The sequence below is a fragment of the Abrus precatorius genome, unplaced genomic scaffold (genome assembly GCF_003935025.1).
Source record: "Abrus precatorius isolate BTA unplaced genomic scaffold, Abrus_2018 Scaffold9, whole genome shotgun sequence".
Taxonomy (NCBI): domain Eukaryota; kingdom Viridiplantae; phylum Streptophyta; class Magnoliopsida; order Fabales; family Fabaceae; genus Abrus; species Abrus precatorius.
In genome coordinates, this window is record NW_020874439.1 from 18262974 (window position 1) to 18335062 (window position 72089).

General features: G+C 27.2%; 3 protein-coding genes and 1 pseudogene across 12 annotated transcripts; 2 read left to right on the forward strand and 2 right to left on the reverse strand.

Annotated features, from left to right (window-relative positions):
* Window positions 1–14379: 14379 nt before the first annotated feature.
* On the forward strand, window positions 14380–17207 carry LOC113849134 (high mobility group B protein 1). Of its 4 annotated transcripts, none has more exons than XM_027478801.1 (8): window positions 14380–14448; window positions 15198–15275; window positions 15497–15625; window positions 15702–15759; window positions 15850–15894; window positions 16097–16177; window positions 16262–16336; window positions 16886–17019. In XM_027478801.1, exons 2-8 carry the CDS (start codon window positions 15208–15210, stop codon window positions 16952–16954), a joined length of 525 nt encoding a protein of 174 aa, XP_027334602.1. In that variant the 5' UTR covers window positions 14380–14448; window positions 15198–15207; the 3' UTR covers window positions 16955–17019. The 4 variants fall into 4 exon arrangements, with proteins under 4 accessions (XP_027334602.1, XP_027334601.1, XP_027334600.1 ...); XM_027478800.1 differs by having other exon boundaries at window positions 14396–14483; window positions 15196–15275; XM_027478799.1 differs by having other exon boundaries at window positions 14396–14450; window positions 15174–15275.
* Window positions 14483–22748, reverse strand: LOC113849133 (probable pyridoxal 5'-phosphate synthase subunit PDX2). 2 transcript variants are annotated; one of them, XM_027478798.1, is made up of 7 exons: window positions 22480–22748; window positions 22256–22383; window positions 21192–21279; window positions 20996–21069; window positions 20488–20679; window positions 18733–18830; window positions 14483–18657 (listed from the first exon to the last, which is right to left on the reverse strand). In XM_027478798.1, the coding sequence occupies exons 1-7, from the start codon at window positions 22532–22534 to the stop codon at window positions 18534–18536; spliced, it is 759 nt and encodes a 252-aa protein (XP_027334599.1). In that variant the 5' UTR covers window positions 22535–22748; the 3' UTR covers window positions 14483–18533. The 2 variants fall into 2 exon arrangements, with proteins under 2 accessions (XP_027334599.1, XP_027334598.1); XM_027478797.1 differs by having other exon boundaries at window positions 22256–22748.
* A 6050-nt stretch (window positions 22749–28798) lies between these two features.
* Window positions 28799–33861, reverse strand: LOC113849723 (E3 ubiquitin-protein ligase AIRP2). Of its 6 annotated transcripts, XM_027479831.1 has the most exons (6): window positions 33847–33861; window positions 31939–32003; window positions 30591–30741; window positions 30368–30434; window positions 29835–30069; window positions 28991–29560 (listed from the first exon to the last, which is right to left on the reverse strand). In XM_027479831.1, exons 1-6 carry the CDS (start codon window positions 33859–33861, stop codon window positions 29353–29355), a joined length of 741 nt encoding a protein of 246 aa, XP_027335632.1. In that variant the 3' UTR covers window positions 28991–29352. The 6 variants fall into 6 exon arrangements, with proteins under 6 accessions (XP_027335630.1, XP_027335635.1, XP_027335632.1 ...); XM_027479829.1 differs by lacking the exon at window positions 33847–33861 and having other exon boundaries at window positions 28799–29560; window positions 31939–32208; XM_027479834.1 differs by lacking the exon at window positions 33847–33861 and having other exon boundaries at window positions 28799–29560; window positions 29817–30069; window positions 31939–32208.
* A 14215-nt stretch (window positions 33862–48076) lies between these two features.
* On the forward strand, window positions 48077–54181 carry LOC113850485 (annotated as a pseudogene).
* Window positions 54182–72089: the final 17908 nt, after the last annotated feature.

A 72089-nucleotide genomic window follows, 5' to 3' on the forward strand; every position in this document is an offset into this window, starting at 1 on the left:
ATAATATTGGAAAAAGTTTACTATTTTGTTTCCACCATAATAAAAGATCAAATTTATCATTAAAACTCAAGCATGATTCAGCAAGATATCTCTCAAGTTCATTTTTCTCATCAATTGAACTTTTCTCTCTTAAATGTTAATGGTAAGCATCGGCCCTTGCAAAACAGGCTACAACTTGAGGAGTAGAGGTTTGAACTGGATTATTTTCTGAAGAAACATGAGAAGATTGTGTAGCTCTATGTTTTCGCTCATGCAGGGCAGCATACCAAGCATACAATTGAAAAATTTTATGTTTGACATCAATAGATAGTTTCCTTACCAAATCAGCGTCTTCTGGATACATGTCTTTAAAAGACCAGTCTACATAAGTCAACTTGTATCTAGGATCAAGAATCACTCCAAAATAAAGAAGCTGGTTTATGTGTTCCACTTGATCCCAATACTTCTCATACTTCTTTTTCATCTCCAAACCCATGTTGGCAAGAGTTATGCAACAACATCAAGTTTTGCAGGATCTACTTTAATTCCCTTTTCAGATATGATATGACCTAATACTACACCTTGCTCTACCATGAAATGACATTTTTCAAAATTTAGTACAAGGTTAGTATCAATACATCTTTTCAAAACTTTTTCTAAATTAACCAAGCATGCAGAAAAAGATGGGTCATACACCATGAAATCGTCCATAAAGACTTCTATGCAATGCTCCACTAAATCAGAAAAAATACTAAGCATGCATCTTTGAAATGTTCCTGGAGCATTGCACAAGCCAAAGGGCATTCTCCTATAGGCAAAAGTGCCAAAAGGACATGTAAAAGTAGTTTTTTCCTGGTCTTCAGATGCTATGCAAATTTGAAAATAACCAAAAAAAACATCAAGAAAACAATAGTGAGACTTACCAGCCAACCTTTCCAGCATCTGATCAATGAAAGGCAATGGGAAGTGATCCTTCCAGGTCACTTGGTTAAGCCTCCTGTAGTCTATGCAGACTCTCCAACTGTTCTGGACTCTAGTGGGTATCAACTCATTCTTCTCATTCCTGACCAGAGTGAGTCCAGATTTCTTGGGAACCACTTGGATCGGGCTGACCCAAGTGCTATTTGATATAGGGTAGATAATCTTAGCTTGCAACAACTTGGTGACTTCCTTCTTCACCACATCTAAAATGATGGGATTTACCCTCCTCTGAGGCTGCCTTACTAGCTTAGCACCCTCCTCCAATAATATTTTGTGCATGCAAAGAGAAGGGCTGATTCCAGGAATATCAGCAAGGGTCCAGCCTATAGCTTTCTTGTGCCTCTTTATCATTTCTAGGAGTTTCTCCTCTTGATTAGTATTTAACTTGGTGGAGATTATCACTGGGAGCTTCTCATTTGCCTCTAGATAGGCATATTTCAGATGCTCTGGCAATGGTTTAACCTCTAGTGTGGGAGACTGCTCCACAGATGGAAGTGACTTGGCACTTTCAGTAGAAGAAATTTCTGCAACATTCAAATCAAAAAGGTTAGATTCAATTGTACTTGCTGAACTCAAAACATCACATTCTTTCCCTATTGATTTTCCAATTTCCTCAATACCAGAAGTTGCAGAATTTGTATTCAAAAAGTCTGAAATAAAATTATCACATATAGAAGAATTATTACAGTATTCATAAATGGAATTGTCTATAAAATCAAAAAAATTAAGAGAAAAATATTCTTCTAAAAATTCAGAAAATTGATCATCTATCAAATCATCCAACAAATTAATTTGGAAAACAGAGTGTTCTTCCAACGGATGCTTCATGGCATCCAGAATGTTGAAGCGCACAATGCTGTCTCCAAACTCCATGATAAGTGTCCCGGCGTGCATATCAATTTTCGTTCTTACAGTCTTCAAGAACGGTCTTCCCAAAATGATTAGTGCAGCACCTTTCACTGATTCCCCCTCTTGCATGTCCAAAATGTAAAAGTCAGCTGGGAAAATGAGATCATTTACTCTTACTAGTACATCTTCAATAATCCCAGCTGGGTTTGTTATGCTTCTGTTGGCTAACTGAATAACTACATCTGTAGGCTGCAGAGGGCCAAGAGACAGTGAAGTAAAAATGGACAATGGTATGACATTTATAGATGTTCCTAAATCTAACATGGCATTCTCAATCCTATTATTACCAATAATGCATGGGATAGTGAATATTCTGGGGTCCTTACATTTCTCAGGCATTGTGGACTATTGTTTCTCAAAGAGTGCAAAAACATTTCTACCCATATTTACCTTCTCATTACCTTTAAAATGCCTCCTGCGGGTACATAAGTCTTTCAAAAACTTGGCGTACTTGGGTATTTGCTTGATTGCATCTAGTGGAGATATGTTCACCTCTATCTTTCTGAAGGTCTCTAAAATCTCTTCCTCAGCTTCTTCAATCTTTTTGCTTAGCTGGATAACTCTCTGAGGACATGGGAGAAGAATTGGCCTTTCAGTATTGTCTGCCACCTTTGGTTGGGCAGATGTAGGTCCTGGTTGTTCTTGAACCTTTTCCTCTTCATTTAGATCAACTATAGATGGAGCACAACTTGGGTCTTCTTTCTCTCTAGACACTATGGGCTCTTGCATCACTTTTCCAGACCTCAAAGTGATTGCACTCACATTTTTAGGATTTGCTATAGTTTGTGCAAGGAGGTTTTCTGAATCTTGAGATTGCATCTGGTTCAGAGATAAGGCTAGTTGTCCCATTTGGTTCTCTAAAGTCTTGATACTAGCCTCAGTCGTCTGCTGGAAAGTGATGTTTTTCATGGTCAATTGCTTCATGAGCTCCTCCAGTGATGGTTCATTCTTCTTAGATGCATTTGGTTGTGAGCAAGATGGTTGGTGATGTTGCTGGGCTTGTTGTGGTTGATGTTGGGATTGATGGGATCTATTTGGGCCAGCATGATGTGCTTGATATTGAGTGCCTTGTTGTTGGTTGTGTTGTTCAGAATTGTTCCCCCATCTCAAATTTGGATGGTTCCTCCAGCCTGGGTTATATCTATTGGAAGATAGATCCCAATTGAGCTGTTACTGCGAATTTGGAAAAGGAAATTTATTAGTATAAATCTCACCAACCCGTGCTTTAATCTCACATGTGATTTGATGAATGTGGACCTGAACCTGTTGAAAAACTAAATTATTTTGAGCCTTCCATATAGAATCCAGCATAACCGCAAATATGATGCTTCAAAGCTACTGATTGCATTAGAGATTATCCACGAGCCACTGAGTCAAAGGACATATAAAGAAATTACTTTTCAAGGGCCCATATGCCTGATTTCTCCATATTACTTTAGCAACGTGACATTCCCGTAATACATGCAGGATTGTTTCACATTCGTTACAACACATGGGACAATAGGAATCAACTAATAGCTTATGACGCATCCTCTAATCATTTGTGCATAAGCTGGATCGTGCTACTCGCCACAAGAAGCAACGGATACACTCTGGTCCTCTCCACTTCCAGATTAGATTATAAACCTACGAAGTCCCTGAAAAGGTAAATGAGCAAATAAAATTATAAGTAAATTTAATAGTAAATACTCCATCTAATGAACCTCCCCACACAATAACATCAGAATCATGGTCCAAAGATGGTGGCGCATGACCAATGATTTCGTGCCATGTATTAGGGGTAAACAAATGACAAAGATAATCTAGCTCCTAACACCCATCCTGATTGATATACTCCACCATTTTTTTACCATACTTCTCTTTTGGAATTTGTATTCTAATTAAATCCACCAAGCGAGTTTAAGAGGGCAGCAAAACATCATTCTAGAAACGAACACTTAGGCCATCCCCAACCAGACAATATTTTTCTGAACAGCCTCTTATGCATCACATATTTCTCTCCAACAATTGGATGCCTTTGTTCTCATAGTTACCACGGGAATCAACTCGTTGCCACATTGATATTTTCCACGCAAAACTTTCACCCATAATTTGTCCATTTTAGTGCAAAGCGACCAATAATTCTTCATCATGAAGCATTTGTTGACAAGCCGAGATTCTCTTAAGTCCACCCTTCTCCTTTGGTTTGCAAATGGTAGACCAGGCAACAGGATGGATTTTAAGCTAATCACTAGTATGGCCCCATAGAAAATTTTTACACAGCTTGTCAACATCATCACAAAGTTGTCGTGGTAAAAACACAGAATTCATAGTATAGGCAAAAATAACGGCTAGGACAGATTTGGTGAGGGTGAGTCTCCCCGCAAAGGATAAATAATTTTCTTTCCAACTACTTAACCTACGATTGACATGAGTCAACACCAAGTTAAGGAGCCTACTATTGACTCTTCCATGCTGAATATGAACTCCCAAATACCTTCCTAAGTTGTTTGTATGTTGAAATTCAAAAGCTTTGTTGATTTCTAACTTTACTTCCCACCTCACATTCTTGGAGAAAAAGATGCGAGTTTTTTCCTGACTGACTTTCTGACCTGAACTCTTATAGAAAATATCTAAACAAGATTGGATAATTTCCCCTTTCTCCAGAGATGCCTCAGAGAATAATATAAGATCATCTGCAAAGGCTAGATGTGACAAACTCGGGCCATTGCTAGAAATCATTACTGGTTTCTAAAGTTTATGAGTAACTGCAATTTTAATAATATGAAACAAGCATTCCAAGCAGAGCACAAATAAGTACGGTGATAGAGGATCCCCCTGTCGAATCCCTCTTAAAGGATGAAACTCCTTTAGGGCTTCACCATTCCAAAGCATGTGTAACATTGGAGTAAAGATACAAGCAATACCACAAATGTAATGTCCCTAATTTTGTAATATTAATTATTGTTATTTATATAAATCTAAATGCATATATGTGTGTGTATTTTTAGATATATGTTGTGAATATGTGTATATATATGTGTATACATGACTGGTTGGGCTAAAAATGGGCTAAGTGCCTAAGTGCAGGGTGTAATTCTGGGTTGTCCTCGCTGTAGCGAGAGGGCCCTGGGAGGAAGGACTGAAACTGTCACTTTCTCGCTGTAGCGAGAGAGCGACAGTTTGGAATGTATTTCTAGTTGCAGTCTCGCTGTAGCGAGAGGGTCTCACTGTGGCAAGATTCTAAAGAAAACATGGTGCAGCTTCATCTGATATATTCGCTGCAGCATGAGGGCGTGTCGCTGCAGTGAGGGGACATCGCTGCAGCGAGAATATCTCGATATAGTGTAGAGTACTCAAACTTACATTCATTTTTCAGGTAATCAAGATTATCAGCACTGGACTCAGTGAAGGGACAGATGGACTACTATAGGACTTAGATTTTATTTTAAAAATGTTGTAATTGAACTAGTCCTATAGCAGTTATTTGATATTAACTTGTAACCTTAATGAAACTCGGTTATTTGAATTTGCGAAACCAGTATTTAATTGAAATTAAATTTAAGATGTTACAATAAAAACCTGCGGAAGTCCAATATTTGTTAATGTATCCTTGACAAAAGTCCAGTTTAGCCTATCATAGGCCTTTTCAAGATTTATTATGATAGTCATCCACCCTTTCTTCCTAGATTTGTGCTTCATAGAATGAATTGCTTCTTGGGTAATGATAATGTTGTTCGTAGTTTGCTTGTTTGGAACAAAACTACATTGATTTGGACTTACTAGACCTTCCATCACACTTCTAAGCAGAGTAGCTAAAACTTTAATAACCGTTGTATAGGAACATTGCATAGGCTGCATCTGTTTTAGAGAGGTGACATCGTCCACTTTTGGAATTAGTGTAATAATGGTATTATTTACCTCAAAAACTTTGCTCAGTGATTCCTCTATACCATGGATTAATTTGCAAAAAGTTGGCCCCACTATATCCCATTGTGATTGATAGAAAATGGCTTGAAATCCATCAAGCCTAGGCACCTTAAGACTACCCATAAGCTTGAGAGCGTTATGCACTTTCGTATCTATTATAAGACGTGCAAGCCTAGCTAAATCAAATCCATCCAACTTGGGAAAAGATTTAGATAGACTATAAGGCTCATAATTCCTCGGATCAGCAAACAAATCATGGTAGAAATTATTTTCCATATTCTCCAATTCCTTCTGATCATGAACCCATACCCTATCCTCATTCTGTAGGGTAGCTATCCAGTTGCATCTTTGTCAAATTAAGGTTGTACCAATGAAATATTTGGTGTTACAATCTCTAAACTTTAACCATTTGCAACGAGACTTTTGGAACCAAAGTAATTCTTCTTTGACAATAACCTGTTCATACTCAAATCACAATTCTTATTGAAGACTTGACAAGAAAGGATTTGACCCCTGCATAAGTTTCCCAGCAATTCCATTAAGGTGTTTTAGTAATCTCTGTTTAGTGAAGTATATGTTTCCAAACGTGTCTTTATTCCAACGTCGTAGATTGTGTTGTGTAGCGTCCACCCTGCTAAACCAGTTAGTATGATTACTCTAATTTTTCAATATAACATTCAAGGGAGGATGAGTAAGCTAAGCCGCTTCGAATCTAAAAGGTCTCCTTATCAAATTTTAAAAGTAAGGGACATTTTTCAATTGATTCAAGTGTACAACTTCAACATTTGAAAATTGTATTTGCCATTCCAAATTCACTAAGACACGATCCAATCATTCGAGTAAAGACCCTCTCTTCCATATAAATGGGACACCCTGGAATCCCATGTCGACCAAGTGATAATCTCAAACAAAGAATCTAAATGCTTGATCACCTCTAGCACAGCCTGTTAAAGATCCCCTTTTTCTTTCATATTCATGCAACACTGCATTAAAATCTCCTAGAATACTCCAAGGTGAGCTAATATTGGCAGCTAACCTCTTAAGATCTCTCTAGAGGCCTATCCAATATTGTGAGCAAGGACTCACATAGACCACCGTCAACTTCCAACTACAATCCATTTGTCAGGCCTGTAATTTGTTATTAAGTAATCTATAATATTTTGTACTTGTTAAATATTAATTGAAGGATTATTTGGTATTGAAATAGATTTAGATAGAGTTTGAAATTATTTTTAAAAAAACAAAAAAGTGAATAGTGTCATGAACAATACGCGTGAACAGTGCAAAAAAAAATTGTCTATAAATAGGGGTCCTTGCACGAAATTTTCACTTTTTCACCCTTCTCAAAGGTTCCAAGGCATATCACCATTTTCTCTCATACTAAACCTTCCTAAAGTTAGATTTCTCTGTAGATCTGAGATTATGCGTCCGTTTTAAGGGATTTGACGTAAGTTTATCTAAATTTGAAGTTAGATTCACTGTTTGTTTCTCTTCTTTTTCTATTTCTCGTAGAAATTCATGGTGTTCTTAGGAGAAACTCCATTCTAAAGCCAAATCTTTGGTGAATCTTGCATTAAAATAAGTAATATTCGATAGATCTGGTGTGAAACATTGTTCTAAGGTAAGGGGAGCTTACTTTAGCCTATGTACTATGTTTTGAACAGTTTGATATGTTATTAAAGAAAGATTTGAGTTGATTTTTGTTAGATCTCTTTGATAAAAGCTGAGATATAAAGTATTTAATACTTGAAAATTATTTTTCTATGTTGTAAATGCTGATAACTAATTTAATAACACTAAAATTTAGCCGATTTATTATAAACTTGTCTTAGTTGAGCTATTGAAATGATTTTAGTCGTGTTGCATCATGCTGAGATATATGTCTTGCATTATTATATAGCCGAGTTACACGTTTAGGTGGGTAGACGTGTAATGATAGAGCATGTTGTGTTGTGCTGTCTGAATCTAGATACCGAAATGGGTCGCTTCCGGACCAGCACGATTCTTACTAGATTACTTAGGATGTGAAACCAGTTGGATATCGTTTTCATGCTATGCATTAGATGGGCTGAGAATGCATGGAGTTATTGCTGTGAGTAATATTTTGCTATATATATATATATATATATATATATATATATATATATATATATATATCTTAAAAAAGTAAGTGGTGTAGAAATAATATTCTCGATTCCTTATAAAAAAATGGGACGTGACATTTTAGTGGTATCAGAGCATGATCTAGTTAAACCTATAGGATGAGGTTGTTAGGCGTTAGTTGTGCATATTAGACATGTGAGTCTTAGGTGTGAATCATATATCATAATTTCTATTCATAAGATTGTGAGGGAACAAGCTTGATCACCTCGGTTCTCAGACATGACAGATGTAGGAAATTTTGGTATATGATACTTGGGTGAGCTATAGGCGAGTCATGCTATATGAATAATAGGTTGTTAAGCTTATTTGTAAATGATTGCTGAGATAAGTGTGTTTGCTATGCTGTGCGAATGCTGAGAATGTTGATATGATGTTATGCTAAGTGCTAAATTGATTAAATTACTATGATATACTTAATATGAATCTATTACTGTAAGCTGAATCTATGAAAATAGCTATGTGGTGGTATTATTGAATGTTAGTATTGCTGATAACTGATTTAATAATACTGAAATTTGACTGATTTATTATAAATTTGTCTTAGCTAAGCTGTTGAAATGATTTTAGTCGTGCTGCATCATGCTAAGATATACGTCTTGCATCATTATAGAGTCGAGTTACACGTTTAGGTGGGTAAACGTGTAATAATAGAGCATGCTGAGTTGTACTATGTTGTGTTGTCTGGATCTAGATACTGGAATGAGTCACTCCCAGACCGGCACAGTTCCTACTGGATTACTTAGACTGTGAAATCAGTTAGATACCGTTTTCATGTTGTGCATTAGATGGGCTGGAAATGCATAGGGCTGTTGCTGTGAGTAATATTTTGCTCTATATATATATATATGATTTTATTTTATTTTTGTAAGCTCACCCTTGCATTTTTGTCTATATTATTGTGTGCGTGTGTACTGTGCTGATCGTACAGTGCTACGTGAGCAGATGTAGCAGGTGTTGCATCTACTTCACAAGCTGAGAGGCTAGTGGAGAAGTGTTAGATTGTGTGAATGTGAGTGATGAATTAGATATATTATGTGTGGTAATGTAACATAAATTATCATCTAATTATATGATCATGATATTGTTATGAAAATGTTATGATATCTTTACATTGTATAGTAAAATGGGATAGACGCTCACCTTTACACCATCCTATAGGTAGTAAAGATGACAACACATCTTGTGCAGATTGACGTAGTAGATATATATGCTAATATTAGATTAAATTATGTATTTATAAAATATAGATGGAATTATCTTCTTAAATTTGTTTTATATACTAATTTACTATTATGGAAGGTTTTATTTTTTTGTAAATTTGATCAATGGTTATACGAAAAAGTTTATTATTTTTTCTAAGATTTTATGAAAATGAATATATTTAAAATAGAGAAATATAGGGTGTTACAACAACCTAGACTAATGTGTCCCTAAATTCAAAAGTAGGAATTTAAAACTTCCAAAAACCAAATGTTACTCCATTCTCTTCAAGTAGTTATATTTCACTTATTAATCTATGATATAACAAAGGGATTTCGAGGTTATTTTCTAAATGTGACCAAAATTATAAATTTAATTTAATTCTTTTCTTCTTTGAATTTGATATTTTAAGAAACAAGTAAATTAATCTTTTCCACACTAGTCTTTTCTTCCCATGTCTCAAAAAATATATAAATATATCTCAAAGTAACATCTATCAAAATTAAAAAGATTCACTAGAAAAGATAAAACTTTTAGCAAAGATTAAATGTAATATAATATATCCACCTTTGTTCCTAAATTGCTACATCAATGCATTTTGTTTTTATTGGCTATAAACATTGCAAGTAAATTATTTTTAAATTTATTATTATTTTAACAATAGACATTAGTCAACAATAAGTCAATTTATATAAATAATTATGAGTAATTTTTTATAAAGTAATTAATAATTATACCCTAAGATATGTTTACTAATATTTCTATCTCTCTTTTCCACAAAAATGAACTATATCCATTTGAAGTTTTAAATTCAAGAAAAAGTGTATGATTAAAAAATACAAATAAATTAGAAAAAAGTTACTCATATTTGAAAACAATTTTTTTTTATTCCAAGTCTCCACATGCTTTTTTTGTTATTTTTTGTATTTAAAATTAATTATTAGCTTCAAGTATTGTTCAAATTTCTTTGCAATCAAACTGCTTCAAAAAATCATTAATGGCTAGATTCAAGTGTTTTAGGTTTTCCTTCATACTTTTATACCCTATTAATCAATGTGTTATGTTATTTTTTTTCTCTTTAGGATTGGTTTACATTTGAGATATGTAAACTTTTTAATTGATGATTGCTATTTTAAACGATAGTATGTGTTGCTGACACATTTAATCAATACTTTAATTGCTCAATTTATTCTTTACATAGCACATTATAAGAAAAAAGTATCATTATGTTTCTTGAAGAACAATGTCATGATAAATACAACCTTATATAGAGAAATTAATAAATATCCTTAAATACTCTCAAGTTCAAATATATAATAGTTAATTTGGTGAATTGAATAATGCAACTAAGTAATGTTAACCAAAATGATGAATTAAGTGACATTATTGTAATGAATAATTGTTTAATATTCTTATAGTTGATTGAATTTATTCATGATAATTTAAATGCTTTCATTCATGTTCTTTAAAAATAAGGAAAATTCATGATTCAACTTTATTAAAAAAATATATAGAATATACCTTGAAAAAAGACAATTGATGTGAAATACAATAATTCCAATAAATTAATAGGAAAGGAAGATTAAAAATTTTCTAGCTTTCTGTGTATTGTAGCTAAAACCCTATAATTATCTCCTCTAAATATAAATGATTCAAGAGTTTTTGATAAAGATGAAGTTGGAACAGTTTATGGGAGTATTAAATAATTATTTTAACAAGTATTAATTTAATTTTAGATTCATTTTTATCATATATGATATGAGTTTATAGATATTTGTTGTATGTTTGTAAAAGTTTTTAATCCTAGTACATGGTAAAGAATTTTTGAAAAGATTACAAATATGATTTGAAGAGTTTATATATAACTAAGTATAAAACTAAAGATAACTTATTGAAAGAAATCAACAAATTGGTCCTATCTCTAATTGAGTTTCTAATAAAGCAAAGATAAATAGCTTTTTTATGAAATGTTTACATAGTTTGCTTATAAGTAAATTATACTAAAATAATTTTGCATTGTAATAACAAGATTTGTAGGCAAGCAAATCAAGACATTGAGTAAAGTAAAACATGTCTCACACACCACTAAGTACATGAATTAACAAGTAAGGGGTTATTCCAATTTAACTATTACTCTTGAGTTCGAGATCTACTAATTACAATTGTATTAAATAATTGGAGAGAGCTTTGCTACCCATATTGGTCATACCCAACTTGAATAAGATTACTTCTTATGATATCTATGGTCTAGAAAAAAAAATGTTTGCAAAAAGATTAAAATTTTGATGAATGAAAAGTATCCTTAAAAATTACAAAATATCATTCATAGATGATATTTATATTATTTTTTAAATGATATGATTATACTATGAATTGTAATGGTTATTACACTTAAGAAATTATGCAAGAAATTTGAACAATGGTGACATCATCTAATGACCAAACTGCTAGATGTATTATTTGAAAAAGAGATATGTATTCTTAAGTGTTGGAAAATGAAAGAAGTGACTATATCCTTCTCTAGTATGGGATTGTATATCTTTCTTATAGTTGCGGACAATACATCTAATGAAGTTATCCAAAGATTAGAACAAGGGATAAAAGGAGCTAAAGGAAAAATATGATGTTGAAGTGGATTTGATGCAACAAAATCAAGACAAATTACTATTAGAATTATCTTTCATGAAACAAGTTATAGGTAATATTTTTATTATTAAGTAACACGAGACTTAAAATCATAGCATAAGTACAATTTCAGTCACATAATGTTAATAAAGTATGCAGTTTCTTATGGTACTAAATTTGTAATTTCATATTTTAATATAGGGCTTATTCTTCTTGTCATTTGCTTAATTTCTTTCTTCCTTTAACTAAGTTTTGACATTGAATCTTTATATTTTACATGTATTTACTTACTATAAATATAAGATTATAGTTATCAAATTCCAATCTTTTGTGATGTGTATGTTATGTGTGACAACTCTTTGAAAGTTAGGTGGTGAAAAAGGTAAAGATTTAAAAATTTTATGTAATAATTTAGTTTATTAAATACTTTAACTTGATTGACTTTAAATTCTTTTACAACTTGAATACTAAAAATTGGTATATTAAATCATATATATATATATATATATATATATATATGCGTGTGTATTTAAAAATTGATATGAATTTTTTTTTTCTTTTTCCCTTTCCTTTTGTTTAAGTGGACAACAAATTATTTTAAATTTTTTTTTCTTTTTCTTGCCTCATATATATGGTAATTATTTAGAAAAATATTATATAACCACATGTTTGAAATTGAAAAATCTTTTTGTATTGATTTTGTTTCTCACACAAAATTACTATTATTTTGATGGATGTTCATTATCTATAAAATTTGACAATTAAGAAAGTTAAATATATCATTTTTTTTAAATTACTTTTTTTTATTTAAAATTATTTTACATTGCTATTTAAATATTTTAGATATAAATATTATTGTCATTAATTTTTTTACTAATTAAATTATCATATTTAAAATATATTAATTATAACTTTTATCATCATTTATAATTATTATTAAAATAATTTTACTGGCAATAGCATATACCAGTAAATGAATAGGAAAAGATTTCAAAAATAAATTTAGTAGTAATTTAAATTGCCATTAATATTTATTACAGTAAATTAAGTTTTTTAATAATAAATTAAAATTTTATCGGTATTTTTACATTGAAGATAAGAGTTAATAATTAATTGTCAAACAATTTTTATTAACTATTTTTATTGATAATAAATATTATAATAATTAATTCTAAAAATTATTTTTAGTGGAGTGAGTAGCTAAGCCTTTCAATACATGAATAAAAAGACAATAAAAAATAGTGGTCCTAGATGCTAGTTGAAGGCTTAAACTTGAAAGTTTCTTAACCATTAAAAAGAACTTGTGTGGAGCAAATTTATAGTTTAGATACTAATTTTTTTAACTTAATTTATTTGTTGAAGCTATACATGAAAGGGAGATAAGTTGGATTCTATTTAAAAACAAATATATCAAAACTCTTTTCCAAACTATATAAATTGAAAAAATATTTAAAAAATAAGTGTCTTAAATCTGAATAAATAGATTATGGTGTTTTAACATGAGATATATCTCCTAAACACTCAATACTGGATGATGAAGGTTTACGTTTTCAAAAACTGATAGAAAGAATATGAGATTTCAAGCCTCTCTCTTTAGATTCAAGGTTAGAAGGCAAGGGTATATCTTATGTGTGTGATTGGCCATATAAGACATTGTTATACTTCCTCTAATTTTTTTTAATAATTATGGATATATCATCTAAGTTATAAGTATTAAAAAATGAATTCATATAATATAATACATATTACAAAATTAAACTAAAAATTAAATAAATCAAAATTAAAAGATAAAATAAATTTATTTTATTAGATTGGTTTGAATTTTAAATTTATTTCCTAAAATTGATTCACTTAAATCCAAACCGCACAAATGTGCACAAATATGAATTTTTTATATGAAAATAATATATGATCTGTGTTGTGTTTTATAATGACAAATTTATAAAATTACAACATTATTATTATGTTTTGAATTGTTCTTTAAATTACAGTTTTAATGTACTTATGAGATTATTAGTCTCAAATCATTTAAAATTTATTATACTTTTATTTTAGATTAAAAAATTGTAATAAATATATACAAGAAGTAAAATAAAAATTCTTTATTACTTACTAATACAACGCAGTATAGACATATTTAATACAAACTATTTCAGATTGAATCAAATTAAATTATATAATTTTAAAATTAAAAAATTGATATAATTAAATTAAGCAAAGTTTTCCTTCAAAATCGATGTTATAAAATTTACGAATATGTTATAAAAAATGGTGATTAATTAGTCCAAATTTCAACACCAGCACTTCCGTGTGCCCTTTATAATTTTATTTTTTTTATCAATTATGATATAAACAAATCAGGGTGGTGTCTTACAAAATTATTTAACTGGTAATTATTGAAAAGCAATAACAATCATTAAATATTAAAAACAATAATAATATCGTTGTCAAGTGCCAACCGGTTGTGGCAGGTGAAAGCTAATTCTCGGGTTGAGTCGTGTGGCGGCAAGGCAACATAGTCTGCATAAGTTAACTGGTAGATCCGGTTGCTTTGATCAAATTCACTCTCTATTGGGTCGTACCCTCTTCTTTAGTTTCTTCTAAGCCTCCCTCTGCTTTTGCTAGTGTTATTGTCTTAGCTTTGATTCTCTGTTCTCTGTTTTCTGTTTTGTTCTGTTTCGCGTGTAAGTTTCTCTGTTACTTATATCTCGTCTTAAAAGGTGACCTTGTTCTTCAATTTTCTTCTTTTTTATTTTTATTTTTTATTTCCCCCTTTTTTTTTTGCTGGGGGAGGGGGGTTTGTTGAATTTCTGTTTGGAAGCTGAGGAAATTCAAAGTTTGTTTTTTTATTTTTTATTTTTTTTTGAAGTGGGTTATGGTTTATGAGAAGGTGAAAAATAAAGGGAGGAGAAAATTACATAAACTAGGCTAAATGAGTATTTGTTGTTTCCATGTTTTTCAATTTTGTTCTCTCTGTCTTTCTCTTTCTCTTTTCATTTGAATTTGTTTCCTGTGGCTTCAAAGGATGTGTATGCTACTATAATATGACTTAAGGATTTTGCATGTGCTTCTTTTTTTTTTGTGATTGTCATATCCTTTCTTTGCTGATTTACACAGTATCTGATTTTTGAATTTTGATGGAAAAATCAACTTTATGTGTGTGTGTGAGAGAGAGTCATGCTGTTGCCACAAAATCTCAAACATATGAAATTCTATAAGGTATTGTATTAGGTGGATATGTGTAACATTTAGTCAGCACCAGTTAACCCCGTAGGGTGCATTTTCTTTTATTTTAGTGGGAGTCCTGTTTCTGTATGAACTAATTTTTTTATTTAACTTATTCAAGTTTAATCTATCTTTTGTCCCTATTTATTTGAAATTTTCTGATTCCTTTGTTTTCATAAAAGCTGTGCATTATTGTCTTGGTACAGGAATTAAACAATGAAGAATGCAAAGGGCAAGGGAGCATTGAAGATCTCCAAAGAAGCTCTGAAGCCTGTTGATGACCGGTTAGCTTCTATTTCATTACACTTGACTGAATTAGTTGAGGCATTTTTATTTTTCATGTAAACATGGATCCCGTTGTGCATTGGGGTGTTGACTTTCTGGTTTCTGGCCCATTTGTTTATGTCTACACATTCTATTAACATCTGATTATACATACTTGATGGTGCATCCAGCTGTTACAGGAATAGTGTAGTGATGGAACATATATCTCTATTGTTTTCAGAAAGGTTGGAAAGAGGAAGGCTTCTAGTAGGCCTGACAAGAGTAGTGCACCAAAGGCAAAGAAGGAGAAGAAGGCCAAGAAAGACCCCAACAAGCCGAAAAGGCCACCCACTGCTTTCTTTGTGTTCCTGTTTGTATCTGTCTTTGCTCTTTCCTTGATATTTCAGTAAGAAAAATTATATGATGTATTTCCTGCTTTGTTATAGTGAGGAGTTCCGAAAGACCTTTAAGGCAGAGAATCCTAGTGTGAAGGCTGTATCAGCTGTAAGTTACATGTTAAACTGGTTCTTCTTCTTTGATGATTTACTGTTTTTAATGAGCATCTAAATTATTTGCTGCACTTTTTAATTGAAGGTTGGGAAAGCTGGAGGAGAGAAATGGAAATCCATGTCTACTGCTGTAATAAGCTCTGCAACTTTTATCTATAACAACACTTTTTTTTTATCTTCTAAATTATTTTAATTTCTTCATTGTGTTTTTGCACAAATGCTGGTTCAATTTAGTTCCAGTATACCAACAATATATTTCTACCGAATGAACTTATTATATTGAAGAAGGGATTTATTCTTTTATGAATTTTGACTCTCTTTGGAATGGAAAGGAGAAAGCTCCATATGAAGCCAAGGCTGCAAAGAGGAAAGCTGAGTATGAAAAACTTATGAATGCTTATAATAAAAAGCAGGTGTGTACCCTGTGGCAATTTTTTTGTTGTGTGCGGTGCTTTGATTGTCTTTCTTATATACTTTATTTTCTATAATGTTGCCAGGGAAGCTCTGCAGATGATGAATCTGACAAGTCCAAATCTGAAGTAAATGATGAAGATGATGAAGCTAGTGGAGAGGTAGTCTTACTTCTTTCCTCTTTTTCTTTATGTTAATTAGGTTATTTAGAATGCATTCTCTTGACCTTAAATTTAGATTGTGATAAGGAGCTTGGACTAAACAAATATTATATAAAATTTCTACACATGTACTTGTATTGGTTTCTTTGGTTTCAGGATTTTAGCTCTAAAGGGTGAAAATGAGATAAAAAAAAGTTTTGTCAAGGAGTAAATGTAATGAGTTTATTATCATAGGGGCGTGGATGGTAAAGAGCATGAATTTATTACCTCTTTTAACTCTTTAAATACATACCAAAAGAAGTTTGTTTAATATGGAGTTTCCGGCATGGATTGAACCTTTTGATTAATACTGTAGCCTTTTTATAATGGAAAGTTTCCCAATAAATTGAGATGCCGTAATCCGTAGTTTAAAGGTGCATAAATGCTATTACTGCTGGGTTTTAAGTTTTTCACAGAAGGAAAGTCTGATTTTTTATTGTTTTGATGATAAGCATTTAAGCACAAAGCCCTCTCTTTTTTCTGAGGTCAGTGTTTTCCCTTTTTGTACAGGAGGACCAGCAGGAGGAGGAGGAGAACGATGACGAGGAGGAAGAGGAGGAGGACGAAGATGATGACTGAGATCAGTGTTTAAAACCTTGGTTATGATGTTTTGTTGGTGAGGGAGGCTATTATATATTCTGACTGTGCATACTAGGTTATTTTGTGTTTGTGCTGGTAGAAAATATGTCTTCTGTAGTTGGGACGATATATTGCCAGCTACTTGAGCTTCCCTCAGTCATTGTTCTTGTATTTCCCTTTGCGCATTGTAGCCTAAAAAGGGTTGCTTTAAGTAATATAAATTTCTTTTTGATCAATGCATGGCATAATTATGCTTAGCGAAAACTAACGACCATCTTATTTACAATGTACATCTATGAATGCGCCTACCATGTTCAATTTAATCCCACTGTGGTTCTCCAGTACTATAGGAACTAATGCCATTCATAAGTTGAAAGGACTAGTCGAATCGGTGGCACTGCTAATATTGATTGAATCATGGTTTTCTGTCAATTGTTTTAGCAAATTGTTCAAACACGAGCGAATATGGACCCATGGGGCTTATGAATATCATATCATAAAGCTGTAATAAGAAAAAAAAGATCTCAAAAATAAACTAAATCAAAACCTGACACCTCCCCGTAACCTTCCAGTCAAATGGCATTGAGCTCGTGTCTCTTTGAATAGAAGGGTTTGGAGGAGAAAGGGGTAACAATTTTTATTTATAAATTAAGAGTTACAATGTTCATGCACAAAAATTTGATTTGATTGAAATATGACAATTTTTTATTACACAAATTTATCAAAATACATGAATGTGTACTTAAAATCATCTGCTTGTGATATTCTGTTCCTACTACTTACGTCCACGTAACCCACATCAGAACTAATGGACATTATAGGTATATTTATTGATTGAACTGGCTTTTGTAATTAAATAAAATCTGCGACTACGTATTGATTGAACATGACAGTACTTACCAAGATAGAAATGAACTTATCTATTAAACTACAAATGGTGCCATTCAATATATCAAAGGAATACATTTCATTATCGGACGTTTTCATGGTAATGTACTATTATTAGGTAAAGAAAAAAAAAAAGAAAAGTTCTTTTTTAGATGCTTTACAAGTAGATAACGGTAGATTTCAACATCCATCAAATTTATAGATCTTAGTAGCAGTAGCTGATTATGGAATAACCAAATCTTCATAATGCCAATCGATATTACTCACAGGCAATATTCTTTATAAGGACCATGCTCTAGTAATACACTAAAAATTATTTGTTCTTTCTAGTTGGAGTTACATGGCCCATAGAAAAAGAACATTAATTGATATTCAAACTTCACACACAGAACACATCGCAGCCTGGATTCTGTAAACAAAATAAGATATATATCTACTTATGATCGACCAACAACAGAAAGAAAATGCTAGAATAAATATTTTATGATGCTTTTCAAGGCACGAGAAAAATGAGTCAGATATGACTACATGACAATAACACCAAAGTCTATAATATAATACTATTTGTCAAAAAGCAACTATTTAGCTACCTTACTGAAATGTAACAATTATCTGATATCAATATCAAGAGAAATTAAATAAAAAAAATCATCCACGGTAATTTTAAGAAAGGCTTCATGGCAATCTGGTCCTATTGAAAGATAGGAAGATCATTCCAGGATTGATGATTGTAACTTGTACCAACTTGCGCAGGAACAAGGCTACTTGACGCCTCTTCTCCAATCTCATTTGCCATTTTCAAGAAATAACTATGCCTGAAAATTTAAATCATTAGAACTCGATATCATATAAAACTGAAAATTCGAAAGCCAAAAACAATTTATATCTACCATCGAGTATCTGCTGTCAATTCAGGATGGAAAGCAGTCCCTAGTACGTTCCCTTGTCTCACGGCAACTATAACTTTACTTTCTTCCTCAGCATTCTCCTGTCATATCCAAAACTAATATGAAACACGGTAATTAATGGGGGGAAAAGACAGACATTGTAGTAAAATTGATTAATTTCCATTAGCAATTGGCAGGCAACGTTTGTATCAAAACTACTAATAGGCAAGTTAGAGCTGTTAGGTTATGGAAGTGAACATTATTTGCAGGACGAGAAGTATCAATATCGCCAAGTTAAGAACTAGAGATAGGGGAAATGTCCAATTAGACCATTTGCATTTCAACTGCTGAGTGGTTTTGAAACTATTACATTACAAGATTGCTTCCTAAAACACCCACAAAAAGCACAGAGGCCTCTTGAAGGAAATAAGTTAAAACAGTAGTATGGTCACCATCGAGTAATTGTGGCTTGCCTTACTAAAATAGACATGCAGTAAAGTTCAGGTGCATTTCCAAATCCATTCCCAAAAGATTATGAAATAAAACTACAATATATATAATACATATGGAAAATATAGTATGCTAATTCTTCATTAAGGGAACTAATCATCTGAGGAGCATTTCCATGAAAGCAGCAAAACCTTGGGAATACTTCCAGCCGCATGCTATTTATATACCATAGGCACACAGGCCAAATAGTCATCACTCCAACTAGCCAAGACAATTCTCTTTTCAAGGACTTCTTACTGCAGTTCAACCTCAAAATTTAAAAATATTGTCCCCTTATGCTAATTTGCTTGTTGTAAAAGCATGTGATTCCACTACCAGTTTATGACGGCAATTTTTTAATGGTAAAACATGGATTACATTAACTTACAATGCCAAGAGAGTGAGAGACTATATGGCCAATTGGCAATCCAAGTTAATAAACTTAATATACACAACTAAACCTAATAGTAACAGTTTATCATTAGTTCATTATATATATGAAAATGAACACAACAAATTTGGTTGGAAATTAAATATCCCATAAGGTAATATTATTAAAGCCAGTTTTGGCAAAAGTAGGAAATTTTTCCAAGAATACATATATTTCTATAAACAAAAGCGGAAATTTTCAGAGAGTAGAGGATCATTGAATAATAGAGCACCAAACTAATAAGAATAGAATATGCATATCCTTGCAATCATTTCTTTCTATAAACAAAACAATTTCCTTCTTTTTTATCTACTCCTTTCTTCTTTAAGTTTCTCCTTCAGAATCTTGGTTTTTCTCTCACGAGACCTTTTAGAATTCAACTATGCCACTGAACCAAAACAATGCAGCACAGAGCAAGAATGTGTACCCCCCCCCCCCCAACCACCACCACCAAGCTATGTTATATAAGTGAAGTTCCCCATGTCTAGTTGGATCTTTATCCTACCTCCAGTGAATAAAATTGCAAAATGAAAGTCTCAGATGTACAACTATGAATAATGTTCATTTGATTTTGTTCATTTTCACATGCTTTCATTATTAAATCCATAATACATTGACCTTTAAACTTATATTCGCTCTCAAAGAAATGACCACTTACAACCTAAAACTAGAATTGACAAATGGTCACACTTTAACTAAAACTTAAGTCAGTGAGATTTACAATTAAGCCAAAACCTGACCTGAGATAAGTTAGAAAATTACATACATAACACTTTTGATCTTATATTAATAAAAGGCAGGCCAAAAGCTTTCTATAGACAGATATGTCAATAACTAACCTTTTTGCCTTCAAAAGAGAAATCAGCACTCAACAAGCTGCTAGAAGGTACAAGATAATCAGCCAGCACCTGAACTTCTGGCCCTGCTTCGAGAATTGCAGGGGCACGAATAAAAATGCCCCGAAATGTGTCAAGACCACCTTCCTTGGAAGCAAGATCTGGCACGGAAAGCTCTGCCTCAAAGCTTTGAATCTAAATAAGCATATCTTTTGGTTAATGTGACCAGAATTATTAGAACACAACAAAACTTGGTTATTATCACATATGGCTGAGTCAGTGTATTGAGAGCCCCAATAGTTTTCCATTGGCACCATTAAGAAAAAAACCACGTTAAACGTTAGGTCATTTAAGAATGATAGTACCCCTTCATTACCATTAAAAAAAATGTTAAGCAGATTTTCTCACATCCAACATTACCACATGCAATAAACATAGGATTCTATGTATGTTTGTTTAATAATTAATATACTATACTAGTTAAGCTAAAATGCATAATGCATGCATTTACCTGGCTTCCAAAGAAATTTCTATGCACAGTACAGTCAAGTCCACCAACCAATTGTTGTCCACCAGTCTTCTGTCCTGAAATGATGTTTGTCATTTAAATCTTTTTATAACTAATATCTAATGTTGCAAGGCTAAGATGCCTGATGTTTCCTAACATTCAACACAATGGCAGAAAGAAGAGGAGAGAAACAAATCACCTATAGCTTTGTTTGCCAAGAATATAAGCCCAGCGCAGGTTCCCCAAACAGGCTTTCCCATTTGTACAAACTCTCGCAATGCAGGAAACTGAAAAATCAAAACAACCAACACATATTATCAACACCAGAAGCATCACTTCATTCCATGAGCATAAAATCATAACATTTGACTGAAAAGTTCCATAGGCTTCCCAAAGACAACACCGCACACGCATTCAAAAAGTGTGTTTTAAATTGCAATTGTGGTCATGGTTGCCATTGCAGCTAACTGCGATGCACATTGCGGCTGTTACAGTGTGAATGTACTTAATATTTTCACTTATTATTACCTGGTATTATACATGTTCAAAATCTCACACCTCTTCCTACTCCCTCGCAAATCTATCATTTCCTTCATCACAAACTTACTACTACCACACTAAAATTTCACTAATCCAAGATAATTCCTAGTAAATATTAAAAGAACAGAATGAATAGTATTTTGTTTGTGGACGCCAATGTCTACTGCAATCCAATACGGCCGTTGCAACAGTTGTGATATTACGGTTGCAGTTTTTTTTTTAATTTAATCATATCACTGCAATGGCAATATTGTGGCTGCAACAAAAGATGTGGTCCACAATTTGAAACACTGACAAAAACACTTAACTCTCTTGCTAACACCGACTATAACAAACAAAACAAAAGAAAGTTTAAAGACAATTCTCGACTCCTTGTTAAAGTGGCTAAAAATATCATCAAAATACTCTCTATATGAATTGGACAATCATCTTCCCCTAAACTAGCTTTTTTGTGTAAGTTAAGCCCGGTTCGTTAATAATAGCTTTTATTTCATTCTTTTCCAATAAGTTAAAAAGAAAACACCAAAAACTATAATCCATCCAATCAAATTATTGTAAACCTCTCTAATTACGACGCTACGATACAGACACACAAGGTATCAAATAGCACAACCAAAAACAATTTACCAATATTTATAAACAGAAAATATAGGGAGACATAAAAAGTAAAAATAATATAAATATATATTAAAGAGCAAGAGAGAGAGATAGAGAGAGAGAGACCAGATTGTGGTATTCAGCGAGCTTAGCCATGGTGGTGCTTTCTCCACCAGGGATGATGAGGGAACCAACGGTGTGAAGCTGTTCTGGCTTTCGAATCTCCACGCCTTTCACCCCTAACCTTCTCAGAGCTGCCACACACAACACAAAATAGTAGTCAGTGCTTATTGTGAGATTAAGCAAAAGAAGGAATGAAGAGCGAAAGCAAAATGAAAAAATGAATGTGCCGGCTATGTGTTCGTTGAAAGATCCTTGTAGCGCCAACACGCCAACGACGGCCATGTTTGGGGTGTGCAAGAACACAGAAAGTTGCGTTTTCACGTTTGTGAAGAAATATATATATATAACACAGAACGAGTTTGGTCCTCTCGTTTGAGCGTGCGCGGTTTGGGGTTAGGGTGATGTTCACTTCACTCTCATTTCAATTGATTCAGCTTAGCCCAAACTCTTTCATTGGAGCAAAGAAATTGTACAACAAGAAACGAAAATGCTAACTGGGGTCTGAAATTTTTTAAAAAATATATATTAAAAAATATAGAAATAAAATTTTTTATTTTTCTAAAAAAAATTATTATCTATTAATTTAAATTAGTGTCCAGACAAAAAAACATGCACGCATTTTAACGCAATTTATTACAATTTTTATTTATTTTTAAACATTTTATATTAATTTATAAAATAAATATTAAATAACATATGTATTAAAAATTATAAATTAAAAGAATTAGAAACTATTTAAATATAATAGAAAGAAAATATACGCATGGTTCCCATATTCATTTATTATTCTTCTCTGTGTTATTAAGAAACTAGGAGAGAGAATGAAACTTATTATTATTTTTTATTTCATCATTATTTTATATATTTTCTTATTTAAATATTAATATACTTATTAAAAATGTCACTTTTCATTTTTCTTCTTTTTCTTTTATTTGCTTTCTTTTATACGAAACAACTTATAAATTTATTTATTGAACTTATTAAATCTTTTCTTTTCATGTTTTTATTATTTTCTTTTTTAAATCAAACAAAGAGTTAGGTTTAGCATCGCGCAATTAAATTTAAACATGATGCATTTTTTATTTATTATTTAGTCAGTTTGGGTGTTTTGCTTGACTCAAAGGTATTTATCTTTTAAATAATTATAAAATATTTTTAAATTTATTTTTTAATATATTGTATTGATATTTTGAGGTTTGAGTAAATTTTAAAAACGTTAAACAAACAATATTTATAATTAAAAGACCTATAATTGATTTAAATAAGTATTTGATGCTTTTAAAAACAATATAAAAAGTTTAAAAGTGATTGATAATTTAAAATTAAAAATATAAAAAATATAATAAAATTAAATGTTTAAATTTTTAAATATAAAATAAATGTGTTTTTATATTAAAAAAAGAGTTTAAAAACTATAACATATAACTTCTACAAATGCACTATTTAATACGAAATGACTTGTAATAAAAAAATGGGTAACGAGTTAATGATTAATTATTTCTCTATAAATATTATTAGTGTGAGAACATCCTTCTATGTATTTAATGTTTATAACTAAAATTATGACGAATTCTTATTTTTTTAGTTTTATATTTATGATTTTTTAAAACTTATATATTTTATGGCTCGTGGGAAGACCCGTTGGTTCTGTGTACTCCACACCATGGGCTTCGCCCACCATTTGTCGTTCTTTATGAAAATTATTTTAAATTAGAAAAAAAAAATGAAAGAGAAACAGAATGGAACCATATTTGTTTGATTCCAATTACGGGATTTGATTTTGTTTACCTTTATGACATAATTAAAAATAAGTATTTATTACATTATCTGTAAACTTAAGAACGCATTGTAGTTTTTAAAAAAAATCTATGGATGTAATTTTTTTAATATTTTAAATAATAAAAAAATATTTATATTATTTTAAAATAAACTACTGTTTTACTGTTTATTAATATAAAATTAATAATTATTATTATTTCATATATAAAAATAATAAAATATAAAGAGTTTACGGCCATTCCTCTCTTCAACCCCCACCATCACCTTTGCTAATGTTCTAACCCTCTTTTTCTTTTACTTTGCTATTCAATCCAATGTTCCCACGTATGATCCACCAATGGTTATGATCCAAAATAACGAAGAGATTCTAGTTCAACATCAAATTGCATTTCTTTTTAAAGCGTTTTAGCTTTTTCTTTTAACAATTTATTATTTCAATTGATGGGGACAACAACACACTAAACACAACCAAAATAAATTCTTCCAACTTGCAAGAAGTATCAAGAGATAATAATAAATATATGACAGTAATTATAATAATATAAATTAAAAATAGATATCAAAACGTTTAATGTAAAAAGTCTTTTCACTGTTAAAAGCTAAAATGAAGGGTACCAAACAAACAACTCTATTATAATTAAATAAGAGTATAAATGAAACTTAATTAAATGCAGAAAATAGTATAACAACTATCCAAATAACAAAGAAACAAAATTTACAAGTGAGAAAAAAATAACAATGAACAACTTCAAAAAGTAGAACTATTATACAAATGATCTTCAGGCCATCATCTATCACAAACCCGATTCTTCATATTTGAAGAACCAATTAATAATCTGATTGATTGTTCATATTGAAGAATTGCACATCCTAAACCTTCTATAAAATTTCTGGCTTGAGCTAACAATGAAAAAATTTCCTATCGTTATATTCTAATAATATGACTTGATTTTTCTTTTTTCTTTTTTTTTTTTCTCTTGGGGACTGCACTTTCTCTCAAGAATGAGTTCTCCCATAATACTGTAACTAACCCGTTTCCACAAATAAATGAGATACGAAATAGGCTTGTACATATGGGATTTTTCTTTATTGGAATGGAAACCAGTATCTAACGTGAGTTAATAAAAATTTACATTGTATGTAATATTATATATGTGTAATATGACTTTTTATTTCTTTATTTATTTATTATCTTTTTACATACACGTATCTCATCAACACTTAAAAAATAATAACATTAACAACACGCAATTTCTCTACAGGATAAAAAGCCCTTTCTTCACAACTAAAATTTTTCTATAGTAAAGGTTAATTACGATAAAAAAAAATATCAGAAACATTAAAGATTTACCTTCTTATAGAGTCTTTAATGACAAAGTCAATACTTATTCTATCATCTTTGGATATAACATTTATCTACATTCAATTAAAGTTGACAAAACGGGAATGTCGAATTGAATCAATTCAAACTTGTTCAATAAAATATAGTGCTTGAGCTTTAAATTTTGAATTGAAATTAAATTCAAACTTTTTTAGCTTAATCTAATCAAGTTTGATGCGAGATAAGCCTATAAAATAAAATAAAAATCAAGTTTCACCCATTTTGAAATTTATTTTTCCATGCTAAATTAGATTGGGTCCTTTTGGTCTAGCATGCTAAAAGTCATTGTTTGCAATGAGTTGGACCAGCAAATCATTGCAAGATCTTTCTTTAAACCTATGTTAGACTAGTAGATATTAACTTCAATTCTTGTAATATAAATCTACCTTAAAACATGATAGATAAAATAGATGGGATTTAAGACCATGTTATTTCTCCATCTTTAAGCACACCAAAGAATTATTATCATAAGGCTAGAATCCTCATGCAATAACAATTTTAGGAGTCATAATTGCATATTACATTGATGCGGAAAAGTAATGTCCATGGAACAAATTCAAGGTCTTGGTTCCTTTGAGTGGGGACAATTATGAAGCACGTGTAGAATGCTTTTTACTTGGGCAAAGCATCTACTGTAGTCTATTAATAATGGATGAAATTAGATTGCATTTATGCATGTTACTACTAATAATTACTGAAAATCTAGTTACAAATAAAAGATTTTGAAAAAATATTATGAATTATTTGAGGGATGCTTATCCCTTAATTAGAGTAGTGCATTTAGTGGGTTTTATAACTTTAGTTTAAAAATTCTTTTTTTTTTTTTTTTAATCTTTAGTTTCATGCCACTATAGGAGATAATTGATGATAGATGAAACAAACAATTGCATATATTTTTGCATGCTTCATGATACTACTTTAACCCAATTTTATATTATGTTTCAAATTTTAAAGTTGATTTTGAAGTTAAACATGAATTATATAAGTGTTTAGAAAGAATAGTAGATGACATGAATAAAGTGGATAGAATTGATAGTCAACTAGAGTATTTTAAAGTTAAAAAGAGTTTTTTTTTTTTGTATAAAAGTAGAAAATTAGAAATTATTGGACTGAAAGTCAAAACTCTAGCATAATAGTAAAAATCTTATGGTGAACAACAAGAATTATAAGAATTTGTTATTCATGTATTAAATTTGACATGTAAATCTATTGTTGTAAGTATAATTAAAGTACTTTTAAAATAGTAAGTTAATTTTTAAAATTACCAAATGGACTACTTTATTTATTTTGTTAAATTATTAATTAATTTTGTTGCTATTTAAATTCATACCAAGCAAAGAAATCGTTTAAAGTAAAGACGATAAATAATGTTATGTTTGTAATGGCTAACTTATAATTGGACAATGATATCAAGAGGAGGAAAGAGCCTAATTTTGCCATTGAAGATGTTGCTTTTGATTATTGAAGTTGGAGAAGCAAGTAGTGGTGCTAGTGGTATAAGTATACCTATGGATAATTTAAACTCTCTCTTTGTTGCAGATGATGATAAGGTCAATATGAATGTAATTAATAAAAATGATTATTTTAAAAATAACTATCTTAATTGGGACTTACAAAATATATTATAGTAGATTAATAAACTTGCAAAACATACTAGTTTGACTCATTATATGTTATATTGGATCTTAAGTATGTAACTTTTAAATTTATGTTTAATTAAATTATGTGATTTTAATTTCTTTATTTATATATTTTCTATATTTATACATGTTTAAGTATAATTTTATATGTTTAGTATCTTACAATTTATAATTTTTACCCTCTTCAGATTTTAGATTGGATCCTAATCTTAACAAAATTGGTATAAAGTAATCTAAATCACAGTTTCATCAGAATGTGTTTTTTTTTTTTTAATGAAAAGTACAAGATTTTATTTTTCAACTTTAAAACTAACAAACCCTTACCAGCGGAGAATCTCACTTTTGGATTCCCCTTCCTCCATCACAGTCAAATGTTGCGCCTCAAACCCAATTTTAATTTCTCTTCTGATATGAGTAGTATCATGCTATCACTGTTGAATGTTCAATGCTAAAGCTCGTACATGCATCGGAAATTATCGATTAAGGATTTTTCATGATTGTCAATTTGTGCATTTTAATATGGGAAAGTTAAAATTATTTATGATGGAATGTTCTAAAAATATCCTTCCCAAGTTTAAAATTGACATTTTCCTCCTGAAAGCCCTCCTTTTCAATCTCAAATAAATAATTAAAAAAATTCAAATCCATCTTTATAAATAAAACTATGAAAGTTTTTTTGTAAAATGACTCTATTTCTTCATATAACTTTCCAGAAGAATGGCACGTCATTCTAAAAATTTTTACTTTTCATTTTTAATTAAAATCATAACTTTTTCATTTATTTTTTTTTTTTGTCTTTTAATATATGTTTTTAAAATTCTACATGAATTAATTACAGACACTTTATATAATTTTTTAAAAAAATATCTTAAATTATTTTCTTTTTATTTCATATTTTAAATCTTATTTCAATTTTTTTTTCTGGCTAGCAGTTATCAATCTAGATATCATTTTATGGCGAGAGTATCAGCTTAATCTGCAATAGTGATAATTTAGTTGGAAAAATGGGCTCAACTTGACTTGGAAAGTAATTTTGTATTAATATGTCAAAACTTTTAAGAATTCAAGAACTAATATGAAGTGAGTGAAATTTTCTTTTATCAAAACTAATATTTTACGGAATTGATGTTAGGTTTCAAGAATGTAAAATAAATGGGAAATTAGTCTTTTAATTTTTTTTTTCAAAATTCAAAGCTGTGTTTTTTATCCAAAGAAAATGATGGTTACGAAGCTTAATTCAAAAAGATATCATGTAGACAAAAATCACAGTTTGACAAAGATTGTCTTCCATATTTAACAGGAAACAGTAATGTCTTGACACAAAATAGAAGGAAAGAAAAAGATCTGCATTGAACTTGTAAAATAGAAGAGCTAGAAGCCTTTCTTCTGTTCTTCTGTTACTGTGTCTTATCTCCCAAAACCTCTCACGCTTCACTTAGTCCAAAACTCCAGCAAGCACATAGGCTTGTGATATTTTGTAGGCATGAGTACGGGAAGGTAGGTAATGAAGAATGGTACCACAATACACAGTGTGAGTAGGTGAGGCAGTGGTGTAGGGTAAACAACCAATGCTCCCACATTGCTTGAAATGGTAGTGTGATTGGGTGTAGGCTGTAGAGTCATGATGAGCACGGCATTTGTAAGTGACTATAGTCTATAGTGCATGAACCAAAAAGTGTTTAAATGGAGGGAAGTCCATCTAAATTATTAGTATTCGACCAATCAACATACTGACAAAAAGTTATGGACAAAAACGGATAATAGTAAACATTTTATTTATACAGTAATCTTGATTGTACAATTATCTGGAGTATGGGCACATTGCTATATGACAATGACATCACTTAATAATAGTGTGCATTGGACTTTAGACAGCAGAAAGACATCCACATAACATGTCTAAGACAATATTTCAGGGTGGTACAAACATATGACCGCCAGCAGTGATGAACTAACTCAGACGATCGAGCAAGACTTCTGGAGAAGAAAACTCTTTAATTTAATCTAAATGGAGTGAAAATATTATTTCACTTTGAAGGCAACCTATATTTACAGTTTGAATCATTCCAGCACAAATTGACTACCAAAAACAAAATGGACTTTGAAGTAAAACTTAACTATTGCTAAATGGAAACAGAAATGCTGAGGATAAGACATGAACATGGCAGTATGGCACATAAGAGGAACTTTTCAATGTACATAAGTATCCTATTAAAGCTCTCCTGGTTGATTGAAGCCAAGTATATATCTCACAGCTGCTTATGTATATCCAAAGGTCACCAGAGTCTACTAAATAGAAATCAGAAGCGCTGAGGATAAGACATGAATATAGGATCAGGTACAATCAAAGGCAACTTGTCAATGTACATAAATAGTCTTCTTAAATTCTCCTTGTTGATTGAAGCCAAGTCATCTATCTCACTGCTGTTCATGTAGATCCATAGGTCACCAGAGTTTACTCTTTTAAGACTGTCCCGACAGAAAGGGCAAGACTGAGACCGGGCATGCCTAAACCACATCAAAAACTTATCCTTAGGAAGTGAATACAATGCCAGCAGAATAGAGGTGCCATAGAGTTAATTAACATTTGAAAAACATCTTAGAAATAGCTCAGAAGCCTAAAAAAACTCATTTGGACGAATCTATTCATCTACCAAAAGAATATGACAAACTATCTATTAAATTACAATTCTGATGCTTAATAGATAGTTTGTCATAGATATTTGGGGTGAAAATACGGGATCAACACCAAAATGTAACATACCAATCACAATTTGCTCACCAGTCTTTATAGCATTTCACACACAATGAGTGGTTGCAGTTGGGCAACACAACCTTATTGTTCATCTCCATGCAAATACCACATTCCTCTTCTCTCTCTATATCAATTTCAGATAGTTTTCCTTTTCTTACTATATCTTTTGGCCTGTACTTTGTAGCCCATAAATCTTTTTGTTTCCTTTCTTCTACATCAGTGATTCCTCTGTGGAGTTGTAGTAAAGAGGGAAAGATCACACCTGTTGTTAAAGAGTGTAAAAGCAATCATATCAGGATTTGATCCACTTTTATAGAGAAAAACAAAAACAATCTAAGTGTTTCACATGAAAACATGACAGAGTTTCAAAATTGACTTTCCTTTTATAGTTAAATAGGATTTTTATTACCTAGTGTGGGGAGGGGGATAGTGGCTAAAACACAGGCAGAGAAGACTGCCTTAGATTCAAAAACAGTCGTTAAGGGGACTTACTAAGTACCACTTAAGCTAAAGATCTTGGACCAAAATTAACCATTTTATAGCAATGGCACTTCACTTACCATAGAACTCCTTCAGACTGGCTTTTCTTTCATAAATGGACATGGTTGTCTTCCCATCCCCATACACCTGCGACAATCCCAACACTTGATTACAAGCTTGGCAATAAAATGGAAGCATAGGTCAACACTATCATATGTGTTGTGATTTACATGTTTTATAGTGGTCCATTCATAGATAAAGGAGGCAACAAGTGTATGAAGAGTAAAGGGGCAGTGAATTTACCTTGTATATGAGAATTCTAAGCAATCCCAAGGCCCCAGCAAGATGACAATCAGTCCACTGAACCAGAAAAAGGAAAAATTGAGCAGCTGGGCTATAAGATAATCTCATTTGTAAGCACGCGCCATCACATTCTCTTGGATAATTAGTAGCTCTGTAGTGAAACATGTTTTGCACAATGAATAGACTAAAAAATATACAATAAAATGTTCATATTTTGGTTGGGGAATTTCAATATTGAAGTCAAAACATTGAATAAGTGAACATCAACATCTAACAGGTCACGGCCCAAGAACTCAGATTTATTAAGGCCATATATTGATTCTCCATAACCTTCAAAAGAATGCAGCTCGATTTCCCGTTACTTATCTCATGTTCATGTGCCACACAAATACAAGTTTTATTCATCTGTGTTCAAACAAAAATTGACAGCTACAGCAGTAAAATAAAACCATAATTGAAAATTAGGATTGACACTGGCAACGAGAGCCTATACATAAGCATGTGTGAGTTTATTTGTAAAGAAAAAGTGAAAGGTGATGTACCCTTAAATTTTCCACAAAAGCACCAACCATTAACAGAAGGCAATATATAAATAAAAAAATAAGATACACTTTAGTTATCTTAATGGGGTCTTCTACCCTTCAATTTTGCCCAAAAAGCACCTAAAATTAAGACCATAAAAAAAGACAAAATAAAATGATCCACATCAGTCATCTTAATGGGGTCTTCTTTACAGAAAAAGCAAGTCAAAATGCTATGAACTGGGGCACACAATGGGAAACGCCAAAAAAATTGCAGTGCGGCCAGTGCTGAATCTCCAAAATGACAAAAGCTAAAAACTAAAAAAGAAAAGAAAACAGTGGTTGAAATATAGACATCATGAAAAAATTAACCAAAGGATCCTGCTTCTAAAGGCATCACAAAAATTTATTCAACCAAACTCATTAAATTAAGTACCACTTTGCTATGTACTCTTCGTGAACTTTCAACAACCGCTTAGCATTCGGTGAGAATTTACATATAACGAAAAAAACCAAAAAATACCGAAATGACAAGGAAGCCTACAATTAGGAGAAACAGAACAAAACAGAGTTCTGAACTAAATAACACACTACTAGGTTTCGAGCATCATAACACCCCAATTGTCCCCAGAACTGAAAAAAAAATCCCACACCCAACCCCAAATTTTTTTTTAAAAAAAAAAATTACCAACTGGCTCAAAAAAAGCCAGAATTTTTGAAAGGGTATAATAACCAAAATCACATAATTAAACATTAAAGTATTAAATATGATTATAAAAATAAAATAATAGAAATTGTAAAGAAAGAAGGGTGGTGGAGTGAATTACATAGTATTGGCAAACTGTATATCAGCTTCAAGAGCTTTGAGGGAATCCTTGAAGGACTTGCGCATCTCTTCTATACTGTAACTATTTCTTCTTCTTCTTCTTCCGCGAACAATTAACTCATTCAATAAATTGCACGATGAAACTTGAACCGGTTCCTTGTTTCCTTGCGAAAATCAAGCTCCTAGAAGTAATAAAAGGAAGAGAAGTTGAGAGAGAGAGAGAGAGAGAGAGAATTGGAGTGAGAAAGAAAAAGGTTTGTGGGGGGTTTTGTGGGTTTTGGCTTGAAGCACACGTAATCCTTTTATGCATATCTCATCTCCTCGTTTATTTTTATTATTATTTATAATTTATATTTATTACACCGAATAAAAATATAGTACTAAAATATTAAATTAAAAGTGTATTATAACAATAATCAAATAAAATTAATGTAAAGTTAATTATAACTGAATATTGTTTATTTAATGATTAATAAATACTACTTATTTAAGTGATTAACAGTAACTAATAACTTTTTATACACTGAACAAATATTATTAAATTTAAATAGTATTATTAAATAACTAAATAAATATATTATATAATTATTTAAAATTTTATAAATTTAAAAATATTAAATGTTAAAATTATTAATAATAAATTTGATATTCTATTAAATAAAAACATAATTATAAATTTATAATAAAAAAAATATATGAAAATAAAAAAGAAAATTTACTTTTAAAAATATATTTTTGATAATTTTTTTAAAATTATTCTCAGTTAATTATTTAAATATTTTTGCTCACAAATCATAGATACAAGTTGATTAAATAAGTTCATAAATTATAATAATATTTTTTTAAAAACTTATATCAAATATTTTATTTGATAGATACAAATTTAAATTTAATATTGGGAGGTTAGGAATAAATTATCCTCCCCTGTTATATTATTTATTAAAATAATATAATTAAGTATCTATTAATTTTATTTTTTATAAAATTGATTTATTTGATACGAACCTTCAAACGAATCATTAGAATAATTAATTTTTATTCTATAAGAAATTATTAAGTGATATAAATAAATATAAATATTAAAGTTTAACATTCCAACAAATTTTAATCTTGAAAAGGAAATAAATTTAAGTGATGTAAATTATATTTACACTTACATTATTTATTAACTTTTTATTCAATAAATTTAATCTTAAAATCAACTATTAGGTTAAAAATTTTAATAATATTAATTATGTTTACAAAATTTTATATTAATCTAAAATTATTTAGTACTTTATTTTATACATCAAAATCAAAATTAATGTAATACATATTTTTAAAATAGATAAAAATAAATATACTTGTAGTTCTTTAATTTTAACAATCCAAATAATTTAATATATATATATATAGCTACTTCGCCCATTAAATTTTTACAGTGACTTGGATAAAAAATTATAGATACATATTTGGGAATTTTTTAAGACCAACCGTATATCCTTTTATTTGTAAATCTTTATTTTTTAATCTTTTTAGGACCAATTGTGTATAGATCTTAACGTTAATATCATTATGATTATGAAAATAAAATACAAATAAGCATATTAATACAAGTAAAAGAAAGATTTGTCCCACAAATAGCAAAACCTCATTTTTGAACTCCCATGAATAAAAAAAGCTATAAAATGGATTAAAATATGTTATTATTAAAAAACAGTGGATAAGTTCACATAACATTTGTTTATATTTGGATACATCATGGTTTAAATTGCCACAATTTTACTATGAAATGTCTAATTAAACTATATCCCTTTTTTGTTCCTTGATTCATACTTGGGTGAAAATGTTGTGGATCGTTCGGGGTTTTCTGTTGTCATTTCTCCGTGTATGCACACACAACGAGGGGTATCACGACAAACACATATACCATTGCGACATACATGGTTTTTACAAAAGCAAGCATGGTGCTCATCGCATTGAGCATTAGTCAATGCTGTTGTCTCAAGTTCACGAGATTGGATTTGTGATACTGAAATAGAGAAAGGGAGAGAGATAATAAAGAGATATAATTTGCAAAGAGTAGAAATAAACTTAGATATGATAGATGCAAGAATTGGTAAATAAAGGAAAGAGAAGACACTTACACAGTGACATAGCCAAAAAAGCAATCATAAAAACACACTTCACGGAAATCTTGTCCATTTTTTGAGTTATGTTAAACATGGATATGATAGATGCAAGACTTGGTAAATAGGTTTATCATGGAAATCCAAATTATATGATCCTATTTATAGCTAATACAAGACACCCCGCTCTCTTGTATAACCAAAAGTCAACACGGATCATATATTAATTCAATTGATTAAAAATAATAGTGTCGGTGGAAATAAATATATTATAACATTAATGTAGCATTAAATAATATATTAATCACACTATAATAAAAATGCATGATTATATTTACATATAAATTGAAATAAAATAGTTTTTAGTCTTAACTTTTATTTTTTATTTAAATAATATGTTATCAGATATTGTATTTTGAAATATATCTTTAGACTTTTTTATATATTTATTATGTATATGCTAAAAAGAAAGAGATATACACATAAATTCTTATTTTAAAATAATTTTATAAATAAAAATAAATAATATTTTTATAAATAAAAATTGTGAAAGTACAATTAATATATTATTTAATATTATAGAGTAGTCAATATATATATATTACAATAACTAATAGTAGTTAATACAAATTAAAAAATAAAATAAGAAATTAAAATTATTATTTTATTTATCATTTTACACGTAAGATATAATTACATACTTTAATTAATAGTGTAATTAATATATTATTAAATGCTATATTAATATTGCAATGTAATTAATTTTACAATCACACTAGAAAATAAGTTCGTGCGTTGCACAGTTTATTTTTTATATTAAATTAATTTATCTTAAAAGATAAAATATATAATTTAAATATAAAAAATATATAAATATAATAAAAAATTATTTTTTAAAATAAATTATTATTTAAAATATATATAATTTATTATTTTTTAGCATAAAATAAAATAGCATAAAAATATCTTATTTTTAAAATATAAAAATAAAATTTATATTACTTCATAATATCATAAATTATTTATTATTATAAAATTTTAAATAAATAATTATAAAAATAAATTATTAAATATAATAAATTTGTTAATACACGTTATAAAATTTAAATAAAAGACCTTATAATTTTTTATTTATATATTTATTTATATTTATTAAATTAAATTTATATGATAAATTATCTATTCATAATTATAATTTAAAATTATTAATAAAATTTTACTATATAATTATTAAAATATGATATCATATTTTTTTAAAATAATTTATCAAACTAATATATAAAAAATAAATTATTTATTCAACTAATATATAAAATTTTAAAAATCTACTTTGAATATAATATATACAAAATTATATGTTAATATTTAAAAAATATATATTAAACTTTTTATATATAAATAAAATTACCATACAAAAATATTATAAATAAAAATTAATAATAATATAATATATACACTGAATTTAGATGTTTACTTTTTGATAAAAAAATATTATTGAATTTTTTTTAAATGATTAAATTATTTTATACTTTTTGATAACTTAATTGAATTAATATTGATTGACATTATATATAAATTATTTTTATTTAATAATTAATTACATATGATAAAATTATGTTATTTGGATCATAAAATTAAAATAATAAATTTATTAATTTTTCTTATATAATTATTTTTTAATTTTTAAAAAAATTAATACAGTTTGTTTATTATTTATCATTTTAATTAAGAATTAATAAAAATAAATATATCTACAAAATAATTTAATAATGAAATAATATTTTAAAAAATTTATTAAAAGAATAAATATTAATTTAAATAAAATTTAAAAATTAAATTTAAAATGATATATAAAAGGAAACATATAAATTGAACTAAAAATAAGTAAAGAAAAAATATATTATTATTAATTCTTTAATTATTTTAAAGATATATAAATATAAATTTAATATAAATACATTAAAATTATATATGTGTTCTAATCATTTTGATGTAAATATAGTAAATTAGAAATTTAATTTTTATTTTTAGATATATTTTTTTGTCTATCTCTCTCATATATTATCTAATTCTAGAAAAAAGAGGTTAATATTTAATGAACTTGATTTAATTTTTTTAATTAAAAAATATAAAATCTTAAAAATATAACATAATAAATAATTATACTAATAAAAAAATATTTATATTAATTTAATATTTTTATGTATAATATATGTATTTTAATTTATATTTTAAAAACTAATTGTAAATTCACAAAATGACTAAATTTTTTTATTAAGAAGTACTATTCTTTGCATTTATAATTGATGTTATCATAAAAAATTTTAAAAGCATTAGAATTTATATTTCAATCTGAAAATTTTAAATAAATAGTTAGACTATAAAATTCTAATAAATAAATATAATTTGATATGTTAATATAAAAAATATTTTTATAATATTTTAAGCACTAGCTTCTATTTTTTTTTTATTTAAAGTCTTTTAATAGTTATAAAAATTTAGACTTCGTACTCATAAAATTTTAAAATAAATGATATATATAGAAATTAAATATAAATTTAAACTTAATTTAGAGTTAAAATATTATTTTTTTTACTTATTCATTTATTATGATATAAAATTATTAAATATAAAAATAGAACAGTTAAATCATATTCATTTTCATTGTTATGATATTTAATAATTTTTAATTTATTTCAATTATTATAATTAATTAATTTTAATTGAAGAATTTTAAATTTATCATCATCATTATAGCATTTTATAAAAAAAATATTGCAACAAAATTATTAAGTATGAATATTGTTAATTTTTTAATTTAAAAAAATTATATTTGTCATCATAATTATTATAATATAAAATATAAATAAAATATTGTCTATGTTAATAGGTTATACATAATTTTGATATATATAAATTTCTATTAAATTATTTTCTAAAAAAATTAAAATAATAGAAGAAGAGAAAAAAAGAGTAATTAAAAATTTTCAATTAAGTTTTAGGTAGAAACTAAAAGAGAAGAATTGTTGTATTTAATACAAAAATTAATCTTTATATTAATTAAATTTATAAATGTTGATATAATATAAAATTTATGAATCACATATAAGATTTGTCTAAGAACAAAGTCAATATATATATAATAATAAAATAAGAGAGATATATATAATAAAATAACAAAATTATTTTATAAAAAACTTAAACGTTTAGTGATATTTTACTTTTCAGACTCTACACAATATTAAAAATATTTATACAATATTATAAAAAAATAGTTCAATCTTTTAAATCCTCCATTGTTGCCTTTTGTTCACAATTTTTTATTTCATCTTTCCCAATTTACAACCTAAAAGAAAATATCAAATATAAATTATTAATCTAAAAAATTTGAACAATACATTATAAATTTATAATTTATATATTAATTTTCTCATTCTTTTTGATAAATTTGGTGTTTCTATGGTTAGAGATATAGGTGAACAACTTATTGCCAAATCATTTTCTTTTGTTTTTGTATTTATATTGTCTAAACATTCTTCCTTCTCAACCTGTAAATATCAAACAATAAAAATAAAGTTATTTATCATTGTATTATAAATATTATAAATAAAAGTAATGAAAATCTAATTTAATTTTTTATATTACCTTCACTATCAGTTTCACAATTTTATTTGTAATGAAACTTTATCTTCTACAATTTTCAAAGTAAGTACTCATTTTTATTTGAACAATATGTGAAGTGTCAATAATCTTTAAAAGTTGTGGAGACAACTTTAACACTTCACCATTACCTTTAAAAAAATTATCACATAAAAATAGTTATATGTTTTAATATATTTTATTTATATAATCAATTATTTGATAGATTTTTTAAGAAGTTAGAAATTAACATATTTGCTTACAATTTTAGATGTTACAATAAGATCTGTAAACTTTACTTGTGTTAATTGTTCAACAACTTCATTAAATAAGACAAATATAGTTAAATCTGTAGAATCTTTAACATCAAGCTCAAGACAAAACCTGTAATATATATAAATTAAGATAATAATATATAATTCAATTTATTTTAATATGAAAATTTAAAAATTAGAATACGTAGTGATAAATTAATTACCTTGTCATTAAATATTCTACGTCTTTATAACATGATTCACATTTAAAATTTGTAGTTATGAAAGTATTTTATTTTTTATTGTTTTAAAATTCACACATATAAAGATGATTTTATATATGATTCACATGGTTATAAAATAACAATCACATTTAAAATATGTTGCACACATAAAGATTGTTTTCAACCATAGCAAATCTATCTTTATTCTTTGTCACTGAAAATTTTATTATGGAGTATATTTTTCCTTCCTTTAATATACCTTTGAACTTGTAAGAAATATCTCATCCTATGAAAGCATGTATGTAATTGTTTTATAAAAAAAATTAATCAGTTAGAAAATTTAGAAATAAATTTAGTTAGTTATCATAGCACAACATAATTATAATTTATTAAAAATAATATTTTTTTATGAGAAAAAAATAAATCTAATACATTTTCATCAATCAGTACCACATCAGTACTAAGTAACTCTTTCTTGCGATATGATATATATTTAGTGTATCCTATAATTGTGATATTTGCACTTTTATTTTCTAATCATCTGTTGTTGAATTCAGATTGTTAAAAAAAATTCATTTATCTTCATTGGAACTTATTGTTCACCTACAAAAGCATGGAAAACATCAAAGTAAATAATTACTTGTGATGAATATAAAAAAAATAATAGACTTGATACAAATTAATTATTTAAAAATAAAAATTCAATACATGATATTATTTAAAAATAATACAGCTTTATGCTAACTTAAAAAAATAAATTGAAATACACTACTCATTTTATAGTTCAATAAAATAAAAAATATAAAACTTGAAAATACATGTACTTACGTGGATAGGTAATTCTTGACTGCTGACATGATTGTAAAATATAAAGAAAAAATATGACAGTAGAAAGAAAATATCAAACTTGAAAACACATGTACTTACGTGGATAGATAATTCTTGAAGGCTAATATGATTGCAAAATATAAAGAGAAAAGATAACAATAGAAAGAATGGTGAACAAATTTTTAAAAGTTATGTAAACAACTAAACATGATTTATATAAGTAAAGATAAAGTCTTATTTAAAGATATATGAAAAGACACAAATAAAAAATAATATAATAAAATTTGTCTTTTCATCTGTATTATAGTTAATAATAAAATATAATCTATGATAAAAATTTTAATAAAATAATTTAAATATATAATTTTTTTGTTAGAAATTTAAGTTAACAATTTTTTTACTTCAAATTAAATTTTATTTTTGAAATATATATTGAACTATATATTATATTAAACTAATTAAATATATAATTTAAATATGTAAACTTATCTTTTCATTAGAAATTTGATTTAATAATCTATAATAAAAGTAATATTTTTATAAATAAATTTTTTTAATTCAAACTACATTTTAGTATTTATAGTAAATATTGAAATATAAATTATATTGATTTAAATAATAAAATAATTTAAATATGTTAAATAATTTTTTATTAAAAATGTAATTTAACAATCTATAATAAAAGTAATAATCTTATAAGTGTAATTTTTTAATTCAACTCATACTTTAGTGTTTGAAGTATACATTGAATTATAGATTATTTTAAACTTACGAATCAGATATAATTTTAAATTATAAATTATGAAAAATATTATAATCATTTTTAATATATGATAATTTAAAGCAATTTATAATATGAATATTTAAGTATCATTTGTAAGATAATATAACTATCAATTCTAATAAACATTCTTTAAATACAATTCAAAGACAATAAGTATGAATAAAATATAATTTCAATTTGTAAGTTATACGTTTGAAATTTTAATGCATAGAGTAATAAATAAGTGCAGTTAATAGAAGTGACTTTATATGTTTCGTATTTTAATGTAATAAAATATTATTTTAATTCGTAAGTTATAAGTTTCAAACCATAATAAATAATGAATGTAATTTTAATAAAAAATGTAAAAATAAAAATAATTTTTTTTTATCTTTTTTTAAAGTTATACATAATTATAAAGTGAGGATAAATAATGAATTACACTAAAAGTATGAAGATTTGTTTATTTTGATATTAATTATAAAAAAATTATTTCTGTGACATTACTCAATAATTCTCTTTTTTAAGTATTCGTTCATTTTTGAACTAATTGAGTATTTTTTATTACAATAAAAAATATTTTAATATAATATAACTATTAATTCTAATAATCATTCTTTAAATACAATTAAAAGACAATAAGTATGTTAAATATAATTCAAAGACAATAAGTATGAACAAAATATAATTTAAATACCTAAGTTATACATTTTAAATTTTAATGTATAAAGTAATAAATAAGTGGAGTCAATAAAAGTGACTTTATAAGTTCTGAATTTTAATGTAATAAAATATTATTTTAATTCATAAGTTATAAGTTTCAAATTTTAATGCATAAAGTAATAAGTAGGTATGTAATTTTAATGCATAGAGTAATAAGTAGGTGTGTAGTCAATTTTATATATAGATGTACACATATATGAAAAATGCTAGTTATACACTATTTAAATAATTTTTTTAACATATAAATTATATTATTTATAAAAATAAAAATTTCAATTTTTATATTATTTATAAATTATATATGATATATAATTATACATTTAATTTATAGTATAGTTAATATTTTATTTAATTCTATATTAATTACACTACTTGCAACTAAACACGATGACTCAAAACTTTATGTAATACAATTATCATATGTGTTTAATTACTTTAAAGTACAACATATTTGCACAAATTTTACATTGGAGATATGTTGTGATTAAGCAACAAGAGTCACTCTACTATTTTGTGTTATAGTTTGGTCATCATGCTCTTGTATAAAAAGTGAAGTCATTGATTAAATAAGAAGAACAAGAAAATGCATTAATACAAGAATCTTTCGATAATCATCAAATCTTTTCTGAAATTGAATTGTTATTTCTACCAACTCTTGAGATGCATATTTTTGTAGTCATAAAATGAATCTCTAGTTATGTTCTCTTGTAATCTAATTCTCATATATGTTAAGATTTTTATGCTTTAGTATATTTTTGTGCATGATTATATAATGCTCAATTTTAACAGTGTTTTGTAAAATATATAAGTGTGTTTGATCTTGTTGTTGTCTCAAACCAAACCTCTATATCGTTTAATGTGATACATCTATCTCATATATGTAAATTCACATAATTTTTTCTTCTCAACAAAGTGAACAGTCAAATGAACCATGATATCAATGATCAAATGAACCATGATATAAAAAAAATGGTAAAAATACATCTCACGCCCACAATTATTATTTTTAAAGTTATACTCTATTTGTTTACAATTTTTACTATATATAATAAATTTAAAAGTAATATTTTTTAAAAGTATTAATACATTATCATAATATTTAATAAAAAATTAATATCTTTAACTTATTATTATGTTTTCTTAAATATACATTAAAAAATCTTAAATAATATAATTTATACTTATATTATTTTTTATCTTATTCTTTTGTTCTATTTTTACTATATTTTTCTAGTAATCGGAATATAAAAACTCAACAACATAGCAATTAACTCATTATTTTAAAAGAAAATTACCTTACAAAAGAAAGAAATTAAGTTAAGAGAAGAAGGTATTATTATTAAATAACACAGATATGTTTTTTTTTATATATATATAAAATACAAAGTTAATCAATCTAACTATTTAATTATTTTATATTATCTTTAAAAATATATATATCAAATTTTATATAATTTAAATATTTGTAAATATATTATTTAAAATTTAATATTTATTAATATTTTAAAAAATATATTTTTTCTTAAAATATAATGATGTAATTAAGTATTTATTAATTTTATTTTTTATAAAATTAATTTATTTGATAAGAACTTTCAAACTAAATAGCTAGTTTTCATTTTGTAAAAAGTTAATAAGTGATGTAAGTCACACTTCATATCAACAAATTTTGATCTTAAAAAAGAATCAAATTACAATGGTGTACAAAATTGTATATTAATATAAAATTATTTAATATTTTATTTTTATTCATCAAAATCAAAATTAATGTAATACATATTTTAAAAATATATAAAAATAAATATATTTATATTTTTTTAATTTAAAAAAATTTGACTGAAATAGTCTAAACAAATATATAGTTATAATTTGACCAATTGTAAATCTTTTTATTTGTAATTTTTTTTAAAAAATCTTTTAAGGACCAGTTGTTTATAGATTTTCATGTTAATATCATTATGAAAATAAAATAAAAATAAGCACATTAATATAAGTAAAAGAAAAATTTGTCTCACAAATAGCATAACCTCATTTTTGAATTTCCATAAATAAAAAAAGCTATAAAATGGAATAAAATATGTTATTATTCAATAAACTGTGGATAAGTCCACATGACATTTGTTTATATTTGGATACATCATGATTTAAATAGCCAAAAATTTACTATCATAAAGAAACACTTCATGGAAATCTTGTCCATTTTTGAGTTATGCTAAGCCTGGATATGATAGATGCAAGAGTTGGTAAGTAGGTTTATCATAGAAATCCAAATTATGTGATCCTATTTATAGCTAATACAAGATACCCCGCTCTGTGGTGTAATCTAACCAAAAGTCAACACCTATATTATAATGGACCATATATTAGTTAAATTGATTAAAAATAATAGTGTCAGTGAAAATAAAATTATAACATTAATGTAACATTAAATAATATATTAATTACACTATGATATAAATGTATGATTATATTTACATATAAATTGAAATAAAATAATTTTAATTTTTTATTTATATAATATGTTATCAGATATTCTACTTTGAAACATAAACTTATATTTTTTTTTTATATTTATTGGGTACATATTAAAAAGAATGTGTTAAAGAGTATGTTACTAACATTCTTTATAAACATATAAATTTTTATTTTAAAATATTTGATAAATAAAAATTGTGAAAATATAATTAATATATTAGTAAATATATTATTTAATATTATATTAATGTTACAGAGTAATTTACATATATAAGGATAATTTTTATATTTAATTTATATTTAACAGGTTATAATTTATTATTTTATTAATCGTTAGATATAATTATATATTTTAAATAGTAGTTGGTACAAATCAATAAATAAAATAAAAAATTAAAATTATTATTTTATTTATCATTTTATACGTAAAATATAATTATATATTGCAATTAATAGTGTAATTAATATATTATTAAATGTTATATTAATACTCTAATTTACTTAATTTTTCTAACTCTTAATTTAATATTTATAATAAAATTTAGCCAATAATTATAAATATATTTAAAAAAATGTGTTAAGAAGTGTGATATCAACATTCCTCGTACACATATAGATTTTTATTTTAAAATATTTTTATAAATAAAAATAATAAAAAATTTAATATAAGATATTTTATAAATATTTTAGTAGTTAATAAATGTAATGCGATTTATAACATTGAATAATATATTAATTTCAGTAAAATTGTCTAATTATATCCTACATATAAAATAAAAAAAAATAAAAATTTATTTTAAAATTCTAATTTTATTTGTTCATTTATGTCAACTACTACCTGTTATAATAATTTAATATATATATATATATATATATATATATATATATATATATATTTAACTACTCTATAACATTAAATAATATATTATAATATATTAACTAATCAATTACTACCATTATTATAATTTTAAATATATTTATTTTGACAATAAATTTAAATATAAGTATATACGTAATTAATTACTCTATAACATTAATATAGCATTAAATAACTACACCATAAATTAAAATATATAAACATATATCTTATATAATTTACAACTAATATAAAAGTTTAAATTTTTATTTTTACATTTTATTTTTTACTGTTATTTGTTACATAGTTATTATCAATTTAATACTAAACTCTCTTGGAGTTATCTACGTAAGTATAATATTGTTCATATTAATTTTTTTAATATATTATATTGAAAAATATTATTTTAATTTATTAAATTAAATACAAAATTATATTTTTTTTAATAATATTATATATTATATTTTATTTTTATCTAATTAAATTGTATCATATTTGTTAACTAATCCAACCTTAACAATATGAATTCTACGATAGATAATTAAAAATAAAAATGAAAATAGTACTATTATAGGTAACTTTAAATATAGATTGAAAAAAATGTTAATTAGTACTAATATAATATTAATTAATAAAATGTATTAATATTTATATTTTTATCATCAAATTTTTATTATTTTAACAAATTGTAATTATATTATTTTTTATATGTTATGTACTACTTAACTTTTAATTTATTTATTTTTAATTATTTTAATTTGTTTCTTTTTCTTTCTTAGAATAATTATATATATGCTTTTATAAAAAAAATATTGCTCTTACACTCAAGAGTATATATATATATATATATATATATATCATAAAAAATTTTCATGTCAAAAAATAAAGATAAATTTGTTATACTTATAAATAGTTATTAATGTTGCAATTTTATGTTGTAATTGTTATAAAGAATTAGACTATGATAATAACATAATTTCTTACTATATATTTGAGAATGTAAAATTAAAGGATTCAAAATATTATTTGTTTATTAAAACAAAAAATGATAATATATTCACAAAATAATTGAATGTTATTTGTTATTAAAATCTTATAATAACATTTTAGCTTGCATCTTTAATTTTTGACACCCTAAGGAATAAATAAGTAAAAATTAAAATATTTTAAATTTAAATTAAATTTAACTGTTATATTTGTGAAAATTTGTATTTAGTTATCATAAATTTTATGTTTCATAATTTAAAGTTACATCAATAAAAAAAATTAAAAATAATTTTTTTGAGAAAGATAAAATAATATATCAAATATATAATTTTTTTTAATGATTTTTTAATGTAATTACATTTAATATAATAAAAGTTTATTATTATATATTTTTATATTAATTTATATTTTTTATTTGTTTCAAAATAAATTATTTTAATAATCCGAGTATATAGTAAATGTAACAAACTCAAGGAACACAAAGAAGCTTAAAAGATAGAAACAAAAGCCATTATATTCTAAAGAACTACAAAAATGAAAAAGTTTGTAACGTATATTTTCTTTTAAGAAATGTCTTACGTTAATAAAAATGGGAGAAGGAAAGAATATATAATTAAGAAATGCACAAGGCAAATAGTGTAAAGCATTTTGGACATAATTATAATTTCAATTTCAAATTCGATATTAAAAAACAACATATGTTAATAAGTTTCTGGCAAAATAACTATTAATAAGTTTGTCATCAAATTGACTTGGTCTACCGGTATATTAGGTACCTTCTTATTCATAATTAAAGAGCTGCGTATAATAATCTTGTATCAACCAAGTTCAGAACAAATTTAATTTTTTTAATGTAAATTGGACAAACTTTAAAAACTAAATTTGTGATGAATTTGACATATTTTAGTGATGTAAAAGTCATCAACTTGATTCGATTGTAGGCTAATTTATAATTTAGTAAAGGACTAATTTGTTACAAAATTTATAAATTCATGAATTAAATTTTATTTTATTTTATTTTTGTTATATATCAACATTTTATTAAAAATAAAATTAGAATATAATGGATATTTTAATTTATTATATTTTTAAAAAAATTAATAATTTATGTTAAGTATACTGTTATTGAAGATAATATTATTCTTCTTAAGTTAAATTATTTATATTACTGTAAATTATACTATTATAATTCTATTTTATTTCTTTTTTTTTATATTAAATTCTAAATATACTCAATAATGTCTTATATAAATTTTCAAGTAAGCATATATTGATATTAAACCATTTGAATATTATGTACTACATTCTCATGAAAATACCGCAATATAAAAAAAGGTGCAGTATATTTTATTTTTTGATATTACAAAATTCACAAATTTCTGGTAGAATCTTTAATTTATATTTGATCAAATTTTTCGTACCAAAATTGTATTAGGCAACAAATACCACACGAATATCACTATTTTTTTTGATATATTAATCTTCTAAATTTTACATAATGTCTGTACTAGACACAACTCTATAGTGCTACATACAGTGAAAAAAAATGATGAATATAGTAATAAGTGAATTTGACAACTGGAAATAATTTTTTATCATTTACTTTCTCCTTAGTTTAATTCATCTAAACCACAAGTTTTGTATACCAAAAACGGGTCGAAGATTAGTTAAAAGATCAGTGACTGTTAATTATTCTTACGGGACATAAAGATGGGCAGAGCAAAACACATGAGCATTAGTTTTAGCTTTTCAAATTTCATGCAGATCTCTATTCACTTTTGACCCAGTCAATACAATAAAAAAAAAAGAGCCTAAAATCTTCTCACACATTCACAAATATATTTTGCACTCAAAAGACTCGGAGAAAAAGGAAGGGTCCCTACGTTCACATTCCTTCACCAGTTTAATATGTTATTTCCATAGCCCAAAACATCAAAAAGTAAACCAAATTATGAAAGCTTGCTCCCGTGACCCTCTTTTCCTTTTTGTAGAACAAATTAATTTAAAATTGAAAGGAAGATCTATGAAACCTTATCCCTCATTTTGATAAGTTTGAAGTTCAGAAACAGAACGTGCAAACAGAAAGTGTATAAAACCTTATTATTGGACTTTGTTGGACTCTGAATGTTGGTGTTATTGGGGAGGATTTGTGGGCTGAAATTATATTGTGTGTGAAATCAATTTGAATAGAAGACCAAATTTGCGGAGTAAAGGCGTGAAGTGCGAGTATGAAATTATCGCGAGAGGCAGGCTCAGAGGCTATTAGGATTCAGACAAGACCTCACATGCCAACGTGCTCTTGCTACTAAATGATGTCATTTTGCTTTTTTTATTCATAATTTTGATTTGTGTATATTATAAATTTTATTATTTTTTAATGAATTACACAAATAAATAAATAAATAAGAAATAATTAAAATGACATAAAATAAAAAAGATAAAATTTATAATTCACACGTGTTATATGTTAACAATATACTAGTATAGAATATTGTTCTGTACCATCAATACATCAAATGTGCCACAATATTATCAATATAATTTTTTAAAATTTATTCTAACAATTGACAACAATTATACCAAGGAAGATAATTACAAAATGTAATAATTTTTATTTGTTAATTTTATTAGTCTGATCTCTGATCTCTGATCTCTTTCATCCTATTTCCTGCATCAGGTCTTGTAACATTTTCAAAAGTAACGCAAATAATAAATCAACCAACCAATTCGATAACATAGAGCATGCCCCGAAAACACCAATTAAGAACAAGTCAAAATAATTAGCCTAAGTACACAGAATTTTAAAGAAAGATGTTTAATAATAAAATAAATTTATTAAATAAAACATTTATTTTCCCAAAAAGTAAAAAATATACAATTTTTTAAAATAATTGCGTTAAACTAATTAAAATAATATATTATTTAATTATTGCTGGTAGCATAAACACTTGCTATGCTTACCTCCCGCCCCCACATCGTACGGATTGTTTGGACATGGAGGTTTTGAAAGAAATAGAAAATAGAGTAAAATTTATAATTTTTAAAATTAAATATATAAATTAATATATTAATGTAAATTTAATATATTAATATTTATTATCATAAATGATATATAATTATTTTAATTTCCCAAAATATCTCTCCCAAGCATTGAGAAAGTTCACATTAAATATAACTGGTCCTTGACTGGTATCACATAAATTTGTTTCTTGGCTACTCAAACTCTCCGCCAGGAGCAGCCAACAAAAAAGAAAAGCACTGAAACAGTTACAAGGAACGAAGATGGTAGGTGCAGAGGTTGCTAATGGAAACTTGAAGCCAAATGAGACTAAGGGAAAGACCATTACTTTCAAAGGTACGAACATAAACTCCAAAATTCTATATCATTCAGATCATAATATACAACACTGGCAAAAAATTAACATTGCATTTCAAATTTACATACTCACAGCTCGATATTAATTAATTATTATTTATTATAATCATCGTCATCATCTTCTGAATGAAGCTGCCGTGGCATATGGTCCTGGAGAGCCCTTTGTGGTGGAACATATTCGAGTTCACCCTCCTCATAGAATGGAGGTTCGAATCAAGATCCTCGTCACATCAATCTGTCACACGGATCGCAGCTTGGCTAGGCGAGGTTTGTATATATGTAATTAATTAATACATCTAATTATTAAAATCATTTCATAAATGAATTTAATATATAGTTAATTATAAGTTATTTATCTTATAATGTTTATTGATTGATGCTTTTGTGCATTTCCTCCTTTTGTGGGTCATCAAAGAATGAGGTTCAACGTGCTTATCCAAGGATTTTTGGCCATGAAGCTTCCGGGTAGGACTAAAACATATTAACATAGAAAATTTTAACATTAATCTTACAACGATCTATAATTCTCTTTAAGATGAAAGTGATGCCATCTTTGTTTCGTGATTGTCAGTGATGGATTTGCAGGATTGTGGAGAGTGTGGGTGAAGGAGTGAGTGACATGAAAGAAGGGGATTATGTGGTGCCAATTTTCAACGGGGAATGTGGTGAATGTGACTCTTGCAAGTGCGAACATACCAACAAGTGCGAGAGATTTGGTGTGGACAATACGAAGAAGGTGATGGTACAACAAGGTTTTCTACCGTGGATGGCAAACCCATTATCCATTTCTTGAACACTTCAACTTTCACCGAGTACACGGTAATGGAATCAGCTTGTGTCGTCAAGATTCACTTTGATGCAAATGGCGATCTCAATCCCTACATCAAAAGACTCACCTTACTCAGTTGTGGCTTATCTACAGGTAAGGGACTTGGTCAAACACTCAAACCTCATAATTTACTAGATAAGATTATCAAAGGTTAAAATTCTGAATACTTTTTTATAATATTTTATTTTTGCAATATCTCTTCGTCACATCATTAATTTTGAGTTTATGTTTTTCTTTTCCTTAACTTTTCTTAACATTAAGTATTTTAAGAATATTTTTCGCGAAATTTTTTATTTGTGAAAATTAATTAAAATATGTTTGACCTAAATTAACTTCAACCTAACTAGTTATATGTTTAATAATTAATGCCGAATTTAGATTAGAAAATATGTTTTCCGATCGACCCTATTGAATGTAGTTTTGTTTTTTGTTCAATAGAAGGCCCACAATCCAACACTCTGTGCTAGGAGATCTGAAACCGACTTTATTGCATGTTTCATAACCATCAATTAAATTCCCTCTTGAGAATAAATAATAATAGTTTTATTTGAAGATAATATAAATTTTTATTTCAGTTTTTTTTTTTTCAAAAAATGATGTTTTTTAGTTATCCTTTATCTTTTTTTTTTTTTAATAAAATTTCAATTTTTTTGAATTTGACATTCTGTATCTCTCTTTATCTCTGTGTCTGTGTAGTGTGTGTGTTTCCTCTAAATCTTAACCTTCAACCTTAAATATCGTCCGTACACTATTCTAAATTTTAGATTTTATTCGTGGTGGTTGAAAATAAAAACACAAAAGGTTGAGGAAAGTAACTAATAACAGAAGAAAATTTTATTTACATATAAAAGTCTGAAACAACTTTATGATTATATAATCTTAAAAATTTTTAACATTGATCTTTATGTAAATTTTGTGCTTATTTGTATCCACGTTGCAAATGAAGTTTCTCAAAATTGAAAATTTCTCCTCTTACATAACTTCAGTTCAAACGAAAACCGTGCGTAAAAATTTATTTTGTAACATGTAAATATATATAAGATGAAGATTAGAAGTTAAGCTTAATTATTTAAAAAATTTAAGTTTAAGCTTTGTAAATTTCATATTGATAATTAGTCAAGTAGCTTGTCCATAAATTCATACTTAAATAATTATAATTTATTCATTATATTTAATTAAAATTTATATATATTTTTTGTTATTATCATTGTGTGTGCATATTATTTATTGAATTTTAATTAAGAGTTGTATTTTAAATAATTGATCGTAATTTTACTTTAAAAAAAATAATACTATTTTTAATATTTTTTATTTTTAACTTTAAGTCATTTCTTATAGATAAATTATATTTTATTATCATATTTATTTAATTTTTAGCATAAAAATATTTATTAAATACTAAATTAATTAAAAAATATGAAAAAAAGTTAATGACTGTTTCATGGTAAAAAAGAAAAAAAGAAAAAAAGAAAAAGAAGAGGGTTTGATTTTGCTATGTGATTTCAATTAACACCCATGACTTAATTGATCGCACAAAAGACAACTATTTTTGCAATTTAATTTTATTATAGAATAATCAGTTAACTGTATTTTTAAAATAGTTGTTTTGAATTCAAACATTATAAAAAATTATTAAATATTAAGATAATTTTCATTAGTATGAGTATGGTCTTTATCTAACAAAAATTAAAACACTAATATTTAATATATTGATATTATATATAAATATTTTATAATAAATAAAATTAACAAGAAATATTGTATAGACTTAAATTTTCTTTTTCTTTTTTTTAAATTCCATTATTAAAATGGAGGTAAGAGACACAACACATAATAGTTATTATATATTATCTTGTTATCCACACTCCTACATCCAAAACATTTTAAAAGTTTACTTTTTATCAGTAATATAGACTTTTAATAAAGGAGCATTCATGGATTAAGTTGGTTGGATTAATATAAAAAATAACTCGATCCAATCAAAATTTTAATTGAATTGAGTCAATTTTTGAAAAAAAAATAAAATTCTTCACCTGAACTGACTTTCGATAGATTGGATACACGGATTATACGCATAACAATGTATACGAATTAAAATTCTTAATATAATTGATGATAATTCCATCATTTTAAATAATAAATTTATTAAATTTAAATAAGAAATTATTTATTCTAATATATATTATATATCAACAATATTTAAGTAAAATTAAAAATTAAAAATTACAAAGTAAAAAAAAATTGCCAACATCTTATAAATTAAAAAGTATTCTTTTAATTGAGTTAAGTTAGATTTGTCGAACTAATGGGGTACAACAAAACTCGTAAAAACCCTAATTTAAACAATAATCATATCATATATTAAATTCATACAAGAAGTTATAAAAAAAGTGAGATAAAAAAATAAAATAATATAAATAATATAATAAAGAGAAGTAGACAAACAAAATTAAAAATATTTATAAATAACATTATTTATAATTCTAAATTATTTTATGCTAATTAATTAAAGAGAAGTAGACAAACAAAATTAGTTCTTAGGACTAAAGATGAACAACTAATAATAATAAAATTTTATTAATAAAAGTATTTATTATATTTTTATAACTTTAATATAATAATTATATATTTTTTCACAATTTTTTTTATTTATAAATATTTAAACTCAATTTTAAGAGTTTAAGTTAATAAAACTTTCAGTTAAATGACCCAATAACAGTCTACTTTAACAACTTCTAGGCATATTTATTTTGGCTGAGTAGATATTTCTATGCTTAAATAATTATATATTGTGTGAACGATTGTGAGAAGAGCGTACCAATTACAGTGTGATCATGAATTGTTAAGATCGGAAGACCAAATCGATGATGTGTGTCATAATATGGGTAGGTGTGGGAGCAGCTTGGATTACCGCTAACGTGCATCCTGGTTCAACTGTAGCTGTCTTTGGTTTGGGCGCTGTGGGCCTCGCTGTAAGTGAGATTTTTCTTTATTGGGTTGGAAATTGATGGCACTTTAATGTATCATATTTAAATTAATATAAGATGATACATTTTTTTTCCTGTTATATTGGAATTATTTATCTAGAAATTAATTTTTAACAAGTGTTTTAGAAAATTTTCAAAATTTATTTCATAAATAATCAATTTCTTCACTCATTACTAAAATATTATTATTAAATAAATACTCAAAAATTTAAAGGGAGGCTAATTTTTCCAGTACTTTCTTGTGATGGAAAATATGACTCATTTTTTTTATTCTTCATTTATAATTTATTTTAATTTTGTCTCTTTTTTTGTCACATTATCTGTCATTTTCTTATTTAAACAATAAATAACTGACAATCTGTATGATATCAAATATAAATTTATTGATTTTTATTTTTTATATACATGCATATGCAAAATATTTTTCTTACAAAAAAATCTCATAAAAGTCTGATCTTAATTGACCAGGTTGCAGAAGGTGCACGAGCTAGAGGTGCTTCAAGAATAATAGGCGGGGACACCAACCCCAACAAATTCATCAAAGGTAATTTTCTCTCTAGTGCTATTTTTTGTTTGGTAGCGTTAATTAGTGTTCTATGCATACTAATAACAAAAATAAATAATATTTTTATTAAAATATATGTTAAAATAATACATAAAAAATAGGAAAATAAACATATTTGTCTTTTTTTTAAATACTTTTAATATTTTAACCAGTTAGCATTTCTTTTTCTTTTATCTTTTCTCTCACGGGCTCTTTATACTTGTTGATTTGGAAGATCATCAAGAAAAACCTATAAAGCTTAACATGAACTTAGTCTTTTTAATATAACTATGTTAAAAATATAAAATGCTAATGTGATATATGATACATTTTATACGTGCATTCAAAGCCCGAGCTATGGGAATCACCGACTTCATAAATCCAAGGGATGAAGAGAAACCGGTATATGAGGTTGGAATTTTGTGTTCCCTATCTCATATAAGAAAATATCACCTTTATTTGCAGAGGATCAGGGAAATGACTGGTGGAGGCGTGCACTATAGTTTTGAATGTGCTGGAAATTTGAACGTTCTAAGGGATACTTTTTTTTGTCTTCTCATGAGGTAATTATGTTCACGTTTATTGGTCTGGTTCAATATATACTAACCTAAAATTAACTATCATACTAAAAACTTCTATCATATAGTTTATGTCTGTAAAAGTTCAATAAATCTAAAATTATTGATACTTTATTTTTATGTGAATATAAGAACTTCTTAATTATCTTTCAGTTTTTGTTTAATTTTATAAAATGTAACAGAAATAATTTAAATAATATTTAGTTATAATTTAATGGTTAAATCGATAAAATGATACTTCGATATCCTTATGATGATGCAGGGTTGGGGATTGACTGTGATATTAGGAATTCATCTATCACCAAAAATGCTTCCCATCCACCCAATGGAGCTGTTTGATGGTCGCAGAATCGTTGGATCAAATTTTGGAGGATTCAAAGGGAAGACTCAATTGCCGCATTTTGCCAAAGAATGCATGCATGGAGTAATGATCCCACTCTCTCAATTTACTTTGTTTTATTTATGGTCCATTTCTCTACTTAATTATTTCGAGAAAGGAATACATCATCATCTTTTATAAAATTGAATAACATATTATAAACTAATTAGAATATAATAATATTTTACTATTTCATTTATAAAATTTTATTGCCCCGTCGATAATTTTAAAAATATAATGCGACAATCACTTTTATTCCCTTCCATTATTTTTTTCCTCCTTCGTAATCGTAAGAATACCGAAATGAATAAATCTACTTACTCTTTTCAGGCTGTTAATTATTATCCCTGCAATATCTAGTGTGACTACTTCGACAGCTGCTAAGCTATTATCAAAATCCGTCAAAAAAATATTTTTAAATAACATGTTATTAATATTTCTCTTTATCTAAATAAAAAGAAAATGTTTGCTGCATCTTCATGATTGCCAAATGTACCCGTATAATATTACATCCTAGATTGAGTGTTCCAATAAATGAAGCCAATGCCTAGTGTAATGCTCATTTCTTATGACCTGAACTTAGGTGGTGAAGTTAGATGATTTTATCACTCACGAGCTTCCATTGGAGGAGATAAACAAAGCATTTGATCTTTTGATCACTGGAAAGTCACTTAGATGTCTTCTGCACATCTAAGAAATTATGCCTCTTAGAATAGGTGGGATCACAAGATGGGTGTCTTCGAAGTCCCTATTATTTCTAACAATCTATCATTAATTCTTCAATACGAGTATATCCAAAATGGCAGTGTATCTTATTGCAGTAATTTTTTTTTTTAATGCCATGGAGTATATGTGAAGAATGTATAATGTTATTGTGCTAAAGTCTCTCACCATACATCGCATACAAAGAAAATAAGTCGAGGTGTGTTCAGGCCCGCGAGACCGCAATTTCTTTATGAATAGAGTTATATAGGACTATTTATACACATATTACTTCATTAAATATTCAGTTTTTATATTTTAATCAGAGTTTGTTTCACTTTACTATTTATACATTTACATTCTGATTTTCACATTTGATGTGCAATATGCTTAAGCCTTTGTTTATTCCCAAGAGAAAGTGTTGGTATAGTACTTAGACAGTATTATTACCAATCTATTGTGTGCCAAAGAACACTTCTACATAATTCAATACTATTTACACGCACACACATGTGGAAGAAATAAACTCATACAGTATTTTCTTATGCAGAAGAGTGGTGCACATGCAAGACTTCAATTTGTAGATCGGTCAGCAAGCATGTATCAATAATGATAATACTATTTTTATTATACTAATTATAAATGATTTTTATACTTTTTTGTATTTTTTTCTTCTTACATTATTTTATTATATATATATATATATATATATATATATTTATCACTTTAACATAAGTATTACAGTAAAAAACATACTTAAAACAATATTACTCTAAAAGTGTACATACAAGATAATAAAAGATTTACATGACTAGATACATAGTTAATGAGGATCTCAATAGCTTAGATAACTTGAGCCAAGTGAAGAATGCTTTGGAGGGACTTCAAGACCCTATGATTAGGTCAAAGGTTAAAAAGACTAAAGAAGTTTTAGACAAGCTTATGAGTCTAGTGAGTCACCTTGGGCTTAAGCTCATAAAATGCCACACTTTGAAGACTTATTTCTATTTCTCTTATATCATTCATGATTCTTAGGTCTCATAGTATATTACAACTTTGGACTTTTGTCTTCTTGTGTAGTTGCTCCAATAGTTAGTGTAGCTTGTTGCCTATATAAGACACTTTTTCTTTATGTTTTGATAACTTTGGTTTATTTTTCAGATTTGAAGAAATCTAGTGAGTTTTGAGAAACTCCTTTTTCTCTCAAGTGGTTTTGGTAAAGACCTTGAGTTTACTTATTAGTGGATCCTTCTATTATGGTGAAGATCTTGTGGCTTATCTCCTTTTGAGAGTGGCGCCAATATTCATCTCATTCTTCTTCCACTTTTTTTCATTAAAAATTCTTGTCCAATTTTATTGTTCTTCAAAGAATAAAAAATTGGTAAATGAAATTGCTCTAGGAACGATCTGTACATTCAAAGGGATCAAGCAATTCCTACGTTAATAATGATTACTCACATTATCAATTTTCTTTTGTTATAACTATGTACATAGTTTTTTGTTTTCTTTTGTGTTTTTAGAAGTAATAAAATGCTTTTATATTGATGAATTATTAAGGTGAATACATGTCCTTCACCATTCTCGGTCTAGGTGATCATTTAATAGGGGGGGGGGGGGGGGGGGCTCAAACTAAGCTCTTTCCGTTGATATAATTTATGATAAGAAATTATAATTAGCAAAATGTAGGGAGTGGTAATGGAGGAATTGGAGAGAAAAAATAATAATTAATTCGATGCAATTTTAATTTTAACAAAGTGTCTTCACACTTAAATAGCTTAAATTATATGCAGATAGTGTCCAAATGGCAAGATTAAACTACATGATATTCCCTTTAAATGTGCTACTGATTGAAGCATAGAGAACAGAAGAATTTAGTTCAATTATTCAATTATTGGAAAACAAAATCCAGCTACTTTCATACATTTAATACGTGAGAAAAGTTTGAGAATTAAATAGCAAACACTTTTCATTCACAAATGCAGGTCAATTTTTGTCATTCAACTGTAAGTAACACCTTTTTAAAGCTGTGTATGTGCATAGAAGTCTTTTCACTGTAACTGTAAGTAACACAAATCTTCTGCCGCTCAATATAGCAATGGCATGTGCATGTTTCTAGGACATGGCACACGGAAATTCACTTATTATTTTCTCTCATAATCTAAAAATACTTTAAAAAGGCAAGTATATAATTTATTAGAATTAAATATTGTTATAAAATTATTTAAGACCAAAGAGTATATTACCTCAATTATCAGCTAAACGCATTAGCAAAAAAATTATCAGCTAAACGCTTGGTTTTAATTATTTTATCCTATTTCTTGTGTAAGCCTTATCAATATATCTAAAGCAAAAAAATAAATAAATAAATTTTTTTACCCTAATTAATATTATTAACTGTTTATTCTCCGCTCTTAAGAATGAAGTTAACAAAATTCTTATAAATATGCTTAAAAAAATAAAAAAATATAATTTAAAATTAAATAAAGAAAGAAAAGATAGATTTATCTTTTAAATGTCATTATCTGATAATATAATCTTTTAATTATTAACTTATTTTTGGGCACAGAATGAGAGAAATGGAAATCAAGCATTTCGTAAGTTATTAAGTACAAACTGTCTTATAGCAAGAATTGATTTGACTAAGTTATTGTTGCTCTGATTTTTGGCTTTTGGTTTAGTTTCGGTGGATTGCCGATGCTGAGATTGCTGAGTGGCTTATGATCTTATTATACATTTATCTACGAGGACTTGATGTAAGGGCTGACCGGCTGAGCTTTCTTTTAAAAAATAATAAAGATTAAGTAAAGCAGTGGTAGGAATGAGTGAATCTCGGGATTGAGAGATTGGTTTCCAGCTATGTCAGCAATTATGTAAGTCATGTCCCTTCAATTTCTTGCAATGGACTTTGTCTTATTTGAGCTAAATATTGCGAAGTCCAGCAAAAAACATTAATCTAAGTTTAAAATTTGAATGAGGCTCGAAGTTTCTGGCTTGACTATATGAGTAAATTACGTTCTCGCCCTTCGTCTTTAATATAAAAAGAGGAATGGTTAATCTGGACGAGAATTGAAAAAAGAATTGGACTAGATGACTTAGATAGATTTTCATCATACTTTTGTTTTGTATAGGTTGTAATTTTATATTAATTTTATTATCTTTTATATTTAATAATAATAATAATAATAATAATAATAATAATAATAATAATAAATTACAAACAATACAAATTGTGAACAATATGTGATCTTTTATTATTTAAACTTTAATAAAAGTTATTAAATTTTACGGAGAATGATACTAATAAATCTAACTAACTCTTATCAGCTCATTTACCTAATTCTGTTAAATTAATAACCAACTAATTTTTTTCTCTTCTTTTGTGTATGTTGTTGGAATTATTCTTTATAAGATAGGTTGAGAAATTATTGTTAAATTTTTTTTTGAATATTCTATTTTCTCTGAGTAATAAGAAATTTTTGGATAACTCCTTGGTGTGTAAGCTTCTTGACCATGAAAAAATTAATTTTTTACATGGCATCAAAGCTCCTTGTATAAAAGGCTCTATTATGCTTCACGCTCTTATCCATATTCTCAATTTAATTTTCTTCTTTCTTCATAGTTTTTCTTATTGCAATTCTTAGAGATTCTTAAATTGTAGAAAATAGCGTTGAACCCTATCAATGCAAATTTGATGCTTGATTTGACATCACCTTATTACTCTAACAATGAACCTACTTGAGTTTCATTGGTAAAGGATCAATTAACTGTGAAGAATTATCATCCCTAGTCTTAAAGCATGGTTGTAGTATTGAAATCAAAGAACAAAATTGCTTTTGTTGATGGCATCTTGCCTAAACCTCTCGTTGGTGATCCTTTCTCTAGGGTTTGGGATCGGTGCAATACCTTCGTGATGTCATGGTTATATCACTCAATTGATCCATTCATACTTACTAGTGTTATGTGGATGAAAATTGCATTAGAGATATGACAAGATCTGAGAGAGATATATTATTAAGGGGATGTATTTTATATAGCAGAAATACAAGAAAAATACAACTACAAACAAGGTAATTAATCTATTAGACCTTATTTTATTCATATGAAAGGATTGTGGTAAGAACTAGATAATTTCAGACCTATACCTTCTTGCAATTGTCAAATTGTATGTACTTGTCAACTTATTCCAACTGTGAGGTCATATAGGGAGAGTGATTATGTGATTTGTTTTTTGAGAGGATTAAATGAACAATATAGTGCTGTGAGGTCCCAAATTATATTGATGGATCCCTTACCAAACCATCAACAAAGTCTTTTGTATGTTACTTCAACAAGACAGATAAATTGGTGGACCTGTAGAAGAATAAAAAGTATTAGCTAATATTACTGAAGAAAATTAGTATGGTAAAGGTAGAGGAAGGCCTAAGGGAAAAGGTTATCATGGTTAAACGTTTGGTAGAGACCGTGAAAATATGAATTTAGGCTTCAAACAATATTCTTATTGTCATAGGACTAGCCACACATTGGATACTTGTTATAAGAAACATGGATTTCCTTTTAATTATAAGAGAACAAGTATAGTCAACAATTGTGCGGGAGTGGATGATTCAAAATATGAGACTCAGAGACTGAATAATATTCTCAAGGTGAAAATTCAGGAATTGGATTCACTTCTGAGCAACAAAAAGCCTTTCTTGCATTCCTACAACAACCTAGTTCTTTAGAAAAAGATAGTGTGAATCAATTTTCCAATTCAAATTCAAAAGATGCAGGAGGTAACTTTTTTAGTTCAGTATATACTAAGAGGCCCACTTATTAGGTTCTTGATTCTAGAGTAATAGACCATGTTTGTTACTCTTTGTTTGTTTTCCATTCTTACAAACATATTAAGCTTATTTTTCTCAAATTACCAAATAGTAGTTATGTTACCGTGAATATATCTAGAACTATTCATTTTTCTAATGAGTTCTTTTTGACTAATGTTCTTTACATTCCCATGTTTAGATTCAATCTTATTTCTATCTCCAAATTGATTAATTGTATTCCGTGCAAGTTGATTTTCTCTAATTCCTCTTGTGAGATTCAATACTTGCATTTATTGAGGATGATTGGTGCAACTGTACAAAGAGGAGGGCTTTATGTAATCAATTACAATATTATACCTACTTTAGTAAATCTTGGTTTTTTACATTTGATTAATAATGCTTGTAAGAATGATATATGACACTTAAGACTTGATCACCCCTCTTTTCATAGATTGTTAGCTATGAAAAAAGATTTTCCTTATATCATTATTAATAAAGATGTAGGACCTTGTGAGACTTGTCATATGGCTAAACAAAAAGGACTACCTTTTTCGATAAACGATAATACGTCTAATAATATTTTTGATGTAATGCATATGAATATATAGGGTCCTGCAGCTATTCATTCTACTTTCAGACATAGATATTTTTTAACTATTATGGATGATAAGAGTAGGTTTATTTGCACACATTTTATGAAATTAAAGTTTGAGACTAGTACTCATGTTAAAGCCTTTGTTAGTATGATTGAAACCCAATTTTTTGCTAAAATCAAAATCATCATATTTGATAATGGCATGGAATTCAAACTCAATAAATTTTATGCTTTAAAAGGGATCATACATCAAACATCCTGTGTCGAAACCCCTTAACAAAATGGAATTGTTGAGAAAAAGCACCAACATATTATGAATGTCACAAGAGCACTGATTTTTCGATCAAATTTGCCTAATTGTTTTTGGAAACTTTGTTGTTGCTCATGTTCTGCATCTTATTAATAGACAAACAACTCCTTTTTTACATAATAAAGCATCTTTTGAAGTTTTACATGACACATTACCTAGGCTTTTTGAAATTAAAATATTTGGTTGTTTGTCTTATGCATCAACACTTTTTCACAAAGAAAGAAACTGAATCCAAGATCTAGAAAGTGTACTTTCTTAGGTTTCAAAAAGTGACACAAAATGATACATTCTTTTTTATTTAAAAACAAGAGAAATCTTTGTCTTGCGAAATGTTATTTTTACGAAGAACACTTTCCTTTCTTTAATTCTCTTTCCTCCACCAATACTGAGACATCACCTAATTCTGTCAACTCTTCCAATTTCTCTTTATAGGTTGCCCCTAACATGTTTCCTTATGTTATATTTCAAAATGTTAATGATTCAAATAATAGCAATAATGAGAGTAACTCCTTAACTGAAGATGTTATTGATAATCAATCTTCAATTGAAAATAATATGCATTCTCGGTCCACCCAAAACTCTAATTATGTCAGTCAAGATAATGTCTCACAAGGAATTGAACTTGTTGTTACAAGACAATATACTAGAACAAGGATACCTTCTCAATTTTTGCAAGATTTTCATTGCATGCTGGCTTCCTCAAGCATTCCACCAATCTCCTCTCAAGTCAGATATCCTCTATTTAGTTTTCTTTCTTATGACAAAATATCTCCTGCACACAAGTCTTTTGTTGTCTCTCTTTCATCTGTGTCTGAACCTACACACTATGAAGATGATATACAATATAACTATTGGAAGGATGTCATTAAGGATGATTTGTCTGCTTTGGAAGAAAACAAAACCTGGACTCTTACTACACTACCTTAAGGAAAGAGAGCTATAGGGTGTAAATAGATTTTCAAGATCAAACAAGGAGTTGATGGAAGCATCGAGAGATATAGGGCAAGATTGGTCACAAAATTTCACCCCAAATTGCTGAAATTCATTATTTAGAGACTTTTAGTCCATTAGTAAAAATGACTACTACTAGAATGTTTTTATCTATTACTTCAATAAAGAATTGGCATTTAGACAAACTTGATGTAAATACAACCTTCTTACATGTTGATTTAAACGAAGAAGTGTACATGCAAGCTCCTCCTAGGCTCTCAATACCATATTCCAATGCGGTTTGTAAGCTACAAAAATCTTTGTATGGCTTAAAACAAGCCAGTAGATAGTGGAATGCTAAACTGACAACATTTCTCACACTATTTGGCTACACTCAGTCAACAGCTGATTATTCCCTTTTCACTAAGTCATCTACAAAAAGGTTCACTGTTGTTCTCATTTATGTTGAGGACCTTATTGTAGCGGGCAATGATTTGATTGAAATCAATGACCTTCAAGCCAAACTTCATGACAAGTTTAATATCAAAGACTTGCATAACTTGAAATACTTTCTTGGAATTGAAGTGGCAAGATATCAACAAGGAATCCATTTATGTTAGAGAAATTATGTTCTTGACCACCTGCAAGATACAGGACAACTAGTTGCAAAACCATGTTCTACACCAATGGATTACTCAAATAAAATTCATGAAGGTTTAGGTCAACTTCTCTCAGATCCATTATCTCATAGAAGGCTAATTGGAAGATTGTTCTACTTTACACATACAAGACCTTATATTTGTTTTGCTATGAATAAACTTAGTCAATTCCTTGCAAAACCTATAGATCTTCATAAATAGACTGCTATGAAACAATCACTTGAACAATGATTACTCTTTCCAAAAACAATGAGCTTAAACTCATAGGTTTCTCATATTCTGATTGGGGCACTTGCATAGTATCTTGGAGATCAGTATCAGCATATTGTTTCTTTATAGGATCTACCCTCATTTCATGAAAGAGCAAAAAATAATCTATTACTTCAAGATCCTTATCTAACGCTGAGTACAAAGCTATGACATTGGCTACTTGTGAAGCTCAGTGACTATCATACTTACTTAAGGATTTTTTTGTCCTACACACTACTCTTATTCAACTACATTGTGATAACCAATTTGCCTGATACATTGCAGTGAATCTAGTTTTTCACTAACGAACTAAACATATTGAAATAGATTGTCATGTTGTTAGGAAAAAAGTTCAAGCTAACTTCCTACATCTCATGCCTATTTCATCCTCTTCTCAAATAGCAGATATTCTAACCAAACCTCTACCACCTCTTCAATTTCAGAAGCTTTAATCCAAGCTTAGCATGTTAAACATATACATGCCAACTTGTGGAGAGATGTTAAATTCTACAGAGAATGATCCTAATAAATCTAATCAACTCCTACCAGCTCAACTAACTAATTTCGCTAAATCAACAACCAACAAATTATTTCCTCTTTTTCTATATATATTGTTGGAACTACTCTTTGTAAGATAGGTTGAGAAATTATTGTTTAGTTTTTTTGGATACTCTATTTTCTCTGAGCAATAAGAAATTTTTTGATCACTTCTTGGTGTGTAAACTTCTTGACCATGGGGAAATTAATTTTCTACAAAAGTATTATGGCAACTTGAACTTTACATGCAAGAAACAAATTGAGAGTTAAAAATCATTAGCAATGATTCCACTATATTCTAGCCATGTTAGTAGTGTCCTACCAAAAGTAATTTGCAGCACATGTGAAATTGACATTTTTTTAAAACGTTAGATAATATATTTATGATATTTTATTGATAAATTTGTATTTTAGAATGCTTTTATATTTTATATATTTATGTGTGACTATTATTTTAATTGAAATTTATACTAATTTATATATTAATTGTACATATTAATATGAGAAGGCTACAATTGAATTTTTGGTGCATTTTGCATTCAAATTAGTTGAAAAATGAGGCTTGGCTATAATCAACACGTTTAGATTCCAGCAGTCAGCACAAGAGTGCTTCGACCACATGCACGACCCTTCTTATCTGCGAGAAGTCTAAATTGAAAAAAATTTAGGATTTTTTAAACCCTATTAAAAGAGACCTTGGGAACAGCAACTCAAGCATCTTTTTGATATCATTCTCCCCATGACACATCTTTGAGACAATCCCACTTGTGACTATGCACATTCTTAGCGGAACTTAGAGTTTTGAGCGATTTTACTTAAAGACTAAGAATTCTTCTCATTCTCGGGGATAATCTAGTTTGCTATTTTCTTTCGACTATGACTTTGTTTATGATTGTTTTATTTCTTTTCTTTAGTATAAGTAACTAAGTCCTTAGTTAGGACTATGAGAACTTTTATTCATAGATTATGCGATTTTGATGTTTGAATCTAAATTTGATTTCTGTCCGTGATTGGTGTAACACCCTTAATTTTGTTATTCTTAGATAGGAAAAATAGGAATTTGGATAAAAGATATCTCGCTCAAGTGAGATAGATCTCGCTCAAACGAGATAGATCTCGCTCAAGCGACATAGGATTTCCTAAAATAGAATGTTCTGGAACCCCTCGCTCAAGTGAGAATGAGATAATGTTGTCCCAACTGCCCTTTCACCCAGGTGAGAAAGAGATCTTGCTCAGGCTGAGAGCAGCTCGCCCAAGCAAGATAGAGCTCGCTCAGGCGAGGGTTCACAAGAAAAATAGGTGCTCTATGGACTCAATCTCGCTCAGGCGAGGAAGGCTCGTCCAAGCGAGGAAGGTTTGTCCAGGCGAGGATGGAAGATCGCTCAAGCGAGAATCTTATCGCTCAAGTGAGATCGCGTGAGTTTAGAAGGATATTTAAGGAACCTCAGCCTTAAAAACATTCATTTCTCACCAGACGACCTTTTCTCTTCATTTTCTCTGTTTTCTCTCCTTCCTCTCTCTAAAAAGAACTCTCTCGAACTTCAAATCTCTTCCAGATCTAAGCTAAGATATTGATTTCATTCGATTCTAAGTAAGTTTCTTGGAGCTCAGATCTCTATTTTATTCCTCTTCTTCGGTTCTATTCTCATATTAAGACATTTATCTTGAAATACTTAAGAAACCTCATCTTTCGAAAGATATCTCCGTGGATACTGTTGAACTTCTCTGTAGATCTCTCAGAAAACTAGTTTTGAGGAACTGTTACCAGGTATGTGTATGTATATATAGATAGATAGAGTGGTTCTACGAGAAATCTAAGTAACCCACTTAGTAAAGATCTATAAATTTTGATGATCTCATATGATAAAGGTGTATTTTTGGTATAAAGAAAGGTTTTGAATTCATTTAAAATTAGTGAAATCTTATTCTTAGAGAAAACAATAGGTTAGAACAACATTAAGAAATTTTAAGGCTAAGTTACTTAGAATGTATATGGGTTAATTAATAAAACACACAAAATATTGAACTTTAGGATAGAAGACCATATTGAGATTATACGAGTTAGACTGAGTCCGAAAGTGTCTGATCTTCAACATATTGTTTGATTGTATATTGTGAGATTTGTGGTAATTTATGTGTTAGATTGATGTATTGTACTGATTGCATGGTGTGATATTGTATGATAACTTTCTATATTAGACTGACATAATACAATAAGTATAGATATGATTTGATAGCTGAAATGTATTCAAATGGGGTAAATTCATATGAATAATCGAAGTATTGATTGATATTGAAAGTATGTGATATATGATAGAGAAAGAATGAGATACATGGTTATTATGCATGGGTCAAAATAACTTAAAAAGGGTAATTACAACACATATTATAGCATATTGAAGGATGTGTTATAATATATATTATGATCCATGAATTTTATATAAATTGTAACCCACGTATTATGACATGCTGATTGATAGAAATAATATGGAAATGAGAAATGCTGAGTGTGAATACCAATTTTTGCTTCTCCCGGATTACCTCCAAAATTTTAAAATAAATAAAAATGAAATAATAAAATCGTTTTACAAAAAATAGAAATTTTTTGAAAAAAAGGATTTGGCCCCCAGAAATAGAAATCTTGCATCAGGCAAGCCTACACTATAATATCAAAGATCAGTTTTAAGCATAAATATAGAAATACTCAAAATTTTTGACGTTTTGCAAAAATCGTAAACGGACCTATATAAAAACACAAGTAAGGAATATGAAGGGAGGAGATTTCAGAGATAAAGGGAGGGATGACAACCATTTTTGAAGAAGAAAAGAGAAAATTTTTAAGAGAGATCTGAGAGAAGGGAGAAAAAAGAGATCAGAAATAAAAAGAAGAAGAAAAATTCATTACCGGCTCCAAGTATTTCTTTCTCGCTTTATTACTTTGTTCATCATTGAATACCTTTGAAGAACAACGAGTGATAAAAATAAAATGTTTTTGAAAGAACTGGTAAATGAGAGATGGAAGCGGAATAATGAAAACAAAATGTGAAACCACATTGTTACTTTTGTTATACGTTTTAGTAATATTATAGGATACCATTTGACAACATTAATTTGAAAAGAGCCTGAAGTGTAAACCATGAAACTGTTACCTACTCCTGTAGTGTTGAACTTCCATCAACTTTTCACCTTTTTTTATTTTTTTTATCTTTTATTTTTTTACTTTTTCTTTTTTTCTATCCTTTTAAAATTTTTTAATCTGAAAATTTTGTTTCATTCGATTACGATTACTTCTACAACATATCTTTCAACTTTTACTTTCTTTTCATTTAGGTCTTTTATCTTAAAGGTTTTATTCTTTTTTTTTCTTACTCTTGAACTCTTAAGTTTTGTTTCACGTTTTAATTCTTTTTTTTCTCTTTTTTTTTCTTAATCCTTTTGTTAAAAGAATGAAGATTATTATTTTTATCTCAAATTATATTTTAGTGATATAGTTTATCTTAAATAATATTTTACTCATTGATTTTATTTTATTTTTATTACTTTTTATTAATTCTCTTAATTTTATTCTAATATTAATAATAAAATCTTCTTTAATTTTATTTTATATTATCTCGTTACTTTTGCTTTAGTTATTATGTTAGTCATTTACCATTTAAAATTATTATTATTATTATTATTATTATTATTATTATTATTATTATTATTATTATTATTATTATTATTATTATTATTATGGTCGTTGTTTATTTGTAAAATATAAATAGCGATTTAATTTATATTTATGGTTTATCTTTTTAAATTTTATTTATTTATTTTTTTATATAATCAATGAATGAATGTTAATATAATTGTATCAATTTATAATGCTAACATATAGCTTCTCTATTGTCATGTGTTATAAATTGATAAAGTTTCAGTGTACCTACGTTACCTTGACTTTATACAATCTTAATTCATCATATGTTATCTTTAATTAATTAACTAATTATCTTAATAATAAACCAAAATGAATTTTTTTATTACTAATATACTAATTGATTAATTTAAATTAAAGATGTTTTATCAATATAATAATTTATAATAATAATGTGTAGCAACTTTACCTTTACGCATTATAAATTGTCAAAACCTATGTGTGTCAACGTTATCTTGGATTTTGTACACCATCAATTTATATAAAAATTAATTCAACTTATAAAACTAATTAATTACTTTTTTTATTTAATTAAAATGTGTCGTCTAATTAAAAATATTTCTCTATTTTCTATTATAAAAATAATTCATTTATTTAATTAAATTAAAACACCTTTATTATATTACTGTAACGATTTATGGTGTTAATGCATAGTGTCTCTACCTTTATACACTTTAAATCGTAAAGATTTTTGTGTACCGGCGTTACCTTAGGTCCTATACAACATAAATCTATTAAATAAAAGTTTTAATATTTTTTAAAAAGAGAAATCTTTTTTAATCAATTCAAATAAATTTATTTCTTTCATTAAAATAAAATTAATTTCATATTTTAAAATTTCTGGAATCATATTTCTAATTTTGATAAATTAAATAACCAATTATTTCTTCATTTTTATTTCATTATACAAATTTTTGCAATATCGTTGTATGATTTACATTGCCTTCAATTGTCCAAAAATTATAAGAGATTAATGTATAGCCTATGCTATCTTAAATTCTCTTTCAACATTAATCAGAATCAAAATTCAAATTCAAATATTTTATTTACGAATAAAATATTTTTAACGATTTGTAGTATAGTTATGTGATCTTCTTTCACTTTTTGTATTGTTTCTCGTAGGGTACATGTATAATCGCGTTATCTTGTATTCTAAACATTATAATTTTACAAAAATAGTTTCAAACTTAAATTTTCTTTTACTAAACTTAATTTTAATTAATTAATCTCATAACATTTTAGATAGAACTACGTGGCTTTGAGTTCTCCATTGCACCCGAGGATACGTAGGAGTGGGAACCGGACCCGTCAAGTCAAAATAATTTTCAAAAATAATTTTTTTTAAGGTATCCATTAAAATTTTAATAAATAATTATTTTCTTTTTAAAAAATAAATAATAATAATAAAAATAATAATAATTGTTGTTTAGGGGTTAAATAAATATTTTTCAAAATTAAAATAAATTTGCACAATTAATTAAGGTAACCATTTTTTAAACTGACGTTGTAGGGTGCTAATATCTTTCCTACATGTAAACTACTCCCGAACTCATTTTTTATTTCAAAGATCATATTATTTTAAAGTTTTTCCAAGGTTTTCTTAAAATAAACTTTGGCGGCGACTTCTCTAATTTTTTTTGAAAATGTTTTTCGCCGTACTGTTGTGACACTGAGAAAGAGAAAGAACAAGTATAGATAATACAACGATACACTGAGAATATAGAGTCCGAAGAAGATTTAGAAAATCTTGAAAAAATGAGGATGGTGAATGCTAACGATAAAAGGGTGCACAATAATTTATTGAAAAATAGACATTTACGGGCCATACCCTCATTTCCTATCGAAGCTCCTGACTATACCTTTGCTAAAAGGGGCCAAGGCAGCACACGTATATTCGTGATGTTGCGGCCAACCAGCACCTATCTATGTTAGGAAGTCCTCAAGAGATGTCAGGGGCAATTATTATGAAAGTGTTATAGATGTGAAATGGTATAGAATTTGTATGATTGTAATATATGTATCGTAACGAATCGATTTATGTTGTTATGATATGGGTATTGTAGTACATCGACGGGTGTGGCTGAGACACATGTATCGTGACATATAAATTGAGACGATATGATATTTATATCTAATAACATACATGTCAATATAGAAATGTATGTATAGTGAATGAATTGTGGTATATGCTTTCATTGATGGTTGTCTTATTGTATGTGCTTGGATGTGATGATTATAAATATGGACCGTATACTATTGATAATGAATTAGAATAGGATATTAAGAAATAACTTTAGTTTCTTTTAAGATAATTTATAATAGAAATTTATTGGAGCAGGAAATACTCACTCTTACTTATATTTTTTAGATAATGAAGGAGAAAAAAATGGAGATGGATGATCTGTTCTAGGGTCATACTCGTCAAGGATTGTGAGAAAAGAACTGCTCAGATATAATAATTTAATATATTAGATGTACAAATCTGTTTATGTATTTTTATTTTATTGATAGTGAAATATTAATTTTATAGATTTTATAAATTTGTAAAATTTTATTAATTTGTATTCTCATATTGTACTATTTCTTCAAAGTTGTACAAATTATTACCAATTTTCTTATTAATATTTTTAGTAATATAATTATTTAAAGGAAATTTTAAAGAAGAGAAGGATGTTACAATTAGTGTTTGTCCTACTGCAGATAATTGTATGTTGTGAATTAGCTATTCGTAACATAACCCTAATTAATTATATCATAGACAACTATACCACAATTAGTTAATGAATCTTTAGGATAAAACGAGATAAAAGATTAAGTGGACTAAATTAATCTTTCTCTTCTAATCATTATTAAATTAATAAATTTGTAGATGCTTAATGCTTTCTTTAATTGATATCTTGTATGATCATTATGAATGTTAATTTTGAGAAAAAAATATTAATATTATATGACTATTGAGTATTAATAGTATTTGTATGAATGATCAATAATCACAAAAAAATCATATTAAAAGTTAAACAAAAGAATAATATAAAAACTTGAATAAGTAAACTCATATGGCCTAAGTTCCTCTTCTATAAATTCAGACAAAAAGTGTGTTGTAAGATGATAAGTTCAAATAATTAAATAAAAAAATTCTTAATAATTATAAACAATCTTTATGGGACAATAAGTTAAGAACTTAATTTCAAAATCCTTTTGACGAGTACACTTACACAAGAATATTTATAACTGTTAAATTATGATGCCAAAAATAACATTTTTTTTTAAGAAAAACATAATGAAAGGCTAAAAACAAATACTTCTGTAGTGAAAGATTGCCCAATCAATTGCAATCGCCATTAAAATTCAGGTATATATAATTTTCGTTTTTGAGATGCAAAAGCCAAAATTCATGAATTTCCATAAAGTATTTCACAATGCTCAACAAATCTAGAAATTAAGGTGATAAACCTAAAATATAAAACACTGATGGAAAATCTCCCTTGTTCAATTTCAATAAAGTCCCACAATGAAAAGTTCTGATAATAATTGTAGACTAAAATAGAAAAAAATAAAACCAAAATAAGAGAATCAGTAGATAATAATTCCCACTACTTCACTCAACGTACAAACTGCAACCAAAAAATGGATTGCTCCACGCTCAGCGCCAGCGGTACAAAGAGAATCATACAGTAGAGAAACATAAGACAAGCTCACACTTTGATTGACTCGTAAAAACATTACACAAAATAAACCTAACAACATAGTTTGAGGAATATCATAGCATTATAAACTTCGACTGTCAAGTTTAAGTACGACGATTCACACATGCTTGGGAAAGCACTGATAAGCCTTGCCTAACGACATCATGTCCATGTTGGTAAATTGTCGAGAGAATAGCTTGATTTGGATGTGATTCAAAGGAAGGGACGTTACCATGTTGGTATTTTGCGGAGAGAATAGCTTCATTTGGATGTGATTGAAAGGAACGAACTTTATGTTGGTCTGGGTAATTGGCTGAGAGCATAGCTTGCTTTAGATGTGATGCAAAGGAAGGGACATTATATCCATGTTGATACTTGGCTGAGAGCATAGCTTGCTTTGGATGTGATTCAAAGGAAGGGACGTTATATCCATGTTGATAATTGGCTGAAAGCAAAGCTTGCTTCAGATACCCTAGAAAAGAACGGTTGTCAGCTGACATGATTCTTGCATAAGTTGTGGTTCAGCTAATCGACGTTCGTATTTAGTACCAGTTTTATAAGCTGTTAAGTGCTCATTTCACTTTAACCACAACCCATGCCTTATTTGAATTAGGTCATAATGTAAGTTGTCAGAAAGTTCTTTCGGGTTTCCTATAACTTTTATTATTCTCTAAAAGTTTTCTTAAACACCTAGTCAAACTATTTCAGACGATGTTTAGCTATTTTTTTTCATATAGATACTGTCTTAATATTATCTTATATACTATTATTTTATATACTTTTTTTAATATATTTACTTAATTATTTTAATATTTTTATTTCTGCTATTTTTTTTCATATTATTTCTCTTAAAGATTAATGTTTATTATTATATAACATAACTGGTTGTATAACATTACAATAAATATAATAAATATATTTATTATTTTAATACTTTATTATATAAAAATTTCATTTTAATACTTACGTGTATAAATTTATTTTATTTTATTTTATTTTTAATAAAATTCAAATAAATAATAATACTTTTTAAAAAGTAAAATGAAATTCTTATGAAATGAAAAAGAAAATCACACTTATTTAAAAAATAAAACGAATATTATTTTTTAAAGTATTATTTTTTAAAGCAAATATGGGATAAGAATCCATAATTTAATAATAAATTTTGGTATATTTAATTGAACCATGAAATTATTAAGAAAAATTATATTTCTACTTACAACATTCATAAACCGCACCCAGTCGTGCACGAATTCATTTCCAGGTTCCAGCCGGGAAAGGTAAAACGCGTCTTCTCTTATAATAAAGTTGACTTTAATTAAATTATCTTAAATGTTAACTATTATCCTAAATTTATTAGTTAAATAATTAAAAATAATAAATATTTAAAAATATTCTAAGAGTATCTCTTATACTTTGTAATTTATTTTAACATGAATTTTAATAAAAAATGAATATAATGATTTTATAACATTAATAGTTCTAAATAACATAAAACATATTAATACTTAAATAGAGATGCGTGTTGACGTGACTTTCTAGGAAATAACTTCCTTCTCTTTAATAATATTTTAATTCATACATCACTTTCCTTTTTTGTTTATATTAAGAGTACAACGCGTTGATTAATTCACTGCCTGTGGACCGTTAATTATCTTTAATTCACAACGCGTTGATTTCAGCAATTTTTAAAAATTATTAATTATTTAAAAAAAATACTATGTATTTCTTTTTTTTTATAAAATAAGCATAATCTTTGTTACAAATATGTGATTCCAATAGTAGAATCATTAACTCTAGTTATAAACCTTCCTAAGTATTGACATAAATATTATACTCCCATAATTTATTTTTTCTCTTTGACATTTTAATGATTTTATATTATTCACTCTTTATCATCAATTTGTAAAATTAAAAATCAATTATTTTTATAATTTTAACTTTAATAATTAATGTGTGTTTAGTTGCAAAAATGTATTTTTCTTTATTAAAACAATATAGTAAATGAGAGATATAATAATAAAAAGTTAAACAATTTTTTTTATAAGAATTAGAATAACTGATTTTACATTCTTATAATTCTCGTAATAATTACTATTTAATTACCTCATAAAAATTATAACAGTCCTCCTAATTAATTTGAGCTTGAACAGACCTTGCAAGAAGTAAAGAGATTAATTGGGCCTAATCGTATTTATTATAAAGTACAAGTTGAATTAATTATATGATGGATGACGATCAGCAACGCGGCAAGACATGATTTACACTTTTACTAGAAAATTATTAGATTTTTTTTTTTTATAAAAAAAATATATTATTAAAAAGAGTTTGAGGGGAACTTAAAACTCATATACACATAGAGACAAAAATCAACACTTACTTAAGAAAATAAAAAGTAGAAATATACTTATGCAAAGTTAAGACATATGCAATTTTAT

What these genes read in the sequence shown, in the direction of transcription:
- LOC113849134 (XM_027478801.1), top strand. Translation starts at nt 15,208, where the DNA reads ATGAAGAATGCAAAGGGCAAGGGAGCATTGAAGATCTCCAAAGAAGCT. An exon ending in CTGAAGCCTGTTGATGACCG is followed by an intron (nt 15,276 to 15,496) that starts GTTAGCTTCTAT and finishes TATTGTTTTCAG; the next exon opens with AAAGGTTGGAAAGAGGAAGG. An exon ending in ATGATGAAGCTAGTGGAGAG is followed by an intron (nt 16,337 to 16,885) that starts GTAGTCTTACTT and finishes CTTTTTGTACAG; the next exon opens with GAGGACCAGCAGGAGGAGGA.
- LOC113849133 (XM_027478797.1), bottom strand. Translation starts at nt 22,534, where the DNA reads ATGGCCGTCGTTGGCGTGTTGGCGCTACAAGGATCTTTCAACGAACAC. An exon ending in TCGCTGAATACCACAATCTG is followed by an intron (nt 21,280 to 22,255) that starts GTCTCTCTCTCT and finishes TTGATTTTTCAG; the next exon opens with TTTCCTGCATTGCGAGAGTT. An exon ending in CTTGGCAAACAAAGCTATAG is followed by an intron (nt 21,070 to 21,191) that starts GTGATTTGTTTC and finishes ACATCATTTCAG; the next exon opens with GACAGAAGACTGGTGGACAA.
- LOC113849723 (XM_027479828.1), bottom strand. Translation starts at nt 32,003, where the DNA reads ATGCGCAAGTCCTTCAAGGATTCCCTCAAAGCTCTTGAAGCTGATATA. An exon ending in TTAGAATTCTCATATACAAG is followed by an intron (nt 30,435 to 30,590) that starts GTAAATTCACTG and finishes GGATTGTCGCAG; the next exon opens with GTGTATGGGGATGGGAAGAC. An exon ending in CAGTCTGAAGGAGTTCTATG is followed by an intron (nt 30,070 to 30,367) that starts GTAAGTGAAGTG and finishes CTTTAACAACAG; the next exon opens with GTGTGATCTTTCCCTCTTTA.